The following is a 72089-nucleotide window of genomic DNA, read 5'->3' on the forward strand; positions in this document are numbered from 1 at the left end:
GAGCCAGGAATGAGCTGGCAGGGCTGGACTTGGTGATCTTTGGCAAGCCTCACTACCTCTTTGGACATCAGTTTCCTCCATTATCCGCAAGGAAGCTGGGTGCCCTGAAAATCCAGCCATCTAAGAGTTTGGGAAGTAGAACTGAACTCAGTCTTTCCACTCAATCCAGGATCAGTAAGAGTTATCCCCAGCACCCAAAGGAGAGTGGGCTACAGCCAGGAATCTCACCTTTATTCCTTGCTTGCCCACCCAGAAGCCCCAGAATAGTAATGTAAATAGCATAAATGCCTGCCTTCGAAGACCCAGCCTTCAGCTGATTTCTCTCAGGAAATACAGTTCACAGTTCTGACTTGCTGGGTAAGAGGCTGCCTGCCGAGTTCCCAAGGCTTAGGCTCACTGAAGAGCTTGTATATCAGCCCAGGAGGCAGCCTATGTGGTGACAAGGTAGGTGTGTGTATTGGGGTGGGGGACAAAAAGAAATGTCCCTCCAAAATAGAGCCAAAGCCCACTCAGGAAATGTGGGGAAGACAGTTCTCGGGTATGCAGGGTTAAGGAGAAATGAATCCCCAGGAAAAAGGAAGAGGTCAAGCACACAGGGGTAAACACAACAGTGTGCAAGATACAGGCATGGAAGAGGGTCACAGGGCCCTTCCAGCAGGCAGCAAGGACTCAGCAGTGGAGCCCTAGACCAGGGAAACCAGCATGAGAAAACACCAGCACCTGCCCTGGTCGGGGTGTGTGGAGTGCGTTTCCCGCACAGAACATGGTTGTGAAGGGCACTGTCAAGACAGAGGCCAAGATGGCACCTGGGATTTGAAGCTATAACCACTGTCCTTTGAGAACGTCAAGAAGAGGAAGGTTTCTGTTCTGATATTGTTCACATGGCAAGGGACTCGTCTGAGTCTCCACCTTTTTCTTGGGCGTGAGCTTGGATCGTGTGGCTTTCTCAGTACCTCTGGCTTCACATGAAGGTGTTGGGGTTCTGGCCAGTTGAGGGGTCCCTCCTCAGCAAGTCTGAAGCTGGGAGTTGCACCAAGAGCATCTGCTCACCTCCTCTTTTGTGGTTCTTAAATCTTGAGAGACCTCCCAGCTGGTTGCCTTGGGTGAGAGCAGCTGTGCTCGGAGGTCTGAAGGGTGCAGAGGCCTGTGCACCAGCACTCCCAACGCCAGATGAGAGCAGAACAATGCATGAGCCCTGCCCCTCCCGTATGTCTAACAGTGCTAAGCCAAGTCCACGGCCGGAGCCAGCATCTTTCCAGAGGAGATAAGGCATTACAGCCAGCTGTTTAGCCAGATGTGGGGCGGGGGGCAGTCTCCAGGGTGGACATGTAGAAGGTTTCTGGTTCTTTTAATTAAGACAGGACGCAGTGGTCCAAAACTCTTCCAGTCAAACTGAGTCAAAAGCATGTCCTAGCAGCAAGAATGTATCCTTGTTTTGTCGCATGAAGGTCAGTGGACACTGGCCCAGGAGAGGGTAAGGCCAGCATGATGTGCGGGGCAGAGATACAGCCACCACTTACATGGGCTGCAGCCCACCTGTTCCTCCAGTCCCTCACGTGAAGTAACGGCAGGGTGTGGAGTCGATGTAGCAGTACTGGGTGCAGCGAAGGTCTCCGTACGACCTGAGGGAGGCAAGGATACTGATCAGGGCGGAGGCAGCAGAGTGGACAGGGGCAAGCACATTCTAAAAACGACTGGTGATCCAACTGCATTAAACTACCCTACCCCTGAGGACCCAGATCTAGGAAAGCTTTTCTGCTTCATTTGGGGTGTGGGGCTGAGAGGCTGAGTCAGAGGGACTAGGGTGGGAGGGATGGCTAGCCCCGATGCTAACACATCATCTACTAGACAGTCACCCCCTTCTCGATGCCTAAGGGTGTCCAGTGTTATCTGTGAACTCACTCAGTACTAATACAAATGTCCTATATTTGTGCCCAAGGGGCAGCATTGGCCTGGTACAGCTGCTGAGCTCTTGGAATTCAGCTAGTGTGACTGAAGAACTGAATTAAAAATCCTAATGATTTCCAAAATAATAATAATAATAAAATAAATAAATAAATAAAATCCTAATGATTTCAAAATTGAATAGCTACATGGAACAGGGCTAGCTACCACGTTGGAGGGTGTACTCTACACATCTGCAGATGCAAATGATAATCCCCAACGTCCTATCCCCACACATTCACAACGGTCTCCTAGAAGCTTCTAGATACCAGAGGAATAGCCCCAGTGAGCTGGTGAATAAGCCTTTGACTCACAGTCAGATGTTGACAATATATGACTCTATGGAGCCCTTGAGCAGCTCCGACAGGCCAGATTCAGTAGGTGGCTGTTAGGAGCCTTCCTTAGTTCAGGCATCAGGCAGTGCACACAGAGACATGTATGTAGTGAGATCCTGGCCAAGCCTACCCAGGGTTGAAGTCTGAGGGTAACTGGAGGTGTGCAACTCCTTCAGCCAGGCTGCATATGCTAATATGTGTTGGAGGGTGAGTTTGAGGAAACCCCCTCCCCGAGAGTACCGGATGGATGTAACTGTGGGACAGGTGATGTCTATTTCCCAGCCTGCTGAAGGCCTTCCAGAAGGTAAGTGATGGAAGCCGAAGCTGAGGGTATTGGACTCATGGGAGACAGGTCAGCAGATGAGTGGCTCCCTAGAGCACCACATGGCTGATTCTGTGAGGGTCAGCTGAGCACGGGCCATTTAGCATCATTCTGTACTGGAAGGTTACATTCTGGGCAGGGGCTGGGGTCTGTAGGTAGCTTGAAGATGCCATTGTGGGAGCAAGGACACTAACATATTTGAATGCCCACTGAGGACTCTCTAATGTAGAGAGACAGGTCCTTGAAGGGGATATTTTCTTGGAGGGACCACAGACTGGCAAGATTAGGTATTTTTCCCTTTATATCTTAAAAGTTATGTGTGTGTGTCTGTCCCTCTGTGTGTGTGTGTGTGTGTGTGTGTGTGTGCGCGCGCGCGCGCGCGTACTCGTGAGTGATGAGGGTGAGGATGTGCCATGACACACATGTGGAGGTCAAAGGACAACTTTGTGGAGTCAGTCCTCTTCTTCCACCTTTACACAGGTTCTGGGGATCAAACTCAGGTCACCAGACCAGCACGGCACATGCCTTCACCCACTGTGTCGTCTTGCTGGCCCTCCTTTTTCTTTCTAGTGGAACTGGGAATTGAATCTAGGCTTATTGAGCGATATCTCACATCCCTGAGGTTACGTATTAATTCTGGTCTGATCTCCTTTGGATTTGTGGGAGGTGGGTATTGTGCTCTGGGTAGACAGATGGAGTCTGTGAAGTGCCCTCAGGCTGCTCGCTGCCTTTCTGCTGTTCTGCCCTGGCCCAGGATGGTGCTGACGGCTGTGGCTGCCCTGACTGAGGCCTCTTGGGGACTGTGACTACTATGTGTTCACCAGGGGAGCATGAACTCTACCCTACCTCAGTGTCTACAAAGTACCAGGAACACAAAAGTCCCTTAAGAATATCTGTGAAGGAAAGCAGGGAAGGGGAGATGCTGGAAGAGTGTAGGAGGCCTCCCTACCCAGGGAGATAGGTCTCGCATGTCAGGTAGCCAAAGTCAGAGCCGTCACAGTCTTCCACACCCTGGTGCCGGTAACCATCCCCACAGTAGGCCCGGTGACAGTCTAGGGAGACAAAAAATATAGCACTGAGAACAGGAACAGGCTTGTCTACACAGCAAGGACAGTGTGGCCCAGTGGAGTCCCTAGAGCATTCCGCCCACTTGAGAACCAGCTTCTGGAAGGCTTCAGACTCACCCAGGACGGGACTAAGCGTCACACTGACATACCAGGGTTCTGTATAGCACACCTGCCATTTACTTGACAGGGGGACAAGGGCCTTCATGTCATCTGCAAACCTGGGAAGGTGATAATGCCTCCCCTTCATAGAACTACTGTGGAATGTTGGTAAGGTAAGACTTAGGGCACTGGAACACCAGACCCCAGTGCGAGAGCATGGTGAAGCCTTTGTCAGCACAGAGCTCTGGGGAGGCAATCTACCACTAGGCTCAGCGTGTTCCTGAGGGACCATGTGACCTCCACAAAGACCTCTATCTTTATACCAGCAGTTAGACTTTATCCATCTTCCATCCACCCATCCACCCATCTATCCATCTTCCATCCACCCACCCATCCATCCATCCGTCCATCCATCCATCTATCCACCTACACAGGGTCTTGTTATGCAGTCCATACTGGCCCTTTTATTTTGGGTGATCTTCCTGCCTCAGTTTCCCAAATGTGCTGCCATGCCCGGCCACCCTAATTTTTAGAGGAAATGGAGACCTCACTCCTGGTTTTGATTGTAACAGCTCTTTTCGAAGGGATCCAGGGAAGAGCCAGTGGCCCACAGATTGTCATCCAAAAGTTGCCAGGGGACTGGTAGAGCTGCATGATGGATAACAACCTCCCCTGCTTCTCAACCCTACTCTAGGTGGAACTTCAGCTCAGTGGCTGCCATCTGTCCCCTGAGGACAGGGACAGTAACGGTGCCCACACATTGCCAGTTCTGACCTCAGCAAACCGAGGCATAGATGGATGCACTGACCCCCAGCCACATCCAGACAACCTCCACATATGTCCGCTGGAGGGATCTCTAAAGACATGAGCCTCTGTCATGCCAAGCCTCTCTTAGAGTCAAGAGAGCCAGGCTGGAAATGGCCCTCCACTGCCATCCTCAGTGAGCTGGGCGACAACCAGAGCCAGCAGTTGAATTCTGTTCTGACTCTGAAAACTGTACTTCTACCTCACCTCCTGCTCTGATCACCTTATGTAATAAACAAAACAAAACAATAAAAACTCAAAAATCAAATCATCAAAAACCCTTCAGAGCCAGGTGCTGTGGGACAGTCTGTATGTCTGTATTGCTCTGATTGGTCAATAAATAAAACACTGTTTGGCCAGTGGCCAGGCAGGAAGTAGGTGGGACAAGGAGAGAGGAGAATTCTGGGAAGAGGAAGGCTGAGGCAGAGAGACACTGCAGCCACCGCCATGACCAGCAGCATGTGAAGACGCCGGTAAGCCACCAGCCACGTGGCAAGGTATAGATTTATGGAAATGGATTAATTTAAGATAAAAGAACAGTTAGCAAGAAGCCTGCCACGGCCATACAGTTTGTAAGCAATATAAGTCTCTGTGTTTACTTGGTTGGGTCTGAGTGGCTGTGGGACTGGCGGGTGACAAAGATTTGTCCTGACTGTGGGCAAGGCAGGAAAACTCTAGCTACAGCCAGGTCCCAGCACTATCACAAAAGATGGAGGCAGCTTGCCCTGAGTGTCCACCTAGAAAAAGAGCTCCATCCAATCCAGTCTCAGCCTCTCCTTCTGCCTTTCTAGGGTAACAAGTGAGGACCATCACCTTCCCCTTCTGAGCTTGCAAAGAAGTAGGGCTTGGAAGAAAGAGGGCCAGGGGCAAGGAAGGCCTCTGGGGGACATGATCCTGAACACCTCCCTGTTGACATGCTTGGGTGAGGGAAAAATTAACATGCAGCCTGGAATTGGGGAGGGGCTCTCCAAAGCAGCCCCCGGTCCACTGTCCCTTGCCTTTGCCTCAAACCTTCACAGCTGGTAGCGGGGGCTTACCCCCCACCCCCTCAGCTAGTCAGGCCTCCCAGGCTGGGCCCCACTCACCAATGCAGTCGTCCCCCACATCACGATTACCGTCGTCACACTCCTCGCCAGGCTGCAGGACGCCATCCCCACAGGTGCCGTGCTGGTTTACAGTATAACCCACAGGGTAGAAAGGAGTCAGCTGGCCAAAGAAACACACAGCCATTAACGAGGGTGGCACGCCCAGGCAGCACACCGGAGGCGAGTCTCTGGCACTGGGAACAAGTGTCCTGGGTCTAGGAGGTGTCCCTTTGCTTCCTTCAGGGAGGGTGTGGGAGGCCACCTTTCCCAAAGGGAATCCTGGCTCAAGCTGAGCTTCTGTTTGGGGATGGGGCTGAGGGGCGGCTGCTCAGAGGACAGGGAGGGAGGGTGAGTAGCTCTCTCCTGCAGACACAGGAGAAGGGCAGTCGAGCCCCAGACATATAGCTTTCTTCCCTTCTAATAGAAGTATCCCTTTCCCGGCTGAGGAATGGGCCTGCCCCAGAGTACCTGGATGGGGAGCCAGCCAAGGCTGTCTTTGAAGTACAGCGACCGCTGGTCTCTGCGAAAGGCGATGGCATTCTGAGTGTTCAGCTTCTCGAGCTCCTCCTGGTTGTTGACCACAAAAATCTGCCAGAGAACATAGTGGTCAGAGTCCAGAAAAACTTCCCCACTGGACAGGGAGAGCCAGAGAAGACTGTTTGCTTCTCATAGGGAGGAATGTAGGGAGGGCCCACACCATGTCAATCCAGTTCAGAATACTTTGAAACAAAACTATCCACCTTGACTTCACATATTTAAATGTGTATTTGAACATTACCAAGGCTTAAAAGACAATGCTACAGAGGTAAGTAATTTGACACCTGGAACTGTCTCTTCAACAAGGATCATACTCAGTGGGGATCGTTACAAGCAGTACTGTGTGTTGAAACTCAGGGTGCACTAGGCAAGCACTAACCATTGAGCTACATCCTTGGCCAAAGTACAACTCTTTCAGACAATATAATCTCAACCACATGGGAGTTAGTCTTGAAAGTAAACAGTGGGGGAAATGTCCCTACCCTCTTGTTTGCTTTTGACTTTGCCCCACCTTGCAATTTCCCACAGCGAGTGGGTAGCGGTTTTAACAAGGGAAAGTGAATTTTCCTAAAGAACATCATGAAGGCCTTTGATCGGAGAGAGAGCATCCTTGGCACCCACCCGACCACGCCCTGAAGAGCCTTACCGCAGGAACTCTCGGGGAGCCCGGCCCATACAAGGAGTCCGCGTGCAAGGGGTTGTTCACATTCACGGGGGGTCCACAAAGACATCTTCCTGGAGGCCCTGGGAATCCTCTTTCTCCTTTCAGTCCCATTACAAGTTGTCCTAGGAGGCAACAGACTGTTTGTTACTAAAGCCAACAAGTCAGGAGACCTGAGCAGCCTGTGCACGGAAGAGCAGCGAAAGCTTGAGGCAGGCGACAGGCAGAGGGAGAGGCTCCCAGCCATGACATCTAGGAATACAGGAAAACAGCCATCAATGGGCCTCCCCCTCCACCCTGCCTTCAAGACACTCGAACATCTGGTCCTGTAGCAGCCTTAGTTACTAACAACCTGTGGGAAAGAGGAGGGTTTTGTTGTGACCTGCAGCCCTGAGTGTGACACCTACAGTCTAATAGATCACCTGTTGATTCTCTCTACATTTCCTTGTTGAAGAATGCCCTCTATTTGTGACCATTATTTAAAGGGTCTTCTTGCAAATGGTTATGCAGTAGATGAAAAACTTTTACCATATTTAAAAAATGATTATTTTTATTTATTTGGAGGAGGGAGGGAGGTTGTGCATCTCAAGGCAAAGGAATGGAGGTTGGAGGACAACTTTGGGGAGTTCCCTCCTCCCACCATATGAGACTTGTAGATGGAACTCAGGCCATCAGGCATAGCAACAAGTGCCTTTATCCACTGAGCCACCTTGCCAGTCCAACTTCAACTGTCTTTTTTGGTTTTGTTTTTCAAGACAGGGTTTCTCTGTGTAGCCCTGGTTGTCCTGGAACTCACTCTGTAGACCAGGCTGGCCTTGAACTCAGAGATCCACCTGCCTCTGCCTCCTGAGTACTGGGATTAAAGGTGTGCGCCACCACCCCCTGGCCCTTTCACTGTCTCTTAAGTTTCTTATATAAAGGATATTTACAGAGGAATTTTGGGGTATGTGTGAGTTTTATTTCTCCTGGAAGAAAATAGAACATTTTCTGCTCAGGGCATTTCTCTCCCCCAGTACTGAGAAAAGTCAGGATACATCCTGGAAGAGTATGATTAGGAAATGCACTCTGGCAATGTCTAGGTCTGTAGTTCTCATTTTGACTCTTACTCATCACTTATTTTTGATTTTTGAGATGAAGTCTTACTATATTGCCTAGCCTGGTTTTGAACTCCTGGATTCAAGCAATCCTCCTGATTCAGCCTCCAAAGTGACTGGAACTTCAGGTGTGTACCACTGTACTCAGTTTTGCCTTGACTTTTTTATGGTGTTTTCCTGGATGCTACAGGCTGACCAGGAACTTGCTATATATCTCAAGCTGGCCTTAAAGTGGTGACAATTCTCCTGTCTCTGTCTCCCAGGTGCTGAGATTACAGGCTTAAGCCGTCATACTCAGATTCTTCAAATTGGCTTTTAAAGGCCTTGATGCCTGCCTGAGTCACACTCGAAGCAATTCCATATGAACCTCCAGACATCCATAGGTTTGTTTCCTTTTTCAGTGCCGTGGATGGAACCAGGGCCTTTGCATAAGCCAGATTAGTGCTCTGCCACTGAGCCGCACTCCCAGCCCTTAGGCATTCATAATTTTAAAAGTGTCTAAGATGTTTCCACTGTCCATCAAGATGGAGAACCACTAGGGAAATGGGATGTGTACAGAATATACCCCCATCAAATCATCCTCCTCACCCTCCATCCCTCCTTCTCCAAGGGTCTCTGGTTCCTTCTGTTCTCAGTTCAAACATCGCTTTCTCTGAGAAGCCCTCTCACATCCTCCCACTCCGGCACATTTGTTCTGGTACATTCACTTACATCTGTTCTTCACAGCACTCCTTTCTGCTTACAAGCCTATACACTCAGATCATCCATTAAGGTCTCTCTTCCCTCAGGCTAAGACTGACAGGGGCAGGCCAAGACTTCACACATTTGGAACAGAGTATCTATTCACTGATTGGATGATTAATTAGAGAGCAAAGGTCTTGTGAAGGACTGGAAGTCACAGCTGTCTGCCAGTACAAGGAAAGAGGAGAGGGCAGGATGAAAAGATTGACGAGCACATGCCCCTCCTCCAGGGCCAACAGGGGCCGTTGGAAACCAGCCTGTCCTTGGTCTTAGGCAGTCAGTGGAGGCAGACAGGAGCTGGGAACATGTCTGTAGATGCTAGAACGGCAGCATATAATGTGAACCCAGGGTGGACTATCTGGCCAGGACCATAGGGAAGAGGCCACACACTAAAAAGTGGAATGACCCCACCACCTTCAGCCTTCCTGAGCCGACTCATAAGCTGGTCCAATACCACATGTCAAGTTATAGCTCTAACAAGGAACAGGAATAGAACTCTGTGGGAAAAGCTCCCACCTTGATTTTTCCAGAAAACTCTGAAGAGACAAAGACACCACCAGCTCCAGAACATCCTGGGTAAAAACCTGGGAGCATGAAGAGTTTCTCCCAGGAAAAGTGGGCTGTGACAAGGAGAAACGAAACGTGAGAGTGGCATCGGAGCAGCCTTCCGGAATGTTCTGTGACCCCAGAACTCCTCCAGAACATAGTCTCGGAAAGACTCGGGACTTTTCAGATTTAGTTGATCTGGTGTGGCTGAGACCTGAGCTCATGCTTCACCTAACTCTGTCCCATTCAGATGGACAGATCCAAGAATACGGGTGCTCTCGGGGAGCAGTCATTCCCGGGTGCCACATGGATTTGTTTATACCCTGTCTGGACACAGGAAAGAATTATCCAAGTTTGTAACTGCATTATTGCAAATTACATCTTAAATTTTGCCTTTCTTCCTTCCTCACCACTTTCCCTGTAACTTGAGTCATTAAAAAGTTCCTACCCTCTCCAACTCCTCCAGCACCAGCTGGGCCCGTGGTGCTGAGAACCAGACCCAAGGCAGCTTCCTAACAGGATGTGGCAGGGAGCCCGGCACCACCGCAGTTCCCCCCTGCTTCCGCTTCCTCCCAGTTGGCAGAGGACATCCATCAGCCTGCCAGCTTCCTGCCATGGTGCTCTGAAGGGCACAGCAGCTTGAACTGCCTCACCCCGGCGTTACCGCCATGGTGCTCTGAAGGGCACAGCAGCTTGAACTGCCTCACCCCGGCGTTACCGCCATGGTGCTCTGAAGGGCACAGCTTGAACTGCCTCACCCCAGCGTCACCGCCGTGCTCTCCTGCCAGAGGACCTTGCTCTCCGTTTTTGGTCAGGAGCCCCTTGAGGAAAGCAGGTCAGGAGGGGACAGTGTGAGAAGACAGAGGAAGACAGAACGGTAGTCAAAAGGCTGCGTGGGGCTTTTAGGAGCCACGGGTGGACTCTGGGCCATGGTAGCCACTCGTCAGCTCCGTAACCGTGAGGAAGCTCCGGGTTCTTAGACACAGGGGAAGGACTGGGACAGACCAGCAGACTTGACCTGTGTTCTCTAGAGCCCGAGGGTACCCCAAGGAGGAGCTGAGGAAGGGGCAGGGAGCAGAGCTTCTTCTTGAGTGGCTTTGTGGCTCTTTGCTGGCCTGTTTTCTCCAGGCCAGCCTCAGAACTTCCCATACTCCTAAATGGATCCCAGGCTATGCCATAATACCTGCTAGGTTTGGGCTTTTATCAGATTAAAACTGAGGAGTCACTGCAGGGGCCGCTCTAACTCTTGTATTATTAGCCAAGCTAGGCTCAGGGATGTCCCTTCTACAGTCCTGCCTTCACTCCAGCCCCGCAGATTTCACAAAGAGCAGGGAGATGGCCCCGTTTTGCCTCTTTGCTCTCTTCAGCCTCCTTCCTCTGAGTGGCTCCTCAGAAAGGAAGTCATTTGAAGAGAAGGTGGAGGGAAAGAAAGTCAGTCAGAGAGATGGCCTACGACCCTGCTAGACTGCAGGTGTAACCCAGGAAGGACAGAGGAAGCCTCTGTAGGGACCAGTCCCCGTGTGGTTCCAGGCACCAGATGCCATGGGGGATGTGATGCTGACTCAGTTCTCAGGGTGACGGGCATCTAGAAGGAACATGAAACACATCTGCAAAAAGCAAGAGTCAGCTGGGGTTACAGCTCAGCAGGAGAGCATTTACCTAGCATATATGAAGCCCTGTGCTCCACACCCAGTAACAGAGAGAGAGAGAGAGAGGGGGGCAAACACGTATACTGAGTAGGCATATCATCTAAGTTGGCCTCAATGGTACACGTCTGTAATCCTAGCACTTAGGAGGTAGAGGCAGAAGGATCAGGAGTTTAATGTCATTCTCAGCTACATAGTGAGTTAAAGGCCAGCCTGGACTACATGTCTATATGAGACCCTATCTCAAAAAAAGAAAAAAACAAAACACAAAGCAACCCCCTCTACAAAAAAAAAAAAAAAAAAAAAAAAAAAAAAAAGACAGACAGACAGACACGGGGCAGGGGGCTTGTTCTCAGAAGGTAAAGGCATTTACCAAGCCTGATGAACTGAGTTTGAGCCTCAGGTGAAGGAAAGAACCAATAAATAAGTTGTCCTCTGATCTCCACATGCACACTGTGGCACACACACACACACACACACACACACACACACGCACACACACACACACACACACACACACACACACCGAGAGAGAGAGAGAGAGAGAGAGAGAGAGAGAGAGAGAGAGAGAGAGAGACTAGTATGAAAGAAAAAGGAAAGGAGGAAAGAAAGAAGCAAATCGCCAATGGCAGAGCACCTTGTTGGGAGAGGACAGGGTAGCAGAAGGGGAGATAGGGTACCCATCCATGAGAGATATAACTAGAAGGTTGGGGAAGGAAGGAAAACAAAATTGTGCTGGCTGCTAAGTCCTTAGGTTCCAATTCTCAAGACTGACAGCACGAAATTGGCCTTGTGAGAACCTGCTCACAGCCCCAGGCCCAGGAAGGAAGCCAAAGGCAGATGGGACTAGGTTTCCAAAGACACATAAGCACAATGGGACCATTAAAGTCTGCCAACCACCTTTGTCTGCATCCACTTCACTACATGTCCCCAGAATCCTCAGTTTATTAGCCCCTAAACACTCCAAACCCAAGAAAGTTCTTTCGACAGGCAAAACCAGGCTTCCACCATGCTCAGTCCCTGAGTGGTAGCTCATGTTGCTCCAAGGATTTCCAGTCGTAGAAATGCTGCAATGCCCAAGCATAGCCTGAGACAGTGATCTCCTCGGGCATCTATGGGCCATTAACATAAATAAGAGGTGGGCAAGGAGTAGGTCAAAGCAGGAGGGTCCTTCCTCATTGCTTTCCTGCCATAATTTACCAGATCTTCAGCTAACCCTTAGTTGGTAGTTAAAAAGGTAGGAAAGAAAAAAACCCAAAAGACTGGTTCTTCATGGCATCTTGACAGGATGGGTCCAACAGAATAGGATTTCCATGACGACCTCACTACGTGTGGCAAACATGTTCCCTTAAATACAGTAGGAGAAAGGCATTGCAGAATTTTTAAATGTTCCCATTTTATTAGGAAAAAAAAAGTTGTAATTAAAGTTGTGATTCCTTGGCTCGAGAGATGGTGTAACATGAATCTTAAAATGGTCTTTTAATGAAAAGCCCCAGAGCCAGAAATTGGTGTAAATACTGAAAGATCAGAGAAGCAGAGCAAGCCACCTCTAGGACTCCTGAACCTGAAAAAGCCTCTAGTTCCTGTCTCCTCACCCCTTATATACCTTTCTCTGCCCAGCCATCACTCTCTGGGATTAAGGACATGTGTGCTTCTCAAGCAAAGGCATTAGTTCTCAAGTGCTAGGATTAAAGGTGTGTGCCATCAGTGTCTGGCTCTGTGTCTCTCCTAGACAGAGTCAATCTCATGTAGTCCAGGGTGGCTTTGAACTCACAGAGATCCATTTGGGTCCCTAGTGCTAGGATTAAAGGTGTGTACCACCACTGCCTGGCTCTGTTTAATCTAGTGCTTGTTCTGTCCTCTGATCCTCAGGCAAAGTTTATTAGGTTACACAATATATCACTACAAGATGGCACAGAGGTTAGGTCCTGAGTTCAGTTCCCAGAAACCATATAGTGGCTCACAACTATCTGTAATGAGATCTGGTGCCCTCTTCTGGCATGCATTAATTGTGATTCCTTTCATATAACTGAGGATAGATCTAGGAATGCTGTCTTTTTACAAAACACTTAAAGGCCTCATGTTGAGTTAATAAAGGAATAAAATAAAGGGCTTACCTAAATGAATTAAGTAGTAAAACAAGGTAGAAACATACCTAGTTCATCTTCAATCTTCAATAATGGACTCTTAATTTCTTTTTAGCAGTTCCTTCGAATGTACACAACATATCCAATGCAAATAAACAATCTTTCATCACACTGTGTAAGACAGAAAAATCTGCAATGCCTTCTGGGTTTAAGATAATGATTGGAACAATGAAATACATTTTTCTAGAAAAAGATTGTAGTTGATGAAATAGGTACCCGTTTCACTGAAAGTATAAATGACATCACCAATGTAATTTAGCCCCTCTCTACTTCCTCCGTGTGCTCTCCAAAATGTTAAGACGAAGTTAAGTGAGCCAAATCATAGAGAAATCATGAAGATATACGAAAGAGCGTCTGGCAGTTTCTTACAAGAAATACAATGCAGAGCTCTGCAGGCATCTCCTTGAGGCCTCTCGGGGACCTAGTTAGGAGTACCACTTACAGGTTAAGTGAGGCTGCAGATGAGGCACCTGGGGTCTTACCTGCAGATGGGGCACCTGGGGGCCCTGGAGGACCTTGACGACCAGGTTGACCAGTAGGCCCAGGCTTGCCTGGTGGGCCCATGATTCCACTGTCTCCCTTCTGACCCTGACAGATAGAAAGAGAAAGCCTGTTGTGCTATGATGGCATGACAAAGTTCCTTCCCCACTTACCTCTAAATCAGAGACCACCTAGCTCAGACAAGCAAAAACTCATGGTGGGATATACCTGGTCTCTGGCATGCAGCCTGTGAGAAGGACAGAGCAAGTGATCTGTGCAAGTTTGAAGACCTCATTAAGTTCTCACTCTGTTCTAGAAACATGGCACAGGACAATAGAAACAATCCACCTCATCCCCTGGCATGAGTTAGGAAATGGAGTCTCAGGGTATTTGTGTAATGTTCTAGTGTTGAGGTAGCGGAGGTAGACCTATAATTTAAGCTTTCATCTACCTGTTAGGATTACTTTCATTCTATCAGAACTTTCTGCCCACAGACTCCCCATTGCTCTCTTGGTAGAGACCCAGTTCCTTACTGAGCCCAAGAAGAGAGACATGGCCCTGCTCTTCAACCTTGAGTCAGAGTGTTTGTTTGTTTTGTTTTTTGTTGTTGTTGCTGTTGTTGTTGTTGTTTGAGACAGGATTTCTCTGTGTAACAGCCCTAACTATCCTGGAACTTTGTAGACCAGGTTGGCCTTGAACTCACAGAGATCTACTTGCCTCTGCCTCCTGAGTGCTGAGATTAAAGATGGGCACCACCACGACAGCCAGAGTTTGTTTGTTTGGTTGGTTGGTTGGTTTTGCTCTTAGTCAAAAACACCATGATTCTTCTCGTACTTCTCAAGAAAAGATTATCTTTGCACCCCAAACTCCTCTTCATGCCCCCTCTGCCTTCAGTTTTCAGCTCCGATGTCCAAGAACAAGATCTTCCTTGATCTCCCAGGCTGTACTGGTGTTCCTCACTGCATTCTCTCAACACTTTCTTTTTCAAGCTGAGAGTTGAAGTGCATGCCTGTCATCACAACACTCAACAGGCTGAGGCAGAGAGATTGCTGTTAGTTTAAACACACACCCATGGCTCTTCCTATTTATTTTGGATCACTGATCATAGATCATTGTGTGGTCACTTCATCACTGTCTCCCCATGAGACATAAGTTCCATGTGGGCTAGAATCCGCCGTGTGCATCTTCTCTCCCCAGACCAAATGAAGGAGAGGAAGTTGGCAGCACGTGGGGAGGGATTTTTGACGATCTGCCAGTCAAGATAGTTTACCTTGACAGTGAGGCTGGATAAATCGTGTCATTGCTTTATGCCTTGGTCTTCTCTTCTCTAAAGTAGAGCCAGTACATAGAGAGCCACCCGGGTTCACTGTGAGGCTAACAAAGATGGCAGAAGTGAAAATGTGGTTTGTGAAGAGTGAAGACAAGCTGACTGTCCTAGTGGCTGGCCGGGCTTCATCTTCTCCCATGGAGAAACATGTTTGATTTTCTGAGAGCATTTTGGAGATTCTAGCAGGGACCATGACTACTTATATACTCTTAACCAAAGGACAGTCCTTTATTATCGGAGAAGGTCATCTCTATCCAATCGTACAGCTTTGGAAGAGACGCACGGAGCAGTGAGCTCACTGCTCCCTCTCAACAGCCAGACCATCTAGATCAACCATGATGGTCAATGAGATGACAGATGTTCAAGCCCAATGTCCCTTACACCTAAGAAGTCCTGATTGCTTAAAGAGAGTCACACCTCAAGATACTCCATTTCCAATCATACACTGGCTCTGTGAGGTACTGTCCTACCAACATGGCCCTAGGGGTCTTCTCCATAATACCAGAGGAGTTCCTAAACTTGTCCCAGGGGACCCATGAGGTTAGTCTGTTCCCAACTCTGCCCTCACAGAGGAGGCTGTTAATCCTCAGGCCAGGCTGAAGCATTCCACATGATAACCAAGATGGGTCCCAGAATGGCAAAGGAAGTCACACCAGCTTAATATAGCCAGTAAAGCTTGTTTTCCTAACAGCCAGGCCAGCTGGCTCTGAGCACAGGAAGTGCATGGCTTGAAGGAGCTGGAAACACTCCTTGACTCTGACACCAAGAGTAGAGGAGTCTGGCTTAATTGGTCATTGGACAGAAAGTGCCATATCTTTATGGCAGGTGTCACTGAACCGAATTATCCAGGGGGTGCATTCAGAGGCAGACCTGGAGGTGCAGCCACTGTAGCTGGTGGAGAATCTGTGTTCAGTAAATGCCTCGGAGATGCCGACATAAACTGAAGTCTGAGTGTCCTCACACCAGCACAAGGAAAAGGCTTTGTTGCCAAAGATGCCCTCCTTTCAGCATTTCAAATGACCCGGGCGAGCCTCTCCTCCAAGCAAGCTATTGCTTCCTTGTTTATTAAAATATGATGTGGGTATTCTTAGAAGATGTTTAAAATGTATTAATATCTGCAACAATGAGGAGCTACACATTGTGAAGTGAAGGACAAAATAACTACACAGTAGACATAAAAGAAATAGCTCTGAACTACATGTAACCTCAGCATGTCTGAGGTGGAAGCAGAGTTTGAGGCCAGCCTGGGCTACATGAGACTCTATCTGAAAGCAACAACAATAAATGAATAAACAAAGAAATTTTAAAGTGAAATAATGAATTATGGAAAGATATAATACCCAGATCAAACCATAACCACCAACAGAATGGAGATAAAATGGCCACTAGCAGGATAGATGATTTCACATATTCTCATGACAAAAACAGCAAATATCTGAAGTGATAGATGTATCTATTAACCTGACTTGATCACTCCACAATGTAGGTATATATATATGTACATATATCACAGTGTACCCTATAAAATATAATAATTAAAAATAGAAAGTTTTACATATATGCTCAAAAATGACATTCTTCTTCTAACATACTAACAATCATTAACATTAAAAAGTATACATAAGTATACAAATTAATAAATATTAATTTTCAAATATTGGTATTAATTACATAAACTGACTTGTATCTGTCGGTGTGCAAGCAGAAGCCAAAGGTCAACATCAGGTATCTTTCTCAATTGTTCTCCACCTTATTTTGAGACAAGGTCTCTCCCTGAACCTGCAGCTCGTGGATTCATCTGGAGTGGCTGGGACTCTGCCTCCCTAGTACTAGGATTACGGGTGTGCGCTGCCACACAGCACTCTTCACGTGAGTGCTGGGGATCAACTCAGTCCTCATGCTTACACAGGAAGCAATTTACCTACTGAGCCACTGCCCCGGCCCCTAAATAAAGCTGGATTTCAAATATCTATTTGAAATAAAAAAGGCAACAAACATCATGATGATGACGATGATGATGATGATAATAATAATGCACATGTAGTAAGACCAAGGCCATCCTGGGTTACATAATGAGACCCTGTCTTAAAACAAACAAACAAAAAACAAAAACAAAACAAAAAGTAACATGGCACTTCTCTCGGGTGTATCTGTACATTATCAAAAATGCTAGTTTTCCTGTGGCCATTTAGTGCAGGCTTCAAAACCAGTGCAGAAAAGTGAGCCCCGCTCCTTCCTTTCCCAGTTCCATAACCTGGCTTTCCCTGCTGACCAGGAGGCTCAGAGCAAACGATTGCCCTAAGCTCTTAACAAACCCAATGAAGAGGATCACTTCCAAATTAGGGGTTTGTGCAGTGAAAACTGTCACTGAAGTTCAAAAGACCTGTTAGCCACAAGGACAGGCATAGGCTGGTCTCTAAAACTCAATTTACACCCAGTATACTGAGGCAAAGAGCACATTTTCTGCAGAATGATCATTCCTAGTTACTTCGTTTAAGATATACGCGTTCCTATGAACTAGAGCCACTCTTGCTTCTGACCTTGAGTGGAGCCCGTAACCTTGAACCATGGCTAGCCAGGAGAAGCCTAAACATCAGTAGTGAGGCTTCTCTGTCCACTCTCCCTGAGGATGCTTGAATCCAAGGCTGTGGAATAGCTCTAGATGACCCTTGCATGCTTCTCCACACATCTGTATGCCCTCAGTGAGGTAAACCCTGGGATCCTTACCTGCTTGCCTCGTTTTCCTGGTCTCCCAGTGGGGCCTCGGTGTCCTGCAAGCCCAGGTTCTCCCTTTGGACCCATTTCACCCTGGAGAGAAGAAAGAGAAAGAGTGGGCGTGTCTATGCTGGTCTCTCCAATCACTGGCCCCCAAGGCCTCCTCTTCATCCTCTGTCTTTCCCAAGTAGGCTGTCCTGGGAGCTTGGGAGACTGGTGAGCTCATATCCAGGGAACAGGGAAGAAAGAAGGCACCCTGAGGGTGTGACTCGGTGCTGTAGAGTGCTTGGTGCTCTGGTGGTCAGAGAGAGAGGCGGCCCTGTCCACAGCGGTCAGCCGTGGTTTCTGCACTTCAGTCACACATGTCTGTCTGTGTCACTACAGACTGGGGAAAGGCTTTCTTGTCTAATTGAAAATTTGTGTAATGGTTTGTTGTGTTTTGTTTTTAGTACAAACTCACACATATGAGTGGGGTTTTTTTTGTTTGGTTGGTTTTTTTGGGGGGGGGGTTCTTTTTCTTTTTTTTATTGTTTGGTTTGGTTTTTGTTTGTTTGTTTGTTTGTTTGTTTGTTTTAATGTTTGCGAACAGTCTTGTCCACTGTAATGTTTGGTATTTTGTAGGGTTTATGTAGGATTATATAGCTCTCCACTTTTTTGTTTTGTTTTGTTTTGTTTTGTTTTTGAGATAGGGTCTCACTATATTGCCCTGACTGGCCTGGAATTTGATATGTAGGCCAGGCTAGCCTGGAATTCCTAGACATCCAACTGCCTCTGCCTCCTGAGTGCCGGGATTAAAGGTGTACACCACTCTGTCTGGCAGTTCTCCACACTTTAGGAAGTATTATTTTGAGTTCCAGCTCACTTCTACCTATTCAGACAACACTCCTTTTTGAGATAGGGTCTCCTGCAGCTCAAGCTGGCCTCCGCCTCTCTATGTGGCTGAAAACCACCCTGAATCCTTTTGCTCCACCTCCCTGGGGTGAGGGTCACAGCAATGTGTCACTATGCCCAGCTCAGATGAAAACCCTTCCTGTGAGGAGAGGTGTTTCAAGTTTGTGTTCAAAGAGTCACCATAAAAATACTATTAAAATAAGGAAAACAATGTAAATTACATTCCTAATTGAAAATAATGTTTTCATAGTTCAAGGGCAACCTTCCTCAAAACTTATTTCTCAGACTGTCACACACACACACACACACACACACACACAAAAAAAAATACATTTCTTCCCTCCATCTTAGCTTTTCCTTACTTTTGCCTGTCTAGGATTCCTGTCCCACTTACTGCTTCTGGGGATTATGGGCCCATGGGGCACATCATTTCTACTTCATGCAATTGCCCTGCATCCCAAACTGCACCCCCAACACCGTCAGTGCAGCAATTGCTACCAGGAAGTTTTTACTTATCAGTAGCCAGTGCCCATGATGGACTACCCTAGCCGCTCAGAGGTAGTAACAGACACCCAGGATCCTTTTAAGGCTGGAAAATTCCAGAGGATATCTATTGATGGTGAGGATCAAGCCCAAACTCACCTTTCAGTCCAGCAACAGGAAGACTATCTCTCCTCAACTCCCTCAGCAGTTAAGAACACTTACTGGCTTTCCAGAGGACCCAAGTTCAGTTCCTAGCACCTGTATCAGGTAGCTCACACTGCCTACAACTCCAGGCAATGAATGGTCAAAAAACTTTCAACTCTAAGGGTATCCAAGACCTCCAACTGCCACAGGCATTGACACTTATGTGCACATACCTACACATAGACACACACGTACATACAATTAAAAATCAATCTTTAAAAAAGAATTTTTCTGGAGTCCATGTAGTCTTTCGACCATGTTGTCCTTCAGGATGCTCAGTGGTGAGAGTATGATGGGTCAATGGGCCATGGAGATGTTCCACAATTCCCCCAGGGCTGCTTAAAGAGGCCCAGGGCATGTCTTGCTTGGCTAGGAGAAAACATCACCATTAAAAAATATATGAATTTTTAAAAAGAGATTGTCAGAAGGAAGTGTGGCCCTTCTCTTTATGAACTAGAAGCAGCCCATAATTTCTTGATCTAATTTCTCTCCTAAGACCTAATTATGGTTATCATATCAGCTCTGTCTTAAAACAGCCTGCCATGAAAGGGGGAGATAGCTCCTGTTGCCAAGTCTAGGAAACGGTGCAGAAGCCAGGGAAACTGTCATATTTAATTTTACAGTGATGTATGAGTTTTTGATGGTCACTGTTGCAGGGAATGAAAACCTAGACCAAATATTTTAAGGGACTCACTTCTCTTTTGAGGTTTGCTTTAATTTGTTTATATAATTACTCTATTTTTAAAATGTAGCATCCCATCTAGGATAGCAGGAATTGAGTTTCTGACAGGTTAAGGTAAGGATAAGTCACACAGTGACTTGCATAATGACTGAAAGTACTTCATCATGTCCTGATGGCTGGGTACTGCCCAATAAAAATGTTAACACTTTAGGAAGTAACACTTCAAAGTGAATGTTTAAAAAGAAGTAAAAAATACTAAGAAAACACTTGTTTTCCTATTTAAGAATTTCAGGGGCAGTGGTGGCGCATGCCTTTAATCTCAGCACTCGGGAGGCAGAGGTAGGTGGATCTCTGTGAGTTCAAGGCCAGCCTGGGCTACAAAATGAGTTCCAGGAAAGGCGCAAAGCTACACAGAGAAACCCTGTCTCAAAAAAACCCCCCAAAAAAAAAAAAAAGAATTTCAGTTTGTGACCTAGGTAAAGATAACACTTTCCAATGTCAATATATTACAACATGAAGATCCAGCATTACCATGCTAGCTTAGGTGGCAGTTTGAATGAGAACGACCCCCATAGGCTCATATATTTGATTGTTTGGTTACCAGTAGGTAGAACTGTTTATTTATTATGTATACAATGTTCTTCTTGCATATATTAGAGAACTAGGAGGTGTGGCCTTGTTGGCAGAGGTGTGTCACTGTGGCTTTGTGTTTCAAAAGATTTGTGCCATGTCCAGTGAATCAATCAATCTCTCTCTCTCTCTCTCTCTCTCTCTCTCTCTCTCTCATTTGTGGATCTAGATGGAAGTTCTCAGCTATTGATGCCATGTTTTTCCTCCCCTATCATGGACTTAAGCTTTTGAAACACTTTCTTTCATAACTTGTCTTGGTCATGGTATCTTATCACAGCAATAGAAAAGTAGCCAAGACAGCTTAGGGGCTGTCCTATACAGTCAATGTTTTATATCATGAAGACCCAGTATTTTCATGTTAGCTCAGGAACTGTTCAGCATGGTCAGTAACTTACAGCATTGAGGATCCAGCACTATCACGTCAGGGGCTGTTTTACGTGGTTAATGTCTTATAATATAAGGACCCAGTGTTTCCATGTCAGGTTGGGAGCCGTTCTACACGGTCATATATGCATCTTTCTTTAGGCTATGGCATCTTCCCTCATTCAACACCCAGCCTTACTCTAGATCCTAAACCTAAGTAAAAGTGTCCCCAAATCTGTCAGTCTATTGTTATGTCAATATATCACTCCATGGTTATTTACTGAATGATATTTTAAAGATCTATTTATTATGTATACAATGTTCTTCTTGCATATATACCTGCAGGCCAGGAGAGGGCACCAGATCTCATTACAGATGGTTGTGAGCCACCATGTGGGTGCTGGGAATTTAACTCAGGTCCTCTGGAAGAGCAGCTAGTGCTCTTAACTGCTGAGCCATCTCTCCGGCCCTGAATAGTTTTTCTTTAACACCTAAAACTGTCACCTTTTAAAATAGGGCCTGTCCCAAGTGAGATACTGAATATCTCACTAGTTAAATAAAATAGTTGTCACCTATTTATAATAATCCTGTGTCCCTCCAACAGTGTTTGCCACCCTTGAAGACTGTATTGAGTGTTTAGGCAGCAGTGAAACTAAATCAAACAAATCCCGAATTTGCTGCAGGGTCTGAGGGATAGGAGGGGTCTTGACCACTGTGGCTCAGATAGGAGATTGGAGTCGATCCTCACAAAACTTCCGGCTTTTGAATCTTGCCTTGAGCTCCAGGAGGTAGAAAAAGCAAAGAGGGGCCTCTCTCCATGGTGTGTGTATGGAGAGAGTGGGAATAGCCTTTCCCACTCAACTGGAGGTTGACCTCAGACCTCCCTGCTACCCTCTCCCAGTGGATAAGACAACTTGGTCCCCATCTCAAACTGGAACTTTCCACAGTCAAAATCAATGTTTCTGCCTGAAGGACCAAAAGGAGGCTCCATTTGCTGTTTGGGGGACCTGAGGTCTGTCATCTCTACTTCTAGACACTCACTTTCTGCCCCAGCATTCCAGGAAATCCAGGGAAACCCTGTGAAAAGAACAACAAATACTGTGACTGTTTTGAAATGCCACTTGGAACTGGCTGTGGATAGATTTGGTCAGCCATTTTTGTGATGGCCATCCATCAGTCCACAGGTGGGGAGCTCCCACTTCTATTTCAGCACATCACCTGGACAGACTTGCCATTACCTTTTCTCCTTTGGGACCCAAGTCACCCCTTTCACCTCTGGATCCCTAGGAGAAAACCGAAAGAGGGGTTCAGTGCACTAATATTGCACTTGTGTGTTTATGTGGGGGGGGGTGGGATAGGAGCATTTCAAACTGATAAGCTCCCTAGGCCAACACCTTCATTTTGACAAAGCTCTAGGCTCAGATAATAGGTAGCTTGCCCAGTCAAGGCATGCTTTCTGGTTAGACCCCGCTACGACCTTTTAATGTTAGTTAGTAAAGGGAAACAGAAAGTTCTGGGTCTCAGATCCTCTCATCTCACAGGGCATGTGTCCGCAGGTGCCTGTTGGTGTTTGTTTTATTTTAGTAGAAAAGAAGGCTGTGTGATAGAAACCTGGCCCAAGGCTAAGTCCCCTCTTCCAGCACCCTATGCTGACTGAGGATAACTCCCTACCTGGCTCTCCTTTGTTTCCCTGCTCCCTGTTGGGGACAGGAACCTCACTGGGAGGTCTTTTTTACCAGAGTTGCCCTGCCTCAGGAGGCCCCTCTTCTCTCTCAGCCCATACACGATGAAGGACAGAGTAGTCTGGAATGATGACTGCAGTTGATATCTGAAGAGAGAGCTGGGCCTGTCTTCCACCCACCCCCAACTCCAGAGCTGTGTCCAGACCAGGATGTGGGATGCCACCCACCACCAACTCCAGAGCTGTGCCCAGACCAGGATCTGGGATGCCAGGAGAGACACGGACTGACCTTTTCCCCTCTGGATCCAGGGAAGCCCTAAAAGAAAGCAGACTGTTTATAATCAGTCCCCAAGACAGCAGAGGAGGTGGGGGGGAAGGGTGCTGTAAGAATGGAAGGACTCCTGGAGTATGCTGTCTCTGCACTCTACTCTGAGTTTTAAGAGGCATGTAGGCATAAACAGGAAGATGTCTGGGAGGCTTGTGTTTATACTATGCCTAAAAAAATGTAGCTTTTCTCATCCCTCAAAAGCCTAATCCGGAGGCAAAACCGTGATAGCCAAAGAGAACAAAAGGAACAGGATCCCCATGTCCCTGCACCCCAGGGCATGATGTCCCCCAAAGGGCTCCCCAGCACAGGGTGACAGTCCCCCAGTCCTGCCCTCCCCATCTTTGTAGACAACTGCCGCTCCCCAGTCATAGTGAGAAGGCCTGGGAATGTCCATCTGGACCACACACTGACCTTAGAGCCCATTGGTCCTCTTGACCCTGGCAAGCCCATCATACCCAGGTCACCTTTTTCACCCTGTGGCAATTAGAAGATGGAAAAGAAGGACCACAGTGATATTTCTTAGAGAAACAGAAACAGGGGTTTTGGGAAAAACTGGGATGGAACCAGGGTGTTGGGTCTGGGTTGTAAACTTGAGGTCCCATATGCCCCTTTGCCTCCTCCCAGGGCTCCACTCTCCACCTTTCAATGTGGTTGTTGAGATTAAATAGAGAACAACAATGCCCAAGATGATACCAATCACCAAACTAAATACTCACTAAGAAGCTGTAAATGGTGATGTTTGATCTTTTCCTGGAAAGGGTTGTGAGAGGGTGGGGAGACAGCATGAGGGCCTCAGAAAATAGGCTTGCCACACATACAAATTCTTTGCCTGATTTGCTTTATGTATAGGGAGGGCCTTTCATTATACTCTCACCCTCAGTTTGAAGCCAAGCCAGGGAACAATCAGCCTCTGGATAGATAAACAGGAGGGGGTGGTTAACAAGTAGGGTGGGCTCTGTTGTGCCTCAGAGTCAGCGTGAATCTTCAGCATTCTCTGCACTACAAAACTGCATGACACCTCTGATTAGGAGGGATATAAAGTCAACTATATGCTGATTGGGGGGATTAATTGTGGGGTTTTTGGGTTTTGTTTATTTGGCTTTTTTCTTTGTTTTGTTTTGTCTGTTTTTGGTTTGTCGTTGTTGTTATTGTTTTGTTTTTTCAGGCAGGATCTCGTGTATCCCTGGCTGGTATCAAATTTAGGTGAAGATGGCCTTGAACTGATGCTCTTGCCTCTACCGTTGAGTGCTAGGATTATAGGAAATGTACCACGATGCCTGGCTGCATATTCTGAATTTTAAATATCTTTATAAGTTACCTTAAATGTAAAACTAAGCAAGTGAAATTAATTTTGCCAGTACTTTACTTTCATTTAATCTAATTGTCACTTCAACGTGTAATCATTGTAAAATAATGAGATTTAAAACTACATTTCATTTAGTGTGTGTGTGTGTGTGTGTGTGTGTGTGTGTGTGTGTGTGTGTGTGTACCACAGCACATCTATGGAGGTCAGAGGACCACTTCTGGAAGTTGGTTCTCTCCTCCCACCATGTGGGTTCCAGGGATGGAACTCGGGTTGCCATCTCCACTCTCTCCCCATCCCCAAATACAGTTCTATAAATTAAAACTTGGGGAAGGCAAAATGAAACCTTCTGTTCTTCATTTATATTAGTCACATTTCAAGGGCTTCACAGCTATACGTATGTGGCTACCATGATAAACAGCTTAGCTCTCTATAGTTGGGATGTTTGTTTGTTTGTTTGTTTGTTTGTTTGTCTGAGCTAGGATCTCACTCTAGCTCAGGCCAGTCTGGAACTTACTTTGTAGCCCAGGCTAGCCTCTAAGTCCTGGTGATCCTACCTCAGCCTTCTGTGTAGTGGATAGCCATTCCAGCTTTGATCTGGAAGTTCCAACCCCCACTGAGGCTTCGGTAACTGTCACGCCTACAAGGCAGGGCCGAGAGAGGACCCTGAAGACCCAAGATCCGGATGCGCTGGCTCTCTTGGACCCTGGACCCTGGACGCTAGAGGTAGACCGAGCAGAGTTCTCCAGAGAACATCGCCAGACTGCGCTACACCTTTCCCAGACCCTGTTACCTATCCCTTCATTTGTGAGTTACCCCACAAAATAAACTTTTTAACTACATGGAGTTGCCTTAATAATTTCACCAATACTTCTGAGTACTGGGTTTGTGAGTACGAGCCACCATGCCTGGCCATGCAGTGAATTGAAAGCTGCCTGCACGTATGCATGTGTGCCATGTACATGCCTACTACCCGCAGAGGCCAGAAAAGGACATCGGATCCCCTGGAACCTGAGTTACAGATGCTTGTGAGCCACCACGTGGGTGGTGGGAACTGAACGCAAGACCTCTGCAAGAGCAGCATCACTCTTAACTGTGAGCCATCTCTCTGTCTCTGCAGCCAGGATACAGTGGGTTTAAAGAGAAATCTCCTAGGGACTTCTGTGTCACCAACATAGCCAGGAAGGTAGAGCAGCAGAGGATATTTGCTCTTCTTGCCCTGGCTTCTGCTGGTCAAATTTCCAAGTCACGGCCTGTGTACCCTGCATCCTGTGACAGGCAGCAAGAACATGAAACAAGGGAAGATGGGGGTGTGTTTGCTTTGCATACTCCCTCTGAGGAGGGGGTGACCCCTTGCTCGGTGTAGGATCTGCATCCTTCCAGGCTGCCAATACTCCGTACTTTCCACCTGCCAGATCAGTGTGACGGATAGCTTCCCAGACCTGGGTTCCCTTTGGGTCATCTCAGAGAAGCCAAAGACTAGCACAGTAATTCTCAGGACAAAGGGGAAATGGGGCTCCTGGGAAAGAAGGGAACAGCCCCCATTTCTCCACAGGAGCAGAGTCACAGCACTAACCCTGGTCTGCAGACCACGTCAAGGGGAAATGCTCGAGGGCTGGGAGATCCCTTCCAGCTCTTCCCCCTCTCAAGGAAGAGATGCATGTGCTTGACTGTTGGCCAGGACCCAGGAGGTCGTCATCTTCCCCGTCATGTTCTGATCCCACATGAGCCCCAACACATAAGATACTTACCCTGGGTCCTTCAGGGCCTGGCCAGCCAACGGGTCCGGGCATGCCAGGAACACCTGGGGGTCCAGGTCTACCCTTCAAAGACCAAGAACAAAAGTCAAGATACCTTGGTATGCTTCTCTCCATCAAGAACATCTGGGGTCCTGATAAGGTATAAGGCCACTAAGTGTGTCCCCCTGTACCTTCCAAAGAATGAGGGCCTAAAAAGCCGTGGCAAACAGGTATGAGTTAGGTTTTTGGTGTCATATTATATTATCAAACAAGGTTTTATTCTTCTTAAGAAATAGAGACCAGTGGGCGGGGGGTTCTAAACCCCTTGGTTTTCCATTTTTGTCACCTCCGTTCACTGTAGCACTGACCCTTGCTTCCTGTGGGTTTTCCACAAGGTTGTCCTGTGATGTGAGCTGGGATGTGTGGGGGCAGCAGTGGATGCTGCTGGAAGTCCCTCAGGCATTCTGCCTGCTTGAGGCGCCATCCCTCAGTGGCTGCCCTGTTGATGTCTACCAAAGCCTGAAACCTTTAAGTTCACTTGGGGCTTTGGAGCTTCCCAGTCACTTATGAACCTTCCTTTCTACAGCCAAGATCCCAGATCTCTTACCATCAAGGTATCAAGGAAGGACAGACAGGCAATCCACACTCCCAAGTTCAGGCTACTGGAGTTGGCCACACTTTCTCATGACCCCTTCACCCCTCTTTACAGGTTCCTCCTGACAGTGCTCCCTTTGCAATTTATTCACTTGTCTGTGTCTCTGCTTCCAGAGAACCCCACCTCAGCTAAGTGAAAGAGGACAAGAGTATAGATTAAGGGGTCTACCTTGGGCTCCACACTTGGTGGATCACTTTACAGTTAGCTAGGGATTCAAAAGGTTCAGCCAAGAGCTCAGGAATGCCAGATGCTGGTGTGTACACTCTACTTTTTCTTCCCATGCCCATGGCAGACATCACTAATCAGCATAGACCTTGACGCATCTGAGCATAGACCAGCCACAGGATCCTCTCCAGGTCAGCAGTCTACAACAGCCACAGAGCCGTGGCTGCCCTTGTTATTTGTACCTTACAAAAGTCCGTTTATGGCTTCTGTGGGTAATAAAGCCACTGGCATCTTTTCAGCTGGATTTTCTCTTCCTTCAATCACAGTCAAGACTAGAACTTGAGTGCCAGCACTCCCTGACTGCAACGACATCACCTGCTGGTTCTTTCTCTGACGCTAATGATGTCATGTGGCTGGTTCACGTGAGCCATGGTAATTTCCAAAGCAAAGCCATTCATTCCCATCTGCTCAAGCACTTGATTCCAGTTTAATCAAGTAGCGAAGGTCATTTTGTGTCACTCTTTGGAGAATTCTCTGCGGGGGGGGGGGGGGGGGGGGGGGCAGGGTGAGGCTGAGGAAGTATGGCCAGACCCGGCAGCCTCTGGAAGGTTTGTCAGATGCCAGAAAAGGCAAGCATGCTGACATCACCAGAGGGATGGCAGCACCAGCCCTCCACCAGGTACTGGTAGCCACTGAACACACACGCACGCATGCAGCACCATTGCCCAACAGAGCAGCATGGGTCATACCTTCCTTCCTGGGCGGCCAAGATCCCCCTGTGCATAGAGAAGACAGATAAACAAAGGTTGTTTGGAAGAGAAGTTCTGGAGTCAGAATGCTTAGTAGGGCGTGGCTGTGACTGGTCAGTCAGCTGGTCACTTGACCAGTTAGAGCATGTCTGCCATGCCAGTGGCCCGAAGCAGGACACACCAACAGCACCCCCTACTACAGCTGCAGCCCTTCATCAGGGAGCCCTCCTCATCTGCTAAGACAGAATGAGCACATATTTTGATATCTCAACCAGAGCATCCTCAGTGGCACCCCCAGAAAGCAAGCTGTAGCTACAAAGGCGAGGTGGGACTAAGAAAGCGGAGACTCATACCTTTTCTCCCTTTGGTCCTGTCCTGCCAGGAAGCCCGGGTGGACCCTACACAATCGAGATAAGAAGTGAAGAAAGCTGTACCCAACCAAGGCGAGACTGCAGGGGAGGGTTTGTGGTAGCGGCCTGTGGCCCTGGACCTTTACAGAGCAGGCAGACTCTGGGGGGGGGGGGGGCTCCAGGCACCCCTGCAGGAGCATGCTCTCCCCTCTCTTCATCTCCCTCCTGAGCTTTCTCAGCATGGTTTCATGGCACCATGGTTGTCCCTCTCTGGATTTTGATTTCCTCCCTAGAATCCTTCAGTGCTTGATAAGATCAACCACAGAGTCTTGAAGAAGCCCCTTGGGGGAGACTGTGATGCTCCTCAACCTCAGGGATCCTTCACTGCCTGCACCATGCTTCCCAGGGCCCCAGCAGGAGGGAAAGTTAAGTTTTGCCTAGAGAAGCAGCTGATTCCGATATTCCCAGGGAGGAGCAGGGTTTAGTGGCCCACTCCTGTAATCTCAGCAATTGGGAACTGGAGGCAGGAGGATTGAGAGTTCAAGGCCAGCCTTGGCTGCACCAGCAAGTTCATGGCCAACCTGGACCACCTGAGACCCTGTCTTACAAATAACAAACAAACAAGGTAAAGAAGACAAAACGAAGCATTCCCACAAGTGAGCTGTGGGTCTCAGTGCTGGACAATCCTCTCCTCCCTGCTTTCATTAAAGTAAGGCGCATGTTTGTGTCCCATTGCCAGCCATAGGAGGTGGGTGGCTCCAGCCAGAGGCTGTGAAAACACCAGTGTTTTGCACATCCACAGCCGGAAGCAGCTGTTTTCTGTTCACATGTCTGTGGTAAGTTCAGTTGATGACTGTTTTCCTAATTCCTGGGGATGGCAGAGAGAAACCCCCTCAAGTCCCTTAGCTTCCTCCGTCCCCTGCTGTCTGCAAGTGAGCAACACAAGGCAAAGCCTGTTGGAAGCGTGCTCTCTCCAAACCCTGTCATCACACTACAACTTCCCCAGGAGCTTTGAAAACTCCCAAAGCTCAGGCTATACCCAGACCCATCAAGTGACTGTTGGGGGCAGTGGGAGTTGGTGAGAGAATAAGCACTAGGCATGTTTGAAGTTCTCCAGGGGTCAACCCGTGAAGATAAAATTGGGAGACACCACCTTTGGTTTACCTGCCTTCTGTTTTGGAATGGAGTCGGGAAGTTGTTTTAATTCTGTTTTCTTCATTCTGCCAAGCCTTCCATTTCTTGAAATGGTTAGAACTATTCTACAAGATCATTGAGCTTGGCACCCACCAAACAAATACAGATTCTGATTGAATAAAGGGGGATGGGCAGAGTGTGAGATTCCACTCCCCGCCTTCCTTCCTTCCCTCCTTCCTTCCTGTGATGGAAGTCTTACCCTGGCTGGCCTGGTACTCATGATACAGCTCAGGCTGGCTTCAAACTGAAGGTAATCTTTCTGCTTCCACCTTCCAAGTGCTGGGATTATAGGGCTAAGCTAATCACCTAGTGAGATTGCATTTCTAACCAGTTCCTATGGTGTCAGTTGCAGACTTAGAGATCTCACTTTTAGTAGCAACAGCATTCACTGTTCTAAGGGAACTGAGGTGGCTGCACAGACTCCGTGGGTGGGCAGCAGAGCCTCCATGTGGTTCAGAAGAGCTTGTGGGAGCTCAGAGATGCACTAGTGTGAGTGGGACTGCTGTTCTGAGCCCAGAAGAGGATTCCTTCCACACGCTCTGTTGGTTCTCATGAGCATCAAGACCCATCAGAAAAGAGCACTGCAGGGGGGATGTAGAGTCCACCTTAGCGGACTCTCATCCGGCCTTTGTGCAGATGATCATCAGCCACTTTTTGGTGGCCTCTGGCCTCTGAGCTCAAAATCATTTTCATTACAACATTCTTAAGATGCTTGTATTGTTTCTTTCCTTGTTTATTTTGTTTTTGAGACAGAGTCTCTTACCATGTAGCACAGACTACTCTTAAACTCAGGATCCTTCTGCCTCAGCCTCGCAAGTGCTGGGATTATAAGCCTGTCACCATACCTGGGTCAATAAATGTTTATGGAGAACAGGCTAGCTATAGCCCACAGGTGGAGTAGATGGGGAAGCACAGTGAGCAATATCCCTGTCCCTGTAGACATGGGATCAGTAACCTTTCCTCTACAAAGCCAGAGAATGATTCTCTTAGGCTTAGAGGGTCACATCTGCTGTCTGCCAGATTCCTCAGCTCTGCCCTGATAGCCTGGAAACAGCCACAGAAAATAAAACCAGAGTTAGAAACCCAGACGGGGCTAGATTCAATGCCGTGGATTTAGATGTGATAATTGCAAAAAAATTCTCCTGTCTATTCCTCTCCTTCCCTCCCTACCACCTCCTGAGATATGGTTTCATTCTGTAGCCCAAGCAGTCTTGGAACTCACTTTTTAGTTCAGTCTGATCTCACACTCATGGTAATCCTCCTGCCTCAGCCTCCTCTGAGTGCTGGAATTAGAGCTATGTGTCACCATGCTTGGCTTATAAAGGTATCTCTAGGGAGGCAGCATAAAAACCAACTTTTGAGTGACTAAGAAGAGTTGGTAAAAACGTTAGGAAGAACAGCGGGGCCCTGACTGCATGGACCCGAGGCTGAGAAGCTCCGTGTATGTGAGGAAGAAAAGCAAACATTGAATGAGAGGAAGAGAGGCAGACATTGTATGTGAGGAAGAGCGGCAGAGCCAAAGATGGGGTGTGTGTGCAAGCTGATGGAGCAATCCAAGCTAGGGTCCACTCGTGGGACTTTGTCTTCCATGCAGAAAGTTCAGTTTTTAGTCCCCTAACACTAGGAAGCCACAGGAGGCTCATGGGGCTGAGGGGTGATGTCTATGCCTCCTGCCTAGGACAGCACAGGGCCCTACATGCTCTTCCCTGGAGGACCTGAGCCTCAGAGCAGTCGAAAAAGCCCTCATGGCAGCAGGCCAGCCCCAGGATGGGGGTCTCTGGAGTGCGCTGTTTGTCTGGAAAGTTCTTTGTCTAACAACTTGCTCGTTCCTCACTCTTCTCTTTTACATTGCATAGGGGCTGCTTAGAGCAGTCCAGAGTCAGGAAAGCTCAGGTCACCAGTCCCTCTGACCGCCACGTTCCTGCACTGAGCGTGAGCACCTTTAGGTCCGATGTGGATGGTCACATCTGTATTTGGTGACAGTGACAACAACAGCCGCTACCACATGGGCAGCATCCTATAGGAGACCCTGAGATTTATCACGGCAGGTGACTCTTCACCAGAGGCTCCTCGGGCTCCAGAGCTGGAGAGCCTCTACAGGAGAGAAATGGGCCACAGGGGCGGGAGCTACGGGGGGCTCTGCCCATTAGGTTTCTTTGTCTGTGGGAAGACACAGCATGGGGGCCTGGAAGGATGAACCCACCTGGGGCCCAGGGGGCCCAGGAGAGCCAAGTGAGCCTTGAATGCAGGGTGATGGTGAGGCCTCAAGTTCCAGAAGATTCTTCATGTCTGGAGAGAGAAGCTTCAGAGTAAAGCGATGGGTTAGAGGTCAGACCAATGAAAGAGGCCTCCCTGGACCCGACCCTGCTCTGTTTCTACGCAGTGGGAACCTCTGGGCTCTTTTTTCCCTACGTTTGTTTTTAATAGAAAATAAGACGTCACAGACTGTGGCTGTCCGGATGCCGCATATCTAACTGCATTTTGACACCGTTCTCTAGCCTCTCCTGCCCTCTTCTCCATTTCTATCCTCACACCCCGTCTTTGCCTCCCCTCCTCCCATCCTCCCCCATCCCAGGGGTTTCATAAATACTCGATTTTAAAAAGGGAGATGGGGGAGTCCTGCATCTGAACGGCCGATGGGAACTTAGAAGCTGTGAATGCACCGTAGCGTTTCCAAAAAGATGAGGCGTTTTGCTACATCTAACTCCAGGTGAGAAAAACCCTCCCTCCTCCACAGATTTAAGACGGCAGGGGAACAGATGTGTGGCGAAATTGGCACAACTGGCACAATGCCCACTCCGGGCCTTGGCCCCTGAGTGAAGGCAGAGCCGCCTTTCTCACGTGAGATTCTGGGGTGGCCATGTTGAGCCAGGGGTGGGGCTGACGCGGGGGAGTCTGGGGGTTGCACTCACCGACGACGTCCAGAGCACTCACCGGGCTTCTGCTGCCTCTGAAGAAGGGTGGTGGGAACAGCGGGGGTGGCGGGGGTGGCGGGGGTGTCAGTAGGCAGCATGCTCGGTGGCTGCCCCGCTTCTTCTGATCCAGGCCAGGAAGGGCTGTTCAGGGAAAACTGCTGCTCCTTAGCCTGGGGCTCGGGGGATGACCTGGTCACACCCACCACGCCCAAGGGACATTGCTGGCCTGTTTGAGATGTGAGCAGGCCCCTGTTGGTTGCCTGACACAGACCTTCCCTTTGCAGCCGCCGCCATGACCAGAGACACTGCAGCCGCCGCCATGACCAGAGACGCTGCAGCCGCCGCCATGACCAGAGACACTGCAGCCGCCGCCATGACCAGCAGCATGTGAAGATGCCGGTGGGCCACCAGCCACGTGGCAAGGTATAGATTTATGGAAATGGACTAATTTAAGCTATAAGCACAGTTAGCAAGAAGCCTGCCACGGCCATACAGTTTATAAGTGATATAAGCGTCTGAGTGATTATTTTATAAGTGGATTGTGGGACTGGCAGGTGACAAAGATTTGTCCTGACTGTGGGCAAGGCGGAAAACTCTAGCAACAGCTGGCATAGACAATGATGTGTGTGTCCTTTTCTCCTTCAGAGACTAACTTTGTAGGTGTGAGAAGGAATGGAAAGTTTAGACAGACCTGTAATGTGGCCCCGAAGCTAGGCAGAAGGAAGTGCTTGTGGATAACCGTGATACAGTCTCAGGAGGAAACTGTTTAGACAGAGAGGTAGCCAGGCCGGAGGTGGCGCTGACTGCAAGGTGCTCAGAGCCATGGTTTCAGACAGATTCTATCCACTCACTCAGGTGCTCCATCTCACTAGAGAGTCCCACTTAAATGTCTCCATCTAGGTGAGCAAATCCTCGGCATAAGGAGGCAAATAGGCCGCTGGGCTTGTACAGCTTAGTTTTCGTGGGGTCTTATCTATGTTTGGCCTTAACATATGGTCAGTGTTGTAGCATGCAGCAAGACACAGATTCCACAGTACGGCACCATCGATTTCTCCAGAAGGAACAGCAGAGGCCTATAAACCCCAGCCTCTGCGCTTCCCCACACCCACGGGACCCTAGCACCAGGGATGCATCATGAAGATGTCTGCATTTTATGCAAATTGAAGCATACAGCGTGAATTCCTATGTTTGTCTTCTCTTCCTCAACACGGTGTCTGAGGGAGGGGAACAGGCTATCGTTTAGTCTTGCAGAGTTCCGCCGTGTGGCTAGACCATAATGTACTTATCCATCCCACTGAGCATCACTGATATGCATGGGGTGACGCAGATGCTCACACACCAGAATGGCTACAAAGAAAAGGACAGGAGATAAATGTGGCAGGTGGGAACGGAGGCTGGTATCTCCTTTGGAAGATTGCTTGGTGTTTTCTCGTAAAGCAGGACATAGACACACACTACAGCTCAGCGATTTCGCTTCTAGGAATTTGCCAGTGGAAAGGTGGGTGCACTAAAATGTTTGCAGCAGCAGAAAAGCCATGTTTTTCAGTTCCTAGTTTTCCGGGGACCTCTACGTCCCTCTCTCGCTCGGATATCTGACCTCACAGAACAAGCCCAGGTAGGCCTCCCGAGCCTCTCAGCGCGGAGCTCCATGTTGAATCTTATCGCTAGGAGGCTTTCCCTCGCTCGCACACCAAGCTTCAGGGGCCTTGCTACACTTTTCTCTGGGTTTCTCCCTGCGTCCATGCTTCTCCGCAGGCTAAAACTCTCCTTCTGTCTCCCAGCATGAGCTGTGCTTCCTGGGAGGGGGCCAGGGGCCAGTTTCCATCCCCAGGGTCTAACAGTGCACCTGTAGACACTAGACTTCTATAGATGGTTGCCGAATTAACAATTTAGTGACAAATACTGGCTACACGTGAAGCACCATTTGCGTGGTTCGTGTACACAAGCACGCCAAATCGTCATAGTAACCCTGAGCCAAGCACCACCACCACCACCATCGCCACTTTACCAATCAGCTAACCAAGCCAGTGAGTCAGTTTGCTTACAGTCAAACGAGTTGGCAGTGGAGCCTATACTTGAACACAGGCAAGCTATTTCCAGAGCTCGCTCTTTTGAACTCTGACTCCAGATGGGTAATAGTTGAGACTGGGACCCAGGAAGAAGGCAAGGGACTTCCCAGAACACTACTTGAGACCACTGTATCCATGCTTTCCAACCAAAGACTACCGGGAACACACCCAAAGAAGAACCAAGTTGGGTTTATTGGTTTATGGCAAGAAGGGAGAACACACACAGGAAGAACCAGGAGGCACAATGAGAAACTTATTCTAGGGTTCTGGCTCCTTGCAGATTTGTGGAGGAGACTGAGATGCAAAGTCTGGCTCTGCTTTGGAACAGCTGCTGACGAGCAGAATGAGCTGTCTGCGATCAGCTGGCTTGGTTCTTCTCTGGGAGAAAGAGGAACGGAGCAAAGCACAAGCCGATTACATACAAGAATGAGAATGGTCATTTCATGGTGGGGTAGCCTTGGCTTTCCTCTGTGTTTGGTTATGACTTGGGGGTAGTCTTGCTTTTGCCCTGATCCATCGGGGTCACAGAGTGGTGCTGTCTGAGGGTGACGTCTATGGAATTATATGCCGTAGCTAATGCCATGCACACTGTACCTGGGCAGCTCCAGCTGTCATGGCCACTGTTCTTCTTTCCTTTCTTCCTTGTAAATTTTAATTCATGTGTATGAGAGTTTTGCCTGCATGTATGCATAGTGTGTCTGAGACAGCCAGAAGAGGGCGCCTCCTGGAGCTGGGGTTAATAGCTTCTGAGTGGGTACTGGGATTTGAACCCTGGTTATGTGGAAGAGCAACTAGAGCTCTTAACTACAGAGCCGTCTCTCCAGCTCCCGCTGTTCTCTTTCTTGGTGAAAAGTGATAGTTGTTTTCAAACTCTGCTCTCTCACCAGCTCTTTCCCAGTGTTGAGAAGACAGCAGAAGACAGCTTCAGCTTCTCCACGCTACCTTGGGCCAGCAAAGATGGCGGCAGGTGCACACTTGCCTCAGAAGCCTGTTAGAGTCCCCTCCAGACCCTTCCTTTTATCTCCCTTTTGCCTCAGTAGACAGCCAAGATCCAAGGCTGCAGTCCTCCAGAGGGCCCTCCCAGAGAGAACACCTGGGAGCCTGGCGGCCTGTGTGGCTAATTTGCACCATCACCATTGATTTTCCAGTCCATATATGGTCTCCAGTGTGGCCTGTCCAGCACCCTGGGAGCCCCCCTATGGAAAGAGCTTGGATCTCTCAAAGCAATCGCTCCCTTCACTTCTTCCTGGAAACTGGAGGTGTCTTCAGTGAACATAAATTAACAGCTGTTTCTCCTACCAGAGCATCTGCCTTTCACACTACCCATCCCTCCTCACTCTCCCCCTTGACCTACTTCATCCCAGCAGGTGGAGGGCTTCGATTTCTGCCCCTCCCCCGACTCCAGGAGCTGTGTGTTTTTAGCACAGTCTGGTTTATTTTCAGCTCATTCCAGCACTGAGTATTTCCATCAGGTGGATGGGGTTGGGAGCAGCACCCTCCCCCCCTTCACTCTGCCTATCAGCTAAGCCAGGGCTTCACATGTCTATTTTGGTGCTGAGTGGCTCATGAGTCTCTCTCAGGCCTGTGCTGTCTCCCACTGGAATTGTGCCTAAGCTCAGGGACCAGCCTAGAAAAGCCCCAGAAGGCTCTATTGTAATGGAAACTGGGGTGTATGTGTGTAGTACATGGTGCCTGTTGTGGCCCTGTGCACCATGTGCATGGCTCAGTCCCAAGCAGCTGCCTTAGCAATGTCAACTACCAAGGGACACCAAGACCACCGACCTGCACTTACCAATGCCACGTTATCTGTGGGACCTGCGCTGACAAAATAGAGGCAATGTCTAATGAAGAGTTTGGTAAATGTTTGTTTGTTTGTTTGTTTTAACATCGGAAAGGACCCTTTTCCATACTTTGTTTTGAGAAACTGAGGTGCATTCTTGGAAAGTGATTTACACCAGTGGACTCTTGGAAATACAGGAATTTGCATCCAAGAATGTGAGTCTGGGAGGCACATGGCCATGTGATACAATACAACTCACTTTCTCAGCCCAAGGACTTAGTTTCCTCATCTCTACCACCAAGAGTTTGGCATATACTGCCTCCAAAGGCAGTTTCTCTTGTTTTTTTTTTTTTTTTTGTTGTTGTTGTTGTTTTTGTTTTTGTTTCTTTTAATTGGTCTAGTTTCATTTCAATCTGCAGAAAATGATATCCCACCCATACATACACATGCACACACATGATGTCATTCACCCACATCTAACTGACAAAGTCCAAAGGCAGTTTTTAAGATAAGTATGACACCAAGATCACTACTATGTCTATCTTCATTTTCCTACATGCAAGACAAGCCCAGGCCACCAAGCAAGGCCACCAAGACAGCCATTTCTATTTCAAAGTTACACCAAATGGCATCCCTCAGAGCAAGCCAGTGTGTCACTAAAAGCCACCAAAGGAAGCAGCTATGAAAGAATACATCCTGCCTTCGTAGGTTGGAAAATGCCAAGTTGCAGCCATATGCTAGTGGTCCTGCATCTGCCTGGCCACAGGGTGGTAGCCTATTAAGTTGTCATGTCTCTCCTACCTGTTGGGATGGTGTTGGAAGGAAACATCGGACAAGGCAGGTGAAAAGCGCATGTCCCATGGCGGCGTCACTGGGTGCATCCGTGCTAGGCTGGAAGGCCCAGCAACGGTGACATCCACACATCAGCTAGCTGCAATTTGCCCAATCGTCTCTCATTCACATATTCCAGAGAAGATTTATTCCTAGGACTTCCCCTCAACCCCATCCATGCACAGACCGTACTGCCTTTGAGAAACAAATTCTGGTCCTAAAGGTGAAAGCATTTTGCAATTCTTGAAAAGGCTGTTGGGGAGGTTTGCACCAGAGTGGGCCTGGGCAGCAAGTGAGGACACATCTGCAAAGGAAGTGATTTGATGTTTTGGTGGCTGCTGCCTTTGAGCCACATCACCCAAGCCATTTGGCGAGCATCCCAGCCACCTAATGCCGAGGGGTGGGGGGTGGGGGTGTCATGGACCACAGAACATGGTTTTACTTCAAAGCCAAGGAGACAGCAGCTGCCAAACACCCTGGAGTCAAGGTCATAAGAGGAACAACAAACAAATTCACACACATAGGCATGTATGCAAGGCCTCCACTGACTCTATCACACCCCATTCACGCTGCAATCCTAACACTTGGCTGAGGAGTTTCAAATTTAAAGTCTGCTAATGCTCCCAGGGCAAGCTTACTGTCCCAGTCTTTTTTAAAGAACAATTCATGCACATATTCTCTCTTCCTCCCTCTCTTCTCTAACACACACACACACACACACACACACACACACACACACACACACATACATACACACACACACATACACACACACACTTACCCAAGTAGCCAGCTGAGTGATAGAGAAGTCCTGAAATGATAAGAAGATGAGTAAAGCTGAATGATGGGCCCGTCATCATGGGGCAAGACCCAAGGCAGACTGGCCGAGGAACACAAGCTAGAGACAGGCTGAGATCTGTCACGCCCCCAAGCTGCCCGCGCCTGGCCTGCCTGGCATTTTTGGTGGGAGTCGGCCAATCCCGGCTTTGATGTTGCTTCTGCCCCAGATGCCAGGCTTTCAGGGGCCAGTCCTGAGCTCCAGGGAGCAGGGATGGGTAAGCAGCCCTGCTCTAGCTCCTCACTGATGCTTCTGCAGGCCAGGCCATGGAGACACAGTACCCTCTGCCCAGGGGATATGAGCTTGGGAGCTTGGAGCACTGATCACCTCACACCACTAGGAGGAAACAGCACAGTCTGTCAGCCAGGCGGCTTTTCATTTGCCTCAAAACTGCCTCAGCAATACTGTTCTGGCATGCATCATAGTCCCACTCCACAGAGGGTGTCCAAGGAGACTCTGCCCTCTTCTGCTTCAGGGAAGACCTGCATGATCTCTTTGCTATATCTGGCAAGGTGTTGCCAATAAAGTCACATTCAAGATCACAAAACATGAACCATATATATATATATATATATATATATATATATATATATATATATATATATATATATATATACCACTATGCAGTCTTCTACATATGTAAATATATATGTGCATACACACACACATATATGTGTATTTCCAAGGATCATGAGGGTTGAACCCAGGACTTCATGCATGCTAAGCATGTAGTCTACCACTGAGCTACATTCCCAGCCTCAAACCTTTTTATAGGAACCTTTCTATAAAATAATAAAGTTGGTACATGTCAGGTACACACTGAAATATGCCTGATACTGTATACCTAAAGCACGAACATGTGTGATATTCTAAACCATGGAAGATAAGGCTATTGGGACTTAGTAAAAGCACTGATTTAAGCATTTTAGCAATGAGCTTTATAACAAGACTAGCCAACCTTTCCTACAAATAGCCGATATTAAATGTTTTAGGATTCCTGGGAGACATGGTCTCTGTGGCAAATTTGCCATTATACACAAAAGCAGTTGTAGGCAATATCTAAAGATATGAATATGACCAGGTTCTGATAAAACTTTATTTATAAAAAATAGGAGGCATGCTGGTTTCGGCTCCTGGGCTATAGTCTGCCGACCCAGCACTATACCATCAAATGAAAGGACAGTGACCAGATCCATCCAATGCATGCATCATTCACTAGAAACATGTAGAGAAGGCCAAGTGTGTGGATGTACAGTGACTAGACTTGATTTCCAGCCTCAGGAACATGCTTTTTAGTGTCACTGTAGAATCAGTACTGATGCTGGCATCAGGCGAACATGGCTTAATTCCTGGTCTTGCCACTTAACAGCTATGTGCCCTTGAGGAAGATGTCTGCTCGGAGTCTCAGCTTTCCCATCTGTAAAGTGGGTGTTACATAAACTACTTTGCTACTCAGTCAGGAGGATTAGAGCCAGGGCTTTTGGCATTTCTGGCACAGAAGAAGGCTCTTTATCAACCTGATTTGCACAACTTGTTCAAGGTAAAAGAGTAGACTATAGTGACAGGGTTGTCTGGAGGGACTCGCAGGAGGAAGAGATGGTTGATGGAGAGAGAATGAAATGAGTAGTCAGAAAGGCTTCCTGGAAGAGGTGGCATTTGAGCTGAGCCTTAAAAGCAGAGATTTTTCTCACTCAAAGTGGGGAGGAGGAGAAAGAGGGAAGGATTGGGTTCGTTCCTCTGGGAACTAGGTCTAAGACATCAAAGCAGAGGTGAAGAGCACTGGTTTCTCTTTCAGCCCCCATATGGCAGCTCACTGTCTGTAACTCCAGCTCCAAGGGATCTGACACCTTCACACCAGTGCACATAAAATAAAGTTAAATAAATTATTTTTTAAAAAGAGACATCAGGGCAGGAAGTGCTCTGTTTAGAGACCCAACAGTTGAACAACATCACCTGCATTATCTCCCCCAGTTCTCCTGTTGTGGTCATAGTCCCCATGACAGTTTGACCAAGAATGGCCTCCACAGGCTCATCTGTGTGAATTCTTGGTCCCCAGCGGCTGGACTGCTTTGGGAAGGACTAGGAGGCATGGCCTTGTTGGAGGAGGTGTGTCACTGAGGAGGCTTTGAGGTTTCAAAGACCATCACTAATCCCAGTGTGCTCTCTGCCTCTTGCTTTCCCATCCAGATGTGTTCTCAGCAGTTCCTGCCCTCATGCCTTCGCTCTACCATCATGGATCTAACCCTCTGAAGCCATAAGACAACTCAGGGCCTTCTTCTGTAAGTTGCTTTGGTCATGCATGGTGTTCTGTCACAGTAAGAGGAAAAGAACTAACACAGTCCCCCCCCCATCCCTCTTCTTCCTCCCCCTGTTCACCTTCTTTTTGGGAGAGGTCGCATTTGCAGCCCAAGCTATCCTAGGACTGTGTGGTGCAGTTTAGGATTTCAACTTACAGTAATTCCTCTGTCCCGTGCTCCCTAGTACCGGGCTCACAGGCTGACTACATCTGACCAAATTTTTCATTTCTTCTCCCAGCATCACGTGACAAACCCTTGGAAGTTCTCCACTTTCACAGAAAAACTACTCTTTTTTCTTTTTTTATACCATGTAGAATCAGACTTTAAAAAAAAAAAAAAAGATCTATTCATTTTGTTTCATGTATGAATGTTTGCATATACTTGTACATACCACATGTGTGCTTGGTGCCCTCAGAGGCAAGAAGAGGGCACCAGGTCTCCTAGAATTGGAGTTATGGGTGATTGCATGCGGGTGCAGGGAATAGAACCTGGGTCCTCTGCAAGATGTGCACTTAACTGCAGAGCGCTCTCTCTCTAGCCCCTGACATCAAACTTTTCCTTAAAAGATTTAACATGTAACCAGCCCAGCTGGCCACATGTCACTCCTGTGAAAGAAAGTATGTCAGTGCTCCCCCACCCCCATCGCTGGGCCCTGAGCACCTCTGAATTTCTATTTGTTCTTAATAACAGGCTGTGACTCTATGTCCTGCATCTTTCTGTGTGTCCTTTGGCTGCTCTTTTCTGTCTTGTTCCACTTCTAACTCTTTCAGATCCCAGCCAGCCTGGGACTGAGGATCCCTGGTCCTTATCCCTGGCAGGAAATTGTTGTTTGAATGCGGATGACTTATTTTCCCGGCATATGAAAGGGCATCTGCCAGGTGAGCTCTGAGCTTCGCTCTACAGTGGCTGTGCTTCCTGGCCATGGGAAGCCTCTGCAGGGCCCTGAAGAGAGGGAGGTGTGTCCCTCCTCCCTGGTATCAAGCCTCGTCCTTAGCTTCACTCCTATGCATGGGCCCAGGCCCAGCTTACTACTGACGAGCTGCCCGCAAAGGTTCATTCATAATCAGTTTCTGGTCCATCCTGCCGCTGTCAACAGGTGTCACATTCACAGTGCTTTGTCTTAATTGTGGCTCTGGGATTTATCACCCAGGCCAGAGGACCACTTCTGGAATATTGCCTCCCTGGGCACCGTTCCAGAATTTCCAGTCCCCACTGCAGCACAGGGACCTATCATTGCAGATCACAGCCCACATGGATTCTGTCACAGCGTCTGCCTCCACTGGCTCACCTACCACTGCTGCATAGGTTGGTGTCTGTGGCCAAGCTAATTCCAGCACCTGACCCCAGGGGCCCAGAGTTCTCATGTGAGACAAAGGTGTCCATACTGGAGATAGTGAACAACCATGATTCTATAACCCTGGCACTCCAGAGACTGAGGAAGGGGGATTGTGAGTTCTGGGTCAGCCTGGGCTACATAGTGAAACCTCATTTGAAAATCCAAGGAAAAGAGTCATTGAGATGGCTCAGAGAGTTAAGGCACTTGTCATCAACCCTGACAATCTGAGTTCAGTCCCAGGGATCTGGGACTGGTGGAAAGAGAAAACCAAGCCCTGCAAGTTGACCTTTGGTCTCTAAATGCATGCCACACATACGCATGAGTGAGCATGCATGTGCATGTATGCATGCATGCATGCATGTACACACACACACACATGTACACATGCACACATACTTTCAGAAGACTACAGAGCAGAGCCCAGGATCCCACCAGCCATAGGGTACTTCAAATCTGTTGTCCCATCTCTAGAACTTCCTGGGCAGTGGGAAAGCTGAAGAAGGCCACTGACAAAGACTGCCCCTCCCCGCTTGACAGGCTTCACTGACTCCTCTTGACTGAGACTCCAGCTTGAACTTGGGCTCCTGCTTCCATTCTTACAGTTGTAGTACCCCAACTAATCAACTAAATGGACTTCTCCTTCTTAACATTAACTCAAGTCCTCATTTCCACTCCTGACCTTAAGTAGCTCCGGCCTGCTTTTGACAAACTCTTGTGGCTGGTTTTGCCAGTGTCCCGCTACCCTAGTACTTTTCCATCAACTCATCCAAATGGCTCCGCCAAGTCCCCACCTGTCCTTGTACTGGAGCTGATCTAGACCTTTGTCTCCCACAGAGCTAGTCAATGGCAACAGCCTTGAGTTCTACTAAAAATTGCCTCCAGATCCACTGCCTTTGTTGTCTTGAGATAGTCCCCCTGAACATTCTACCAGAGTCTACAGACATTTATTGAATGTCTATGCATGCTAAGCTTTTCTACACTAAAACAATGGTGATCCTGGGTTAGCGCTTTCCACACATTTTGCCATTAGTCCTCTTGGCTAACCATCTTCATTTTGTGGAGGGGAAAATGACTCTTGGTGAAACCATGTTAATAGGTCTGAACTCCACAACTAGAACAGACTTGGAAATGGAATTCATAAGGAATTTTACACAGAGCTCTGTGAAGACGTGGCCTCCCACAGCCACCTTAGCCAGGAGGACAGCTCACTTGACCCCAGCTACTTGTACCCTTCCCATTCTTCTCACTACTTGTGTGGAGCCAGCAGCTCCCTTCCATTCTGATCACCCCCTACCCAGCTGGCTACCTCCCTTTCAGCTGGCTACCTCCCTCCTAGCTACTGACTATCCACCTCAGGACTGTCTGGGATTTGAAGTTGTACAGAGAAGGTTGACATTTCCCTCGGAGAGTTCACCACTCCACAGGCCAGTGCAGCCCCTGGGAACTGGAGCATGTGACCATTCTTGCCAATAGTTTTGAGTGTAGGGGATTCTACCCCTGAGGGATGGTGGAGCCATAATATGGAACGGACCCACAGCTTGAGTGCCCACCTGGAGAGGAGGCATCCCCCACTATGGATGCTGAACTGTGATTAGAATTTTTTTTCTCTTTAGACAAGGTCTATGTAGCCATGGTTGACATGGAACTTACTATGTAGGCCAGACTGGGGACACGGGGCACAGTGCCCAGTACCACTCAGAGAACAAACACCTAAAGTCAGAGATTATACCTAAAAAAATCTGCCTGGGGACGTGGCCATTTACCAATACTAGCGGCCTGTCTGCTTTTATTTTATTTTTGTTAGTGCATAAAATAATAGGTTTCCTATGATCATGTTCTCACTCATATGCCATCATTCCTTGCTCTTATTCACCCTTTCCCTCTCCATCCCTTCTTTCCCAAGTAATTCCTTCTGTATTCGTGCCATATAATTATATACATATGTATGTATGTCTGGATTCTATATAAAGAAAACATGACTATATTCTCCCCTCGCTAACCTCTCTTGCTAACCTCTCCCAACTCCTTTAGATTCCTTTCTCCCATTTTATAGGTCACCTATTTTCATTATCTATATATGTACATGTATATATACATATATAATTATTATATATGTTATATGGTTATGATTATTGAGTTTATATTTAAATATAGAGAAATCCTACATTTCTTTTTTAAAGTTTTTATGATTTATCTTCATAATGTGCATGTGTGTGTGCCCATGTGCTGTGGCATATATGTGGAGGTTAGAGCCAACTGATAGGAGTGGTTTCTCTTCTACCAGGTGGGTCACAGGCATTAAACTCAAAAAATCAGGCTTGGTAGCATGTGCCTTTACTGCCGAGCCTTCTCTCCACCCAGTCACAGCCAGGGCTCAACAGAACGTGCTGGCTGATTGGCTTTCTCAAACACCTTTGCCTTCTCTACTCTTCAAAGCGGGCAGAGTCTTCAAGACACTTTCAAATCTACCAAACAGTAAGAGAAAGAAGACAGATGGTTGAACAGGCGGTGGAGAGAGCATGGCCAAGCACTGTCTGAAGAGAATCTGAGTGGTTGGTGATTCACTGCTGAGCTGTGGACTGATGTATCTCAGACCAGGTGGCTTCGTCAACACACACTCACTTCTCATAGGTCTGGTTCCTAGAAATCCAAAGTCAACACGCTGAAGGTTCAGATTCTCCTCTGTCCTTCCTCACTGGCTCATGAGCAACTGGATGTCATCTCGCTATGTCCCTCCATGCCTCTCCCTGGTGCCTGTGTCCCTGGTCTCTCTTAGTATGTCCAAGTCTCCATCTTTTATAAGGTCACTGGTCAGAGTGGATTAGGGTTCACCCTAAGGCTTGTTTAACTCAGTCACTTCTTTATAGGCCCCATACCCTCAACAGTCCCATTCGGATGTACTGGGGGGCTGTGAGGAATCTTGCAGAAGGGTGGGCATCATTCAGCCCACAGCATCTGAATACTTGTGGCCCCTGAACAATTCTTTTCACAATTTTTTTTTAATTTTTGAAATTATTTATAATAATAGAGAAATTTTAAAAATTTGAGCAAGCAACTTAGAACTACAATGTAAAGGTTGAGGCAGGTCAGCCCTGCACCTCTGTTGACCCATCTGGGCGCCCTGAAGCCACACAGAGGTTAGCTGTCAATGCTTGGAGGAGTTTGCAGCCACTCATCATAAGGACAAGACACCTCCTCCCCACCCCACCCCCACATGCCATAAAGACACCTTGAGAGGAGCTACAAGAAAGAATGAGAACCACCTCCTGGTTTCATCCAAGCCACATATCCACAGTACCTCCTTTGCCCACCAAAACAAAAGAAAACAAATCCACTCCCTTTCCTTCCACAGGGGAATTGTCTTGGATCTCATCTAAAGGAAGGCATCTGCTTCTTTGAGTTCATGCTCTAATTTGACCAAATGGCCTGTGGATGGAGAGGGAGGAGGAGACAATGTTATTAGGAGACCAGGGAACATCGAGAAGCCTCCTCCATGCTGGCTGCGCCTTGCCTGGGAATTCAATTACAGCAGCCGGCATCAATCAGCAGACACTATTAAATCTTCTGCTCAGCTTGACAGGGAAGGCCAAGGTTGTGGAATTATTCAGGAAATCTGGCCACAGGTCAGCCGCCCAGGGCCTGCAGGGTGAGTTATTGCCAACACCTGCTGACAGCTGTGGACGGTGGAAAGACCCTGTGTTTCCAGGCCTTCGTTTTCCACGGTGACACTTTGCTATGGAAACTTGAAATACAAAACTACACGGATCACTTCACCCCTTCCCCTAAATGCCCTTTCCATCTCAACCTGCTATATAAGTTGTCTGGGGTTCCACAACAAGTGGGAAAGAGAGAAGCTGGATTCCTGGGAGCCCTTAAATGCCCAAGGCATGGACAGGCATCTGACCAACTCAACCGAATCCCTGTATTACAGAAATTGGGGAACATGGGGTTGCCCCTTTGGACTCTGTTGAGCAACAAAGCTTCAATGGAGCAAGTTGCCAAGACAAACCTGAGGCTTTCTGTAACCTTTTAATTGCAGAAAACCCCCTCTTGGCTTTCTCAGTGCTGAGATTGCTGCTGTGTGTCACCATATCTAGCCCTCCTAGCTCCTTTATACACATCCAGATGATTATTCCGTCTCACTATATTGCAGGAGGCATGGTGGTCTCTGTGCTCACAGATAAGCACTGGGGGACCCTGGAGTGTTAAATACACAGGGTTGTTCCTTCAAGAGAAGGGATGTATAATCTGTTACCTGCCCTGAAAGCTGTGAACAGACATGGTTACCTTTGCACTATTTGCGTGGTGAAGACCACACCAGATCCCCCACCCCCAGACCCTTACCATAAGCCTGTTTTTCTCAGTCAATCTATGGAACTTATCTTTGTGAACTTACAAAGAGTTCTGATGTAGTCACATCTGATCTGTATTTAGCCTACTTTGTTCCTCAAAGAGATTTATATGTGCTTTGTTGTGCATGGGGGATTGAGTTAACACCAGGAGAAGTTTTCACCAAATTATGCTGTGCTTAGATATACCTAAAATAAACCACTTGGGGTCAGACTCCAGACATTTGAACCAACAGTGGCTACTGAGTTATGTTGAACCAAACTACCTTCTTGCCTCTCACAGATGGTTGCTCTGCTGGCTGTGGTGGTGGCAGAGACCCCCACACTACATAAAATGCACCGACATTCTTTTATACAGCTTCATAACATTTCTCCACTTGGAAGAACCAAAATGTGTCCACGTTATTCCTTTTGATGTGCAATCAGGTGACTTGCAAACATTCACTGGATGGAAATGATGCCCCCAATCACCTTCTTCCTTATATGCTGCGTGTATTGTGGATGAGTTTCCAGAAACACAAGTCCAGTCAGGGAGTGTGTTTATGTGTGCTGTTTGCTTCACTCCACAAAGCCATAAATGAGCCATTTGCACGCGCGCACGCGCACACACACACACACACACACACACACACACACACACACACACACACAAGGCTCAGGGAAATCATGGATGAGGAGGGCAGAAACCATGTAAGAGCTGGTGGGGGGTGCTATGAAGTTGACATGGCTGCTGGACTCATAAACTCACTGAGGCCATGATTATCTGCACGAAATCAAGCTGCATACAAATATATACTCTGCATATGAGAGAAATGTTGTATTTGCCAACCTTCCTTGCAACCCTCTCCTGTTCCCCTCTCTATTTAGGCCATTTCATCCCCCCACACAGGCCCCTTCCTATTTTCATATGGAAACATACATGTTAATAAATGTTTTTATAGTTCTATGCACTATAATTATAAACATGTATTATCTCTGTGTTTATGAATAGTGTCTGGAGTCCTTATATGAGAGAAACATGGTATTTGTCTAAATCTAGTTTGTTTTGCTCAACAGGATGCTCTCCGGTTGCAGACACCTTCCTGAAAATGGCACAGATTTCTTCTTTACAGCTGAAGAAAACCCCCATTGTGTTTACATTCCACATTTTCTTACCATTTTATGTTAATGGACATCTAGGCAGCTTCCATACCTTGGTTTCTATGACTAGCACTATCATAAACCCAAATGTGTGGGAATATCTGAAAAAGGCTGATGCAGAGTCCTCTCTGGTATGTGCCCAGGACTGGTACAGCTGGGCTATCCAGTGGCTCTCTCTGCAGTGTCTGAGGAACCGCCACACAGACTTCCATCATGGCTCCATAGTCCTGCATTCCCACCAGCAATGTGCAAGGTTCCGCAGTGTGCAAGGTTCCGCAGTGTGCAAGGTTCCGCAGTGTGCAAGGTTCCGCAGTGTGCAAGGTTCTGCAGTGTGCAAGGTTCCACAGTGTGCAAGGTTCCACAGTGTGCAAGGTTCTACAGTGTGCAAGGTTCTACAGTATGCAAGGTTCCGCAGTGTGCAAGGTTCCACAGTGTGCAAGGTTCCGCAGTGTGCAAGGTTCCGCAGTGTGCAAGGTTCCGCAGTGTGCAAGGTTCCGCAGTGTGCAAGGTTCCGCAGTGTGCAAGGTTCCACAGTGTGCAAGGTTCTACAGTATGCAAGGTTCCGCAGTGTGCAAGGTTCTGCAGTGTGCAAGGTTCCATAGTGTGCAAGGTTCCATAGTGTGCAAGGTTCTGCTCCTCCCCATCCTTCACATCGTTTACTGCTGCTTACTTCCTTCTCTTTTCCTTTTTGGTTTTTTAGGGTAAGGCCTCAGTCTGTAGCCCAGGTTGGCCTCAGACTCACATCAGTCCTCCTGTCTCAGCCTCCCTAGAGATGGATTTACAGGAGCAGGCACCGTACCCAGTTGGTTATCTTGATGACAGCCATTCTGACTGTGGTGAAAAAAAAATCAATGCAGCTTTGATTGGCATGTCCCTGATGGCTAAGGGTGCTGAACTTTTCTCACATATCTGTTGGCTATATTTGCTTCTTGTAAGAACTGTCCATTAGTTCATTCGGAGAGCATGGCTCTCCTTAAGCCACCTCAGGCCTCTACTTCTGCTTCCTTTTTTTTTTTTTTTTTTTTTAAAGATTTATTTATTTATTATGTATATAGCATGTATGACTGAAGACCAGAAGAGGGCACCAGATCTCATTACGGATGGTTGTGAGCCACCATGTGGTTGCTGGGAATTGAACTCAAGACCTCTGGAAGAACAGCCAGTGCTCTTAACCTACGAGCCATCTCTCCAGCCCTGCTTCTGCTTCCCACAGACATTCCATCAGGGAAGGAGCATGTCACTCAAATGCAAACCAATGTGGCTCCCACAAGGCCCTGCTGCCTTCTAGACTCTGGGGTCTTAATCCTAACCCTCCACGTTGAGAATTTGGTTTCTGTCTTATCATGGAGAATTTGGAAGCTTCTAGGGACCACCATGAGGTTTACCCCAATCAAAATGCTCTGAACAGAGAGCAGCAAGCCAGTTTCCACCTCTCCTGGCAGTGAGACCCTGCAGACCCCTCAGATAAGGCACCAGTTCGCCTCTGGAGTGAACGAGGGTCTCAGCAAGAGGGAGCTCCAGTTGAGTCGGCAAGTTTCTGCAAGTGGCATGGCTGCTGTCACCCCACCCCTGCCTTCCATGTCACTGAAGCTAAGGAGGCCTCCCTGGTGCGTGAATCCCAGAGGGAAGTCCCTGAAGCAAGAGGGCAGCTGTTGGGGCTTTCCCAAAGTCTTCAGAGCCCAGCAGCTGGAGGGTGGTGGGACTGGGCTGGAGCAGAGGAAGGTCCAGGGAGGCGGGAAGTGGGTGGGTCTGCACAAGTCTCATTCACACTCCCCTCCTTCCTCTTTTCAGTCCTCATCCCAGATAGGTGACTGTGAGCTGTGAGACTCCACCAGCTGCATGCTTCCTCTCAGCTGTCCCCAGCTCCCAACGCAAGCAACTCCCCCGTGTTTTCATTGGTTGCCATGGGGAGATAAGTACGGGTTTGAATGGGGAGATGCTTGGTGCTCAGAGATGGAAGCCTGTCAGGTTTATTTTTAAAGACATCGGGGAAGCCTGTGGCCAGGGAAGTAGAGCGTCTTCCTTCTTTAGGGCCTGGTAGAAAATGGAATTCCCTGCTTTAATTCACTAAGTGCTTTAAGCAAAAAGTTATTTAGGTTTTTTGGTTTTGATGCAATAAAGTGTAAGGGTAAATTATAACCTTTTGATGTGTGTGTCTACACACAGTGAGATTCTGGAAACAAGATAAAAAATGTATGAATCTCATAGGTTACTTGACAGGTACTATGCACAGCACTGTAGTGTTCATAATGAGCCTCCTCAATCCCAAGAACGTATTTATGAGTTAGATACTTTTAGTGTGATGGATGATAATTTGCCTAAGGTCACAAAACTATAAGAAATATAGAACTTGACCCCAAGGAACAGAATGCCAGAAGTTCTATTCCCAATGCCACTAGAGTTGCCTCTGTGATTATTTGGGGAGAAAGCTTGGTTCCCAGGACTTGGTTGGTAACTATCCCAGCTCCCTGTCTTCCTGGGGTCCCCAGTAGCGTTGAAATCCGTGACCCGTGTGGTGACCAGTTCAGGAAAACACCTTGCATTGACCTTGAGTTTCACTTCTTCACTGCTCCGCCAGCTAACACACAGCTTGCACCACATTCCTGTCTGCTGCATTTACTCTGCTAGCATTTAAACAAAGCTTAAGATCAACGTGGCACACTGAGTGGCCCCTATCGATGTCTAGACTTGAACTTTGGTACTTGTAAATGCTACTCTGTGTGAGAAAGGGCACTGTGAGTGAAACGAAGATACTTGAAGGAAGGAGACGTTCCTGGGTAATCCGGGAGGTTCCTAAATGTGATCACAAGTGTCCTTAGAAGAGAGGAGCAGAGACTGGGGGATGTAGCTCCATGTTAGAGTGCTTGCCTAAAAGGTGCAGAGCCTCTGGGTTCACACCCCAGCACCACAAACAAACACAAGAGACTGAGAAAGGAGATCTGAGAAGAAAGGCCACATGAAGCAAGATGCAGCATGGCTGCATATGAACACAGGAAAGAAGGCTGGGAACCAATGAATCTGAGAAACACAGCTTTGATCTAGAAAAGATAAGGAACTAAGTCTTCCTTGGGCCCTTGGCTTCCCCCCAAGTGGAAATTATTTCAGACTTTAGACCTCTAAAAGTGTAAGAGAACAGGGGTCCTATGCCAGTGTTGGAGGTGAGCCGTATCCACAGGAAGCTAATAAAGTAGCTGCAATGAGCTGGAGCAGGGTTTCCCAAGTGTGGACCATGGACCTGCAGCCCAGCAGCATCGAACGCACCATGGTGATGCAGATGCTTGGGCCCGCCTTAGAACCTAGGAATCAGAACCTCTTGGGGTGGGTTCCAAGGACCTGCATTTCAACAAGCCCTCACTGTCTCTGATGCTGGCTATAGTGTGGTGGTTAGCCATGGCTAAACCTTTGATCACCAGAACTTGAAATTCTGCCCATGCTTGATCCACAGCCTACAGATTTGGACCTCATTGGTCTGTTCAGCTTAGAAGCTGAGCCTCTGGTGAGCTCCTTAGGTGGTTCTAACTGGGCTGGGTACCCACACTGTGTTATGAGGGACTGATGTGGAGTGCTCCCTCCAGTACTATGTTATGAGGGTTACTGATGTGGAATGCTCCCTCCAGAACTGTGTTATAAGGGACTGATGTGGAGTGCTCCCTCTAGCACTGTGTTATAAGGGACTGATGTGGAGTGCTCCCTCCAGCACTGTGTTATAAGGGACTGATGTGGAGTGCTCTCTGCAGAACTGTGTTATAAGGGACTGATGTGGAGTGCTCCCTCCAGCACTGTGTTATGAGGGACTGATGTGGAGTGCTCTCTCCAGCACTGTGTTATGAGGGACTGATGTGGAATGCTCTCTCCAGCACTGTGTTATAAGGGACTGATGTGGAGTGCTCCCTCCAGCACTGTGTTATAAGGGACTGATGTGGAGTGCTCCCTCCAGCACTGTGTTATGAGGGACTGATGTGGAGTGCTCCCTCCAGCACTGTGTTATGAAGGACTGATGTGGAGTGCTCCCTCCAGAACTGTGTTATAAGGGACTGATGTGGAGTGCTCCCTCCAGCACTGTGTTATGAGGGACTGATGTGGAGTGCTCCCTCCAGACTCAGCTGTGCTGAGTCTGGAGACCTAGAAAGGCATGCTGGAGGCTGAGAAGGGAGGGAAAGGCAGAGACCAAGCCAGCAGGGCTTCTGGCCCCAAGGCCTAGAGTCACATGCCCAGAGGGGCTCAAAGTGGTAGATATAATTAGAAGACTGAAGCAGGTGTAAGGCAGGAGGGTGTGGAGACACTGGGTGAGTAGAAACGACTCTCCATGCAGTGACATGCCATCCCAAAAGGAGGGATCAGGACCACCAGGTCAATCAGCCTTCCAAGAGATCTGTTTTTAGGAGAGGCCAGAAATAAAGTATAAAATAAACAATTAAAGCTATTTGACCCTCAACTCTCTGCTCTCTCCATGGTCCAAAGCATGAAGGCAGTCACCAGCAGGCCAGCTAGGACAAGTTCTCAGAGATGATTGACAGATGTTCCTTGTGGGTAGGATAACTGTGTCTGTGTGCTTCAACCCACTTGCTGGCACACGGTTGGCTCTCATTTAAATTTAAATTTAAATTCTCATTAAAATTTAGCTGAATGAATGAATACTGCCACAGTATCTCTGTGAGACAGAAACTGCTCTTCCCATTTTACAGACGAGGAACTTGAGGCCTCCCCAGTGAAATGAACTTCATCACCATCTAGTTCATAGCCGTGGCAGTCAGAGCTGAAACACAGGACCTCCTACTGTGGGGGATGCTGTAAAGAGCAAGTACTTCTGTAGCTGTCAGAGAGCTCTGTAACAGAGAGGTTGGGGCCATTGGTGACAGTCATGGGCAGTACTCATGAGCGTTAGGAACACTTAAGGAAGGCCTGTCACCAGCTTCTTGTATGTCACATGGAAGTCAGAGGCTCTCTGTCTCCAAAGAAACTGTGCTGCTTTTGTGTGAGGAAGGCAGCCCTGGGTATGCTGAAAGGTAGTGGGGAGGGGTGCAGGGGGAGGTCAGGATGACCAAAGGGAGAGCCTTCCATCTCCCATACCACTTCTGATTTCAGAGAGATTGGGAGTGGGGAGGCCCCTGCTTCTATAGAGGATTGGGATGGGGGTTGCAGAGGCCTGAGACCCCCTAGAGAGCCCTGTAACTTAAGAATCCTCCCTGATTTTATTATCCAGAGGAAATATGGGGAGCTAAATGAGAGGAGACGGCTTGCAAGTGCATTATGGGACATTAAACAATAGCTGATCAGCATCAGACGCAAACAAATGACCCATGATCTAGTGCCAGAGTCTAGATGGCCCACAGATGGTGGTCTGGCTGGTTTCCAGTCAGCAGAGTGGTAGCTGGACATCAGAGAGGCCACAAAATGTAACAAGAGAGGATTCCAGCACCTAAACAGATTCGCATCCTTCCAAGTGATCTCACTCTACTGCGCTAGATTTGTGTCTTTTCCCTGATCTGGATCCTGACATTTGGATCCACAAATGCCATGGGGAGTTCCTGCCTGCCTTCTTGCCTGTCTGGGAAATCCTTTACAGAAGAGGAGTATGTGTCCATGTAGGCAGAGGGTAGGATGGCTCACAGGCCTAAAGAAGTTTGTGGAATTGCCTTGGTTACAGGGGGGTCCCATCCTCCCAAACACCCTGACTCAAACTCATCTCACTAGTACACCCTTTAGGTCTGATTTTTTTTTAGACCCCTACTAAAATAGAAGTACTAGAGAGATGAATGAGTGGCTGGGCAAGTCATGTACATGTTTATAAAGTGATGGTCAAGCTGAGCGTGGAAGTGCGTGTCTGTAATCCTAGCACTTGGGAGACGAGGCGTGCAGTACTAAAGAGGTCACTTGCACATGTATCTGGGCAGAAGCAGGCTTGGTCTACATTGATGAGCCCTGGACATGGAGGCAGGATTCCAGTCTCCAGATCTCCAGCCCAGCTGTGTGGCCTAAAGTACACTGTTTAACCTCTCTGTGCCTCTGCATGTTCTTCAAAGAAGTAAGAGCATGGCTCCACATCCACCCAGGGTGTGTGTGGATATCACATCCATCTTATGGGAGGTCTGTTCCTCCGGAAACATTACCTTTGGGCCTATGCCTTATCCTCCTGTAAGCTCTACCTATAAGGGGGCACTAGCACCAAGTTGGTCTACAGATCCAGACAGAGGCCTGCCAGGGTCGCCCATATCATGCCAGATGAGACGATCCTTAGGTGACCCACAAAACATGAACTTCAGTAATCAACAGCTCTAGTTTTACACTACGATGGTAGCTTATTGCCCAGCAAATGGCTGAGGCAGTCCACTCCGGGCTCCTGGTATTCAGAACAGAAATTGTCCTGAGATGTACCTTCCTTTGGAGGGAACCACAACGGGGGCACGCCTTTCTTCAGTGTTCACTGGACCGTCCATGGCCACCGCAATGAAAACCAGTTCCTGTGCTGCCTACAGTCAGGGTCACGTGTCTCCTTACCCTCAACCTCTCTTGGTGGTTTCAAAATCATTCCCTAGCTTTCACCATTTTTCTTCCTCGCCGTGCTATTTAGCCCAAGTAGCCTTGAACTTGAGTTTCTCCTGCCTCAGGTCACCAAAGTGCTAGGATCACAGGTGTGCACCATCACACTCCACTTATTGTAATCAGACTTGCCATCTACCTTTCGGGCTAGCTAGATGGTTTGCAGGTAAAGGTACCTGTCACTGAGACTGGAGAACTAAGTTCCATCCCTGGACTTAGGGGAAGGAGAGAACCAACTCCTGTAAGTTGTCCTCTGACCATGTGCACCCCTTACCATCACACATTAATAAAAAATGTAAAAAGAAGATCTGCCTGTTGTCACTGCATCACACACAGGCAGCGTGTGAGCCTAGAAGAATGATGCTCAACATTAACAGAGTGGGACAAGAACCCGAGATAGTAGTGTCCAACACCTGAACTCAAGAGCTGGGATTAACTCACAACTTTGGTCTCTTCGGTGCTTTCTCCTCCCTGATTGGTCTTCTCTGTGACCCAGTGGAGGCTGTTGGGTAATGCACACCTGATTCAGAGAGCTGGGGCTATTGCGTGGTTCAGGAGTAGGGTCCTTCCCGAAGAGAAGGAAGGGTGCCTACCCCACCATGAGAGGGAGCACTTCCTGCAGCGAGACCTTCCTCCACCACAGTCCTGGAGAACTCAGAGCCCGTGCTTCCCCAGCCCCTAGAACACAGGCTGCATGCCGCTGGGCTCTGAGAGACCCCGAAGCACTCTACACACTGTCGGCACACAGCAGACACAGTGGCCCAGAGAAACAGTTTTCCTGGTGCCTCTCGCCTCAGTATCCACCCAGCTTACCTTCTTCAGAGCAGTAAGGATGTACAAAGTTCGGGCTAGGGGACATGAGATCAGTCAGAATGCAGGCGGGTATCTGAAAGGGCTGCTGTCAGCCTGACTCAGGAACTAATTTCAGGACGGTGCTTTGGGGAAGCCACCGCCACTCGAGGAGGGGAGCAAAGTGAAGCGACTCCCGCAGGGACAGCAGGTACTTGTGCTACACTGGTAGCCATGTTCCTGGTTGACCTCATTGTTTGGCCAAATGTCTGAAGCCTACATTCCTAACCACAAGATCCAGGGTTGGTGAGGCTTCCAGAGGCCTCTGGGGCTAGGGGTGTCGCTCCTCACTGGGGTGCTTGCAGGGCTTGTTTAAGGCCCTGGGTTCAATCTCTGGCACTATGAAAAGGGAAAAGAAGTAAAGAGGATGGAAAAAGAGGGAGACAGAAAGGAGGAACGAAGAAAAGGGGAAGGGCAGGGCAGGTGAGTGGTGTTTCCCTTGCTGGAGGCTCCGCCCCTGTGCCCCACACTGAGCCCATCATCTGCATCAAGGAGCTCCACTCTTAGACCTCTGCTTTGGGTGGGGTTTGGATGATGGGAGGCTCTGCCAGTAGGTGGTCGGGATGGGAGAGAGAGAGATGGAAAACTCCCCTCCTCCCTGCTCTGGGTCCCTGTGTGACTTCACTTATGCTTGGCAGCCCTCCTGCAAGGCTTCAAGGCTCCTGGAATCCACTTCCCCACTTCCTTCTCAAGCACAGGATGGTAACGTCTTCCTGCAGTCACAAATCCCTGTGTCTCTCAACCTTGCAAGTGACCCGACTCCCCCCAAAGTGAGCCCTTTACTCAAGTTTTTACATTTGAACCATCCAAACTGCATCTTGTCACTGTTGTGTCCTGACCTGCAAAAACCCTTCTCTAAGAGATGGCTACAGTGCATAGGGTCTCTTCTAAGTGAGCAGTTCTAATTACAGGCTCTTTTCTGTTTATTTATGAAGGCCTTAATGACATAAATTTTTTGCATATTTTTTACATAAATTAAATAATTTTAAAATGTGGACAACCCCCACAACCTACAGACAGGGGAGTTTTTGTTCTTTCACTCAACAAGTAGTTATGGAGCATTTACAGATCCAACAGTGTTCTGACCCTGGAAATATTTATAATTACAGCCGCAAAAGATGACACATTCCCTGCCCCCATGGTGCTTATCATCTCTACTCAACTGTCACCCAGACAGCTCATGAGAGGCGGAGCTGAAACCAGAGAATCGAGTTTTCCTAATTCCTAAGTCCTCAGCAGATTCTCAAAGAAATCTATAACCCAAATATAACAAAGAAACAAACACTAGGTTGGATCAAATTAGCTACCGAGTCCTCTTGGGATTCTTGAAACAGGGTCTGTCTCACTAAGAAACCCAGGCCAGTCTTGAACACACTATTTTTCTGCCTCAGCTTCTCAAGTGCAGTCATGGGGGGCGGGGGGGGGGGGGGGGGGGTTCCGCCACACTTGCCGATCAAGCTTCCCAGTGGATAGGAAAATACCTCTCCACAGACCAGATGAACTTGTGGGAGACATGCTGACACACACTCTTGGTGGCAGCCACCTGCTTTTCCTGCCTCCCTCCTCCCCCAGTGTTCTCCTGGCCTCTCCTGTCTTCCACTTCTTCTGTTTCTCACACTTGTATAATTAGCCTCACGGCAATCTCCCTGTCACTCTCTTAGGGCCTGCAGGCTTTGGCAGCACAGCTTGCCCAGGAGCTGTTTTTTATGAATGGAGAGAGGCTGGGGGTGGGTCCGGAGGAATGCCCTCCCTGTGCTTCACAGGCAAAGACACAGAGTCAGCTGCGCTGCCTAGGAAACAGGCTAAAGGTGTCTTGGAGCAGAGGCTTTGGTGCACGAGGGAGCTGCGAGGAGACAAGCAGCAAGCCTTGGGGTCTGCTTGCCTTCCTCAGGCCCTCTGGAGATACCCAATTTCCTCAGAAAGGTTGGAAAAGTAACCCAATACTTCCCCTGTACCAGGTCAAGCAGGGCCACGACAACAGCCTGGTGCCTGCAGCCAAGGTTGCCAGGCTGGCTGACCAAGCAAGCCCCTTCCCCAGCCCTGCACCCAGCAGATGCACCCATCTGCACCCAGGCCCGCGGACCCTCTGGAGGCCCTCGCTACCCCTGTGCCTCTACATAGGTTGTCAGAGCTGAAGGAAGCCCAACAGGAGAGCAGCCGGGGCTGAGGAGACAGAAAGCCTAGTCCTGAGCCAGCAAGGGACAGGGATTCCCCGATGACAGAGGCCAGGCAGAACCCCTGCCCTTCAGTAAGGTTAACAGAGAGACGTTTGCCCCCGGCAGGCATCTTGAGGTAAGCCCCACTGGGAGGAGGTCAGAGATAGACTTACAGAAACACCTGGGGCTCACTTCTCTAGAAATTGTCCTCCTCTCTCCCCAGCTCCCAGTTTCCTGCCCCAAATGAATCACGCAGCAAACAGGCAGGAGAGGCAGGGGCATGGTTTATAGTCTGACTTTGAGCAGCTGAATAGCAACAGTCGGAGCAAGGACAGAAGGGCCTTCGGAGACAAGCTCGGGTGACAGAAGGCATCCTGGGTGACCATCTCCCCCGAGCCTTCCTCTGCTAAGAGCAGAGTGTCAAAAATATCGGGACATATTGCTAGACAATCTTGAGCAACCCCACCCCACTTTCTGCCCCTGCCAGACGGAAGCGAGGAAAGTTGTGGTCATCAGTTACCTGCTGAGACTGGAAGGACACTGTTGATGAAAGTCGGCTGAGATACGATGGAGCGGAAGAAGAGTTGGAGATAAATTCCCAAAGTCATTGGAGTCAGGACAACCATGCTGGCCAGGTCTGGTAAATATCACGTTAGTGGGCAGGCTGCTGGGGGCTCTCCTAGCTCTGCTTTGTCCTGCTGCTGTTTGCCTCTCTCTCTCTCTCTCTCTCTCTCTCTCTCTCTCTCTCTCTCTCTCTCTCTCTCTCTCTCTCTCTGCTTGCCTCCTTCCTTGCCTGCCTCCCTCCCCCCCTCCCTCTCCTCTCGCCATGCCTTTATCAAGAAAGAATGCCAACCATTTCCCATTAAACCTTCTCCGCACTACACAGGGTTATATTTATCTCAAGTACTGGGTCAAATGCCCACATCAAAATTAAGATGTCAGAATTTTCTTTTTTTTGAGTCTGAGGTAAGTGGCTATTGAAAACATGATAAAGAGGGCAGCCAAGGCTCCAGTGTTTACCTGCAGCCATCCTCAAAGGCAGATGAGTTTCCTACTTTGTTATCCACCCTCCTCTACATACTTGAAACACAGCCCTGCCTTAGCACTAATCAAGTCTCCTGGTGCGAACCGCCTTCCATGAGGACAAGCTGCTGGCCTGGGACAGTCTCACCTGCAGGTAACAAATGAAGTTGAACTGGAACTTTCTGCTGGAGAGCTTGCATTTCCAAACAGTTGTCACCACAAAAAGTCCCTCCCACCCTCCAAGCTCAGCCTTTAACCTCATGCAAAGCAAAGCATATGAGAACAGTAAAGGGACATAAAAGTGAACCACTAGTTATCAAATTATACTTAGAGCAACAGCATCATTAACTTAATCTTGCTTAGACAAAAGTTCTTCAAACAAAAATAATTACCAGGGCTAGAGAGATGTCTCAGGAGTTACAAGCATGTGCACACAAAAAGATCCAAGTTCAGTTCCAGCATTTATGCTAGGTGGCTTACAACTGTCTGTGACTCTAGCTCCAGGGATGTGATGCCTCTGACCTCCCAAGCACCTGCACTCATGTGCACATACCCCCACACACATGTGCACATACCCCCACACACACACTTAGAAACATACCCCCACACATATGCATACGTCTCCCTACACTCATGTACACATATTCCCACACACATGCACATGCCCCCCCACATGTGCACATACACACTTGTGCATATACCCCCACTCATGTGCACATAACCCACACACATGTGCACATACCTCCACATGCATGCACATGCCCCAACTCATGTGTACATACATATACACACACATGTGCACATATCCACACATACATGTACATGTCCCATACACACTCATGTGTACATACCCACACACACATATGTGCACATACCCCACACACGTGCTCATAACCCCCATAATTTAAAAAATAAATAAAAAACAAAATAAAAAATATATTCTTAAGAGAGTTTATAAAGACTATTATAGTGATTCTTGGATTTAAAAAACAATTAAGGCACCCCTTCCCCTCAGTTTCACACTAGGGCTCACAGCCCTAGCAGCTGTATTGGAGGTCAGAGCAGTCCTAGGGACCCCAGGGAAGATACCACTCATTGCCTACTAAACCCCTTTAAGCCTGCCCAACAACCCCAGGCTGCACCCCCACCCCTGGGCCTCATATCTCAGCCTACAACTTTGGAAGAAGTCTTTGGATTTACCAAAGACCAGGTGGGCTTAAGGAACCTTAGGTAAGACACTGCCCACCACGAGTTAACACTCATTAAAACCCACCCAACAACCCCAGACTGCACACACCCCCACCCCCTCCAACTCCTCATCCCTAGCTCCATACCCTGGTCTACAACTTCAGAAGAATTCAGCTTTACTGGAGTACAGACTGGATCTAGGAATCCATAGCCCCCAAAACCCCAGAGAGGATACCCTACTGAACCTGAAGACATGCTAGTCACCAGAACCCTTGGCCATTTAGGCCAGGAGACTTGAGAGAAAAAGAAAAACCAAGGAACGAAACACCCATCCAACAAAGACAAATGCAGAAATCAACATCTAGACCTAAAATCACCCCAAATCCAGATGCCTAAACACCAGTGTAAGAACACAGTCAATGGGGCTGGAGAGGTGGCTCAGCGGTTAAGAGCACTGGCTGCTCTTCCAGGATACCCAGGTTCAATGTCCAGCACCTACATGGCAGTTCACAACTGTCTGTGACTCCAGTCTGAGAGGATTCCAGAAGATCTGACACCCTCAAACAGACACACATGCAGGCAAAACACCAATGCACATAAAATTAGAGAGAGGGGAGGCTAACAGATTGGATACCAAAACAGGATTAAACATTCTGCTGCATACAAGAAACACACTTCAAGAAGATAAATATTGCCTCAAAGTAAAGGGTTGGAAAAAGATTTTCCAATCAAATAGACCTAAGAAACAAGCTGATACAGCTATCCTAATATCGAACAAAACAGAATTCCAATCAAAACTAACCAAAAGAGATGGAGAAGGGCATTTCATATTCACCAAAGGAAAAATACATCAAGATGATGTCTCAGTTCTGAACATCTGTGCCCCAAACATAAGGACACCCACATTTGTAAAAGAAACATTATTAAAGCTTAAATCACACATAGAAACCCACACAATAATAAGAGAGACTTCAACACCCCACTCTCACCAAATGAACAGGTCATTCAGACAGAAACTAAACAGAAAAATAATGGAACTAACAGACTATGAATCAAATGGACCTAACAGATATCTACAGAACATTTCACCGAAACACAAAAAAATATAGCTTCTTCTCAGCACCTCACAGGATTTTCTCCAAAACTGACCACATACTCAGCTACAAAGCAAGTCTCAACAGATAAAATAAAAAATAAAAAATAAAAAAAAAAACTTGAAATAACCCCCTGTATCTTGCCAAACTACTGTGAATTGAGGCTGGATTTCAGCAACAACAAAAAGCCTACAAACTCATGGAAACTGAACAGCTCTCTGCTGAGTTACCGCTGGGTCAAGGAAGAAATAAAAGAAAGATGTTAAAGACTTTCTAGAATTCAATGAAAATGAATGCACAACATGGCCACACTTATGGGATACTATGAAAGCTGTGCTAAGAGGAAAGTTTGTAGCATTAAGTGTCTACATAAAGAATTTGGAGAAATCTCACACTAGCAACTTAACAGCAAACCTGAAAGCTCTAGAACAAGAAGAAGCAAACTCACCCAGGAGGAGTAGAGGACAGGAAATAATCAAACTGAGGACTGAAATCAATAAAATAGAAACAAAGAGAATAATACAAAGAATCAATGAAACAAAGAGTTGGCTCTTTGAGAAAATCAAAAAGGTAGACAAACCCTTACCCAGAGAGAAAATCCAAATCAACAAAATCAGAAACAAAAGGGGGACATAACAGACTCCAAGGAAATACAGATAATCATTAGTCATACTTCAAAAAAAATGTACTCCAAATCAAATGTCCAAATCTAAAAGAAATGGACAAATTTCTTGATAGATACCACTTACCTAAGTTAACTCAAGATCATATAAGCAATTTAAAATAGACCAACAACCCCTAAGGATATAGAAGCAGTCATTAAAATTCTCCCAACCAAGAAACCCCCAGGGCCAGATGGTTTAGTGCAGAATTCTACTAGACTTTCAAAGAAGAGCTAATAACAATATTCTTCAAATTATTCCACAACATAGAAACAGAAGGAACATTGCCAATTTCTTTCTATGAGGCCATTAGTCATCCTGACACCCAAAACCACACAAAGACCCAACAAAGAAAGAGAATCACAGACCAATTTCACTCATGAACATAGATGCAAAAATACTAAATAAAATACTGGCAAACCGAATCCAAGAACACATCAAAAAGATCATCCACCATGATCAAAAAGATTATCCACCATGACCAAATAGGCTTCATCCCAGAGATGCAAAAATGATCATCTCATTAGATGCTGAAAAAGCCTTTGACAAAATCCAACACCCCTTCATGATAAATGTCTTGGAGAGATCAGGGATACAAGGGACATACCTAAACATAATAAAAGTAATAAAAGCAAGCCAACTGCCAACATCAAATTAAATGGAGAGAAACTCAAAGCACTTCCACTAAAATCAGGAACAAGACAAGGCCACTCTCTCCATACCTATTCTAGCTAGAGAAATAAGACAACTAAAGGAAATCAAGGAGATACAAATTGGAAAGGACGACGTCAAAGTATCATTATTCGAAGATGATATGATGGTACCCATGAGCGACCTCAAAAGCTCTACTAGGGAACTCCTACAGCTGATAAACTCCTTTAGTGCAGTGACTAGATACAAGATTAACTTAAAAAAATCATTAGCCCTCCTATATACAAATGATAAATAGACTGAGAAAGAAATCAGAGAATCAACACCCTTTACATTAGCCTCAAATAATACAAATTATCTCGGTATAACTCTAACAAAGCAAGTGAAAAATCTGTATGACAAGAACTTCAAGTCTTTGAAGAAAGAAATTGAAGAAGATATCAGAAGATCAAAGGTCCCATGCTCATGGATTGGTAGGATTAACAGTAAAAATGGACATTCTACCAACAGCAATTTACAGATTCAATGCAATCCCCATGAAAATCTTAACACAATTCTTCACAGACTTTGAAAGAACAATATTCAACTTTGTATGGAAAAACAAAAAATCCAGGATAGCTAAAACAATCCTGTAGAATAAGAGAACTTACAGACGCATCGCCATTCTTGACTTCAAGCTCTACTATAGAGCTATAATAATAAAAACAGCTTGGTATTGGCATAAAAACAGACAGATGGATGAATGGAATTAAATCAAATACGCAGTTGTAAATCCACACACCTATGGACACCTGATTTTCAACAAGGAAGCCAAAATTATACAATGGAAAAAGAAAACATCTTCAACACATAGTGCTGGTCTAACTGGATGTCAACATGTAGAAGATTGCAAATAGATCCATATCTATCGCCATGCACAAAACTCAAGTCCAAGTGGATCAAAGACCTCAACATAAATCCAGATACACCGAACCTGATAGAAGAGAAAGTGGGAAATAATCTCAAACCCATTGGCACAGGAGACAACTTCCTAAATAGAAGACCAATAATAGAGGCACTAAGATCAGCAATTAATAAGTGGGACCTCAAGAAATTGAAAGGTTTCTGAAAGGCAAAGGACACTGTCAAGACAAAATGGCAGCCTGAAGAATGGGAAAAAAAATCTTCACCAACCCCATATCAGACAGAGGGCTGATTTCCAAAATATATAAAGAACTCAAAAAAAAGTGGGGTACATATCTAAACAGAGGATTCTCAACAAAAGAATCTCAAATGGCAGAGAAACACTTAAGGAGATGTTCAACATCCTTAACCATCAGGGAAATGCAAATAAAAAGCACACTGAGATTTCATCTTACACCTGTCAGAATGGCTAAGATTAAACACACACACACACACACACACACACACACACACACACACACACACACACACACAAGTGACAGCTTATGCTGGAGAGGATGTGGAGCAAGAGGAACACTCCTCCATTGCTGGTAGAAGTGTACAGTCCCTTTGGAAGTCAGTATGGCAGTTTCTCAGAAAATTGGGAATCAACCTACCACAAGACCCAGCTATACCAGCTCTTGGGCATATACCCAAAGAATGCTCAATCATACCATAAGGACACATGCTCAACTATGTTCATAGCAGCTTTATTTGTAATAGCCAGAACATGGAAACAACCTAGATGTCCCTCAACTGAGGAACAGATAAAAAAAATGTGGAACATTTACACAATGGAGAATTACTCAGCTGTAAAAACAAAAAACAAAAACAAAAAACAAAAAACAAGGAACCCAGAAAATTTGAAGGTAATGAATGGAACTAGAAAAAGATCATCCTGAATGAGGTAATCCAGACCCAGAAAGACAAACATGGTATGTACTCACTTATAAGTGGATATTAGCTGTAAAATAAAAGATAATTATGCTACAATCCACAAACCCAGAGAGACTAGGTAACAAAGAAAGTTCATGGGGGGACACCCAGATCTCTCTGGGAAGGGGAGATAGAGATTTTGTAAGTGGACTGAGGGCAGGTGGGGATGGGAACATGAGTGATCAGGTTGGGGGGTGGTATGGAGGGGAAGAGTGCTGTGGGGGACTGTGAGGGGGCCAGCATTTGGGGGTCAAGCGGAAGCCTAGCACAGGGGGGTCTCCCAGGAGTCTACAGGGAGGACCCCAGCTTAGACTCCTAACAGTAGCAGATAAGTAGGCTGAACTGGCTGTCTCCTGTGGCCAGATTGGTGCCTGGCCCAACTGTCATCAGAGAGATGCCATCCAGCAACTGATGGAGGCAGATGCAGAGGGCCACAGCCCAACATTAGGCAGAGCTCAGGAACCCTGCAGAGGAGGAGAAAGGAGTGTAGGAGGCAGAGGGGTCAAGGACACCACAGGAAGCCTCACACAATCAACTAACCTGGGCTCATAGAGACTTAACAGACAACCAGGGAGCCTGCATGGGACTGACCAAGGCCCTCTGCATATATGTTATAATTGTGTAGCTTGGTCCTCTTGTGGGACTCTTAACAGTGGGAACAGGGGCTGTCTCCTACTCTCTTACTGGCTTTTGGGACCCTACTCCTCATACTTGGTTGACTTGCCCAGCCTTAATACATGGGCAGGTGCTTAATCCTACTGCAACTTGGCATGCATGCTTTGTTGATATTCATGGGAGACCTGCCCTTTCCTGGATGGAGAAGGAAGAGGAGGGGATTTGGAGGTGGGAAGGAGGGGGCAAGGGGTGGGTGGGAGGGGAGAATGGTGGAGAGGCTGCAGCCAGGATGTAAAATAAATAGATGAGTGAAAAGTAAAAATAAAAACAAAAAATAAAAAACAATTAAAATTCTAATGCATAGCATTGTTGGATTTGCTTTAATTTACATGATATACTCATTGTAAAGGTTTATTCAGATCTAGTGAGGACCTGGGAAGAGTATAAGACCACACTCTACAGTTTAGAACTAGACTTGGCCTTGACACAGCTCTGAGTGGCAGGAGATAACTGTTTGACTCCCTGTAAGTCTTTGTTGTCTCATCCAAAATAGAAAGATACTTCCCTTAATAGCGGCGTTGTTGGAAAGGTTAGATGAGATCATGTGGGATGAATCGTATTCAAACTAGAAACTAGAGACAGCACAGATGAAATCCAAAGAGCTGTGGTAGATGGCGGTACAACGATGGCCACCGAAGTCCCTCACATCCCAGTGTGTGTATGTCACTCACATGCCGAAAAGAGATGCAGAAATAACTGATATAACTAATGGTAAAAGCTGATGCAGTCAACACTGGGATGGCTGCCCTTCGGGGCCCCACAGAGACATGCCTACAAGCCTCCACTATTTAAGCAATTCTTAGGAAATTTCTACTTTCCCTGTGTATTTGGTGAGCCTCTTTCTTATGATACCCCAACCAACGAAGGCAGAGATGGTCATCTTCTTTAGACTCTCCGAGGAGGGCTGACCTTGCTGGGTCTAACAATGGAGGCTCTGTGTCCATAACATTTAAGAAAGGCTCACCCCAGGAAAGCCAGTCAGAACCCTCCTCTCAGAAGCTTTAGGTGGGAAAGTCGGCTGGAGAATGGTGTCTGTCAACACAGGGGCCACCTGAGAAGCTGCACGGACACAGCCAACTGCCTGATGCTCTAGGTTCAAGAATAGACGTTGTTCATCAGACTGGAAACATGGAAAACATGGTCTATGGTACGCTGTCATTAAAACCACATAGGATGGGAACGGATCTCAGCACTTGTCTAGCAGGCATGAGGCCCTGGGTTTGAGACCCTAGCACAGAAAAAATTCAAAAGTCTTTGCAACAAGTGAAGCTGGAAAAAAAAAGAAAAAAAAAAAGGAACTTTAACATACAAGTCAGAAATGAAGATTAACGTTTATCTTGTCCTACTTGTGAGAATTAGTTCAGGATCCAGGGGGATGGCTCAGTAGGGGGGCTTGCTGGACAAACGTGAGGACTCCAGTGTGGATTCTCAGAACCTATTTAAAAGCCAGACAGGGAGGTGCACACCTGTAATCCTAATGTGGTGAATCCAAGGGGCTTGCTGGCCAGCCAGTGTAGCTGAAATGATGAGGTCCAGGCTCAGTGAGAGACTCGGTCTAGAAAATTAAGATGGAAAAGTAACTGAGGAAGACATTGGCTATCAACCCCTGGCCTCCATGTGCACATGCAGCTGTGCACAACCCACCACCCCACACTACCCCCACCAGACACATGCGCACGCGCGCGCGCGCGCACACACACACACACACACACACACACACACACACACACACGAATAACACACACAATAAATGAATAAACAAATACAATAAAAATAATTCGTTCAAGCTGGGCATACCTATAATCAGAGCTCTCGGGAGGCTGGGGCAGGAGGATCACAGGCTGTGTGGTGAGACTTACCTTAAAATATCAGTTCAAAATAAGTCATGGACCTAAATATAGACACTAAAGCCACTAACAGGAGAAATCTTAATGCATTACTTTCCATGTTGAAGTGACAAATACCTGACACAAGGGGCATAAAGAAGGCTTATTTTGGCTCACAGTTTGAGGGTACAGTCCCGGGGGGAGGGGAGGGAGGCATGCAGGGGTGTGGGCAGCTGGTCACATGACAGCAGCAGTCAGGCAGCAGAGAGAAACAGATGCTGATCCCCCACTGTTTTATTCTTTTTTATTCAGTGCAGGACCCCAGCCCGCGGATGGTGCCACCACCAACCAGTCAATCAAGGTGGCTCTTCCCTCAGTTAGCCCTCTCTGGAATTACCCTCCTAGACACTTGAGACGCATCTCTTCATTGACTCTAAATCCCATCAAATTAGCAATTAGGACTAACCGATCACACTCAGTAACCTTGAATTATGATATTAGGAGCATCATTCATATATAAAACAGACAAAAAGAAATGTTACAACCATAAGTTGGCTCAGTGGGCGACTGATGCCTGAGCTTGGTTCCAAGGACCCACATGGTAGAAGGAGACAACCAGTTTCCACAGGTGTTCTCTCACTCCATGTGTGTGTTGTGGCACACCCACACTCACATGACCATCACTCACTCACATGCACACACACTCACATGCACATACACTCACACACACATACACACAAAAATAAATATATAAATAAGTAAATAATTTTGTTAAGGGTCGTTCAGACCTGTGTACTGATGTGAAGAGCAGTCAGTGGACAATGCTGAATGGAACAGGAATGCAGCAGTCCATCTGACACCACTTCTCTACATGTTGCACATCTTTCCCACACATTCATTCAACTTGAACAATCAGACAGACTTTACTATTTATATATGCAAATAGAAAGATTGAGAATGTTGCACACCCACAGATTTCCTTTTTAATCTTAGAAATAGTTGTATTATGTACAATGCTTACAAAATATTTAACTTCCATTTTAAACAACATAAGGAATTAACTTAGGCAGAAAGAAGAACGGCCTTCTTTCTGTATGTCCAAGTCCAAGTCCTTTGCCCACATGCCCCAGGGGGCAGACAGAGCTATTGATTGCTGCTGGCAGACACACACAGCTCTGAGGCTAGTCTTTCTGGCCCAGAATTAATAGTGGTTCAGTTGCACAGAGGTCCCAGCCACCTCTGTCAGTGCATCAGCGGGTGATAGACAGAACTGGACAGCTGAGAAGCCTCAGTCTGTCCTCTGGAAACTTCATCTTAAATCAGATCCAGAATTCTAGGATGGAGCTTCACAATGCAAGTCTGGTTAGAAAGCCTGGGAGCCAGGGTCAGTCAAGCATATCTGGGTGGCAAGCTGCAGTTACAGCTCCAGTCAGGGGTTCAGTCGTCCTCTTCAGGGAGGAGATTCTTTCCATCTGGAGCTCAGTCATGACAGTGGCAATAATCTTTCCCATACTGTGCTGGAAGGAAAACTCATCTTAAAATATACTGTTTGAGAGGCAGAGGAGGGCCAGCAAGATGACTCAGCAGTTTAAGCACGTGCTACACAAACCCAATGCCCAGGGAATCTGAGGCTGGCCCTTCCCCAGGGATAAGCAGGAGAGGTGGCAGAGCCCAGACCTGGGCGAGCAACAGTTACCTCTATTTGAGTGGCAGTCATTCAGCTGATCGGCAGTTGCAAAGGTGACTCCTGCCCATGAGTAGGATGACCCAGGCAGTGTTCCTATCAATCAAATGGGTGGTTCTATTTATCTTTGCTGGGAGGATTGGCGTGGATTCTGATGGGGTGACATGAGGTAGACATATGAGGAAAAAGTCTTTTCACCAGGGGCATAGATTTGGAACATTGCACCTGAAATGCCTTACCAAATGTCTTACCATGTGGCAAGAGCCATTTAAACCATTCAGAAACAAGGATGTGTGTGTGTGTGTGTGTGTGTGTGTGTGTGTGTGTGTGTGTGTGTGTGAGAGAGAGAGAGAGAGAGAGAGAGAGAGAGAGAGAGAGAGAGAGAGAGAGAGAGAGAGAGAGTCAGTCTCTAGTCAATGTCTTCAATCTGGTAATGCACTCCTGTTAGCCTGTGGCTTACTATTGCACAATACCACAGACTGTTCCCTGTCAGGAACAGAATTTTCTCTCTTAGAGGTCTGGAGGCCGGAAGTTGAAGACTGAGGCATAGGCAGACTCAGCTCATTTCCTGAGTCATGAATGTCTGTCTTCTTGCTGTGTTCTCAGTGAGTGGAAAGAGTCAGGGAATGTCACCAAAGGGAACATGTCTTCAGTCTCAGCAGTGATTAGACATGGGTTTTATTCTTCTGAAAGACTGTAAACTCACCGTGGCAAAGGCCTGACAGCAAGAAAAAAGCATTAAGTTGTGTATGGGGGATTCCCACTAGACCTACAGCAAATACTTCAGAAGAACCCTTTCAGAACAGAGAATACAATGACATACGGAAATGCTAAAATGAAACAAAATAAAACAAAAACCCAGTAGGAATACTACACCCAGCAAAACTATTTGCAGACCTGAAAGATAAACAATTTCTCCAGAGGAGCAGAAATTGAAGGACTTTATCACCACCAGACTAGCCCTCAGGGACACGCTTACAGGAGTCCTACAGTAGAAATAAAAGTTCAGGGCCCAAGAGGTGGCTCAGTGGGTTTATGGCCAGTCTGATTTATGTTGTGTGTTCCAGCCCTCGTGGTCCCAGGGCTCCAGGCAAGGAGGGAGGAGCAGACTAGCGAAGCTCTGAGGCTGGGGGTGTGAGAGGAGCCAGCCTGCACAGCAGAAACAAGGAGAGCACTGACTCCCAGATGTTGTCCTCTGGTCTCCACGTGCTTCTTCCCCGCCACACCAAAATTTTTACAAGTTAATCATTAGAAGTAAAAGTAAAATAACTATAACTACCATAATGAACAGTGTGTGTGTGTGTGTGTGTGCGTGTGTGTGTGTGTGTGTGTGTGTGTGTTCCCCTGCGCGTGCGAGACACACACACACACACACACACACACACACACACACACACACACACACACACACACACAGCCAATATCAGACTGGATGGGGGAAAGCTGAAAGCATTTCCTCTCTGATCTGGGATATGGCAAGGATGTCCACTCTCACCACCCTTATTTAATAAAGTATTGGAAGTTTTAACAAGAGCAATTAATCAAGAGAAACACATGGCATCCAAATTGGAAAGGAAGAAGTTTAATTATCCATGTTTGCAGATGACATGATTCTATCCCTATAAAGAACCAAGTACTCCATCAAAAAATGTTGGACTTAGAAAAGTATTTCGAAAAGCTGGAGGATATAAAGGCAACATATAAAAACAGTAATAGTGTATGTACAAATAATGAACCTCATAAAGAGAAATTAAGAAAATGATCTTGGGGCTGGAGAGATGGCTTAGTAGTTAAGAGCACTGACTGCTTTTCCAGAGGACCTGGGTTCAATTCCCAGCACCCACATAGCAACTCACAATTGTCTGTAATTCTAGTTCCAGGAGACCCAACACCCATGTCAAAATTAATTAATTAAAAAAAGAAAACTATCCTATTCACAATATCCATGTAAAAAGTTTATAAATAAATTTACCAAGGAAATAAAAGATCTCTACAATGAAAATTATAAAACACTGATGAGAGACATTATAAAAGACAGAAGAAATGGAACAACATTCTTTAGTTCAGAAATAGGAAAAATCAGTACAATTAAAATAACCATATTGTAAGTAAAATCTATAGTTTCAATACAATTCTCATCAAAATACCAACAACATTCTTCACAGAAATATAAAACCATTCCTAGTTAATTCGGAACCACACACATCCACACACAAAAAGAACTGGAGTAGCCAAACCAATTCTAAGCAGGACCAAAAATAAGAGAAGTGGGGAGGGGAAATTGGAGGCATAGAGCTAAGGCAGTAACTAGGGGAGAGAGCACTGGCCAAGCATGTGTGGGGTCCTAGGTTCCATCCCCCAGCACCGTCAGAAAAGCACACAAACAAAAAGCCATGGTCTTGAGAACCGGGAAGCATCACAATATCTAATTTCAAAATGTAATCCTAAACTATAGTAACTAAAACAGCATGATACTCGTATGAGAACAGACACCACCAACGACGGAACAGAACAGAGGACCAGAGGTTAATCTGCACTCATGCAGCTGGCTTATCTTTTCCAAAGGCTCTGAGAAAAGACCAGTGACATCGTTAATGGTGCTGGCAAAACTGGACCTGCATATGTAGAAGTTAAAACTAGATCCTCTAGCACTAGTACATTGAAATCAACCCCAAGTAGATCTCGGACCTCAATTTTAAACCTGAAACTGAAATTACTACAAGAAAACACAAGGGGAACACTTACAGGTATGTTCACCCTGAGGCCTGTGGTCTGCATGCACCCCAGGATGAATGTAACCTAACACAAAATACTTAAAATATTATGAGATTTGTGTGTGTTTTGTTTTTGTAACTTGCTAGGGCCGAGATCTTGAATATGAACTTGGTAGATGGCAATGTCATATTGCAATGTTGAAAGGTTGCACAAGGCCAGCTGTAAGTGATGATAATTAGGTAGGACCAGAGGTACAGGTAATGGGATTATGTCAGACTATATTATATACAAGGAGCTCCTGCACAGCAAAGGAAATAATCAACAGAACTAAGAAACAACCTACAAAACTGGAGAATATATTGGCAAATTATTCATCTTATAAAAGATGATACCCAGAATTCATAAAGAACTCAAAAGATGAATGCCAAAGATTTAAAATTAGGCTAAAGAACTGGGTACTTCTCAAAGAACACATAAGCAAACAGCCAGCAAGCACATGAAGAAAAACCCATCTTCACTAATCATGAGAGAAATGTAGATCAGAACCAGAGTGAGATATGCTGGAAGGCGCTGTCCTCTGAGCAACACTACTGCCATCTTCATGAGATCAGTCAGCTAAGCCTACTTGCAACAATCCATCACAAATGGGCCTGGGGGCTTCCTCAGAGAAGGAAGGGTGGGGAAGATCACTGGATTCTCCCTGGATATTCCAGCCACTCCTGCCAACCATTTGTGTGCCGTTCTACACAAGCCCCTGGGACTTGAGGGAGGGTTGGAATGTGTATATTGGGGAAAACTAGGGAAAAGCAGACATGGGGACATGTCTATGAGGACATGGGGATGCTGGGTGAGGACTTTGTACTGCAGCTGTTTGGGGGTCACCCATGCACCTGTTGGTATCCCCCTCATCCATGCTCTGTAAGTCCAATAAATTGGTACTCCATTGAGAACCATGGTGAGATCTTTACTTTGTTTTCTTTAGGACCTTAGGGGAAGGGGTAGACATTGCTCATATCTCTAGGGAAGGAATTTAGTCACAGATATTGTCAGAGATCCTATGATAATATATATAATTATGATAATATATATAATATATAACTGAATGGCCATTACTGGGACCTGGGGAGATAGCTTAGTTGGGAAAGTGCTTGCAGCATAAACAGGATCCAAATTTGATCTCCAACACTCACATAAAAAGCCAGGCGTGGTGACATGTGTTTGTAATCACAGCCCTGGAGAGGGGGAAACACTGGATCCCTGGGCATACTGACCTGGCTGACCAGCCTTGCCTAATCAACCAGTTCCAGGTCCCATTGAGAGACCTAGCTTTAAAAAAAAAAAAAAAAAAATTGTAGAGCTGGGAAAGGGCTCAGTGAGCAAGTTTCTCACTTCACAATCATGAAGACAAGAGTGGGATGCCCAAAACTTACATAAAAGATGAGCGGTGCAGGCTATAAGAGCTGTGTTCACTTGCAACTCCTGCTTGGGAGGCAGTGGAGAATGGGAGGCCTCTGGGAGTCTGCTTACCAGTTGCTCTAGCCAAACGACAAGCTCCAAGTTCAGTAAAGAGACCATGTCTCAAAAACTAGGGTGGACATCCATAGAGGAAAACACCCAAAATCAACCTTAGGTCTCTCCATGTGTATGCATTCATATATACAAGTGCACACACACACACACACACACACACACACACACACACACACACACACACACAGGGTTGCTATTATCAAAGACAGAAAACAAGCACTAATAATAGTGGGAAATGAAAGATTAAAATGTATAGCCTTCTATAACTTATCTGAATAGTTCATATATATATACATATATATATGCACATGTGTATGCACAGAATATATTTGAGTTCAACAAAAAAGAATGCTGCCCCATTATGACACCACAATGTCAATTATGGCATCACAATTCTCTACTACGGCATCACAAATGTAAATTGTGATAAGTTGATGCTCCATTAAATTATGATATCACAATTCATCATTGTGTTGTCACAATGTTGCACTGTGTTATCAAAGGGCTCCATTTTGCCATTACATTGTGTTGCCATACTGCTCTCTTGTGTCATCACTGCCCTGCTGTGTTGGCACGATGGGCATCATGATGCCCCAATCATGACACACTTCACATTGTGATGGCCAAATAGTGTACTATGAAGTTACAACGGAATATTCTGATGATGTCCATGACCGAATAGGGCACTGTGGTGTCACACAAGAGCACTGATTGAATATTGTAGCATTATGATGGCTCAATAGCTCACCATAATGTCACAATGCGGCACTATGTAGGAGGAACATTGTCCCAGCACAAAGGCACATTCTGGCATCATTGCAGGGCATTGTGATGGCACAATGGTGCATTGTGAAGACATAATTCAGCATTGGGATGAAACAATGGAACATTCTGATGACAGAGAGGAGAGCACTGTGATGTGATGCCCCAATTCACATTCTGATGACATGATGGTGAACTTTGACATCATAATTCAATACAGTGATGGCACAAGGGAGCATTGAATTATCACAATTTACATTTGTGATACCACAATAGCAGTGTGATGTCATAACTGAGCATTTTTATGTCACAGAGGGATACTGATGTCACAGTG

General features: G+C 47.1%; 1 protein-coding gene across 2 annotated transcripts; it reads right to left on the bottom strand.

Annotated features, from left to right (window-relative positions):
- Window positions 1-210: 210 nt before the first annotated feature.
- Colq (collagen like tail subunit of asymmetric acetylcholinesterase) lies at window positions 211-56841 on the bottom strand. Of its 2 annotated transcripts, none has more exons than XM_006996246.4 (17): window positions 56588-56841; window positions 31902-32023; window positions 31171-31269; window positions 27777-27821; window positions 27424-27450; window positions 25867-25938; window positions 23224-23286; window positions 22774-22800; window positions 22042-22086; window positions 21845-21880; window positions 17563-17643; window positions 13511-13616; window positions 6840-6979; window positions 6125-6244; window positions 5657-5777; window positions 3551-3653; window positions 211-1622 (listed from the first exon to the last, which is right to left on the bottom strand). In XM_006996246.4, exons 1-17 carry the CDS (start codon window positions 56691-56693, stop codon window positions 1553-1555), a joined length of 1383 nt encoding a protein of 460 aa, XP_006996308.1. In that variant the 5' UTR covers window positions 56694-56841; the 3' UTR covers window positions 211-1552. The 2 variants fall into 2 exon arrangements, with proteins under 2 accessions (XP_006996308.1, XP_006996309.2); XM_006996247.4 differs by lacking the exon at window positions 56588-56841 and adding an exon at window positions 37344-37627 and having other exon boundaries at window positions 1410-1622.
- Between the last annotated feature and the right edge of the window lie 15248 nt (window positions 56842-72089).

Source organism: Peromyscus maniculatus, chromosome 9 (genome assembly GCF_049852395.1).
Source record: "Peromyscus maniculatus bairdii isolate BWxNUB_F1_BW_parent chromosome 9, HU_Pman_BW_mat_3.1, whole genome shotgun sequence".
Taxonomy (NCBI): Eukaryota; Metazoa; Chordata; class Mammalia; order Rodentia; family Cricetidae; genus Peromyscus; species Peromyscus maniculatus.

Bases quoted from the DNA above. Each gene is read 5' to 3' on its own strand.
- Colq (XM_006996246.4), bottom strand. From the start codon at position 56,693: ATGGTTGTCCTGACTCCAATGACTTTGGGAATTTATCTCCAACTCTTC. The intron at 27,822-31,170 runs GTGGGTTCATCC...TCGATTGTGTAG, and splicing joins CTGGGCCCCCTGGGCCCCAG to GGTCCACCCGGGCTTCCTGG. The intron at 25,939-27,423 runs GTATGACCCATG...TGGTCTTTGAAG, and splicing joins TTGGCCGCCCAGGAAGGAAG to GGTAGACCTGGACCCCCAGG.